Raw genomic sequence first — 62,984 nt, forward strand, 5'->3', positions numbered from 1 at the left:
TAATCGCTCAACACTCCACTTGTATGCAGATGACACGATAATATTTACAAATGCAGACACACTGCAGTTTTGACTGTATACAAACATTGCATATCAATCTGAAACACAGTTCATAGCAGTGTACCCTTGATTTGACAATGCACCAAAAAATACCTTATGTCAAACAGTGTAAAATAAAAGTGTGTTCTTCAGAGAGAGTATGTATGCTCAATGTGTTCCATTCCCTCCTATTTCTCCTGTTTGTCTCTCTCTTAGCGTTTTCTGTTGTTAACCCGTTCCTTGTGTTTCTAGTTTGTTCCCCTGTTTTTTCACTCTCTGCATGTGTGTTTGTTTGGGCGTGGCACTTCATCTCACTCCTGCAGCCACCTGCACACCTGTGACCCATCCACTCATCAAGCTCCCACAGTATATATACTCTGAACTCCAGTCTTCGCCAGGTAATTCAGTTTGCCAGCGTGGTTCGAACACCACGACCAGTTTCTGGTTTCAGTCAGTTAAATCCTTGTGTTTGCCTGAACTTTGTATAATCTTGTATTTTCCATGATCCGCCTGCCTCGCCCAGTGCCTCACCAGTCTGCTTCACAGCTCAGCTCTCTCTTTCTGGTATACGCTCCGCTGCAATCCCTCTGCATCAACTCTCACCACACATTTCTTAAATAAAGGTGCTTGTTAACTATTACAAACCTCTGCACGAGTCCTACTTTTGGGCCGAAAATCCACTCCATACAACAAATACACAACTTCATAAGTTATTAATTAAAGAGCTGATACAGCATTGATGTAGTGTTTGTTGATAAAAATGACGAAGCCCATTGAAATTGAAATACACACAGCATTTACTGCAAACACATACCAACAGTTTCTCTCTCCCAACTCGTCTAAAAAGGCGTCTTGTTTAGTAGGCGTACCTTATGTAACCTAGCCTAAGTAACACACATACGAAGGCTACATTACGTATGTCTTTAAATGAGCCAACATTGACATTTAGCTTCACACGGGATACACTGGTCTGTCGGGTGAAAGTCCTATGTTTTTGCGATCCAACAAATATTTCCTTGCAGTGTTTACCTGAGTTAGAAGGTGAGTACTTATGCTTTGACTCATCAGAGATTAATCACAGAGATGAAATAGTGTCGGAGATGAGGCACAGCCAGTCTGTTTGGCCTGCAGGGACGTGGCTGAAGGCTTGAGGAGTCATTACACGAAGAAGAGATTGACGTGTAAGTGATGGCATGGCATTTGGTCATTGAGCGCACTCTACCCTCCAATTCACAACGTCCCCCAATCAGCTGAGAACAGAGATGAAAGGAACAAGACAGTGACAACACGGCAGAGAGAGAGAAAAAAAAAGATGTATCGAAAGAAAACACAGACAGGAAAAAAAAAAAAAACTCCCGCAGCAAACATTGGTGGAGGATAATTAGAGGGCAGGATCTTGTCATGCCATGCGATTACTCAATTCCTGTGATATCCTGAGAAGCTCCAGGCAGCTCGCTCTATAATCTAGAGCTCAGCCAGAGGACACTGCAGAGGAAGAAGACAGCATAGCAGACAGACGGATGCAGCGAGAGTTCACAACATCACCAGTAAATCATGACTATAACAGGATTTCAGGGGGTGTTTTTCCTCATATTTTGACACAGAAGTTCATAGTTACACCTCAATCACCACAGAAAATGGAGCATAAGTTGTTCAGCATTATATTCAGCCAATATCTAACAGAATGATACAAACCGAAAACGTGTTCAGTGCATGACTCATATTGCCCCTGGGAGTATGGGAGTATGAAACTTTATTAAGAGCCCTGTAAACCCCGGGCACCCTTTGATTATTAATTACCCAAAAAGAAGCCATCTATTACTGAAACCACGTCATTCTGCTGTTGGCGGAGAAGCCAGCCAGTGACTCAGAATGGTGAAGCACAGGAAACTACTCCGGCAAAATTACACAGAGGGCAGGAGGAGTGCGAAGCATGTATGGAGGAAAATATTGTCCAGCCTGCAGTCATACAGACTGGGTGAAGTGGGGTCATTGCAAAAGAACCACAGCTATATTAAAAGTACTACTGTCACTGTCGTCCTGTCACTTCAAATGCTACCAGTGTACCCTCATTTGATGTTACCACTCATATTTAATATGTTGCTGATATGACGATGTTGATGACGTTTTTTTTCTTAGTGACCTTGGAATACAGGGTGCAACATGTCAATAATGATAAGTGGTCACGTGATCTAAACCATTTTATTTGGCAGGGACTCTAAGCCAACCCTGTCTCCTGCAAAATCCCATTCCCATACAACTATATTGCATTTTAAATTATGTTTTGAGGGAAACATATTTCCTCACGCATGGCGGTTGCAGTTGTAAACAGTTTTTTAACACGTAAATTGAAACAACAACAAAAACACAACAAAACTATTTTGTTAGGTTTAGTAAAAAAAAACATGGTTTGGCTTAAAATGACTATGTTTGTTACGTTATCTAAGCCATAGACGAAAATCATTTTCAACGTTGACTCTTCTTTTCACACGCGACACAAACTGCTGTCTCCTGTGCGACAGTCTTGTGTTTGTTTAAACATTAATCCGCCACCCGGACTACCATTAGAAAGGTATTTGTGATCAAAAACAAACTCAATCCGTGGCAAAATAACTTTGCCATTAAATTATTATTCACAATGCATTTTTGTTGTATAGGAACGTAATTTTGAGGGCACATTAACCTGTGCATTAACCTGCATATTTGCATTCATGCATGTACAAAATGATTTGTATAGTTTTCCCTAAATTGTGCTTTTGTACATTTTCAAATGTTTCCATATATTTAAGTAGTTTTTTTTTGATAATTTTCCTCCCTTTATTTGTCATGTTTCTGGTCCTCTTTTCACACATTAGTGTCAGAGTAGCCACATTATTTTTGTATGTAATGTGACATATACATGTGAAAGTAAAGTAAATGTCAGCAAAAAATAATCAGTTAAGATCTGAAGTATTTTTGTATGTAACAGAGAGAACAAATAAAGGAAACAATTGGAATCGAACTCTGCTTGTTCCCAGTGACAGCCTCTTTTATAAATCTGCTGGTTTGATCCAGAACTTTTCGACCTCAGTCGATTAATTAGCACTTTCCCTGAGTAGCTGCTGCATCCGCTCCGTCCGCCTGAAGATTTATGTCTGAAAGAGGGAAAGACAGCGAGGGAAAGCACTCTCTGATTTCAGACTCTCTTTTTTCTTTTTCCTTTCCGCTTCCTCCTCTTAGACCGAGTCCCAGCTCCTCTACCCTCCTACTGCCGCCCATAACAGCGCTGATCTATGAAAACATACAAACATGACACTGAGCCTATGATAAACACCAGGTCTGTATTTGGGGAGTAGAGGAAATCAACTCCAGTTCAGGATGTGACCACTACCTCTGCCCAGATCAATCATACTCCAACAGACCTGCATGTGGGGGGCAACCATATCAGTACAGGGGGGGTTAGGAGGTGTACACACACACACACAAACACACACATATAGACACACACACACACACACACATATAGACACACACATACAAACAAAAGCTCTGGAAGTCTCTGTGCAGTGCAATGCACACATGCATGGGCACAGCACACACAAAGTTAACAAGTCTCCCAGGCAGGCAGGTAAAGAATAAGCCCGCTGCAACTGGATTCCAGGGTATTGGTGCTGGGTTTACACTTTCAACTCCCCCTTCCTTATCTCCCAGATTAGCTCGATAAGAGAATTATGAAGCCAGACGGACATCTAAAGCTTCTTGGGGGGTCAACAGTGTGATGAGAGACAGCCCGCGAGGGGAGACCGCCGCCTCCGAAACGCTTAACATACATGCACACACACGTGCACTTATATGCACAGACCCCCACCCCAGGGCTCAATTTATTCATTGCTCCATCATCCCTTCTCCCCTTTATCAGAAAGAGAAGGAGCGGGAAACAAAGGAGGAGGGAAGTAAAGGAAGGGGATGAGTACAGATAGCCTTGCTTCTGTGACTTCCTTCCTGAGCATTCCAGGTTTTGTGACCCTCTTTCAAGGACAAAGAGCCGAAACTCACTTCCCTCCTTCTTCTCAAAATGCAGGGAAAAAAATGAGAGTTCCTCCCCAAGTTGCAGGAAGTAAAGAGCTATAAATTATGGAGGTCAGGAAGTCACCTGGTCACAGGAGCGACTCAGCACTGTGCAGGTACGAACATCTGGGTATGGAATGTCCATGAAATGTTTGCAACGGGGAGTGAAATATTTTTACAGGTTTTTGGAATTGACATTGACATTTTACTTCTGCAAAAGAGCAACTTTTTTTAATGAAAAAACACATTTTTGGAAAAAATAGCTCATAGTTGCAAAGCTTTTATTCAGCCAAAATCTCAAAGCTATACGATGGCAGCACTTTTGAAAGCACCGCTAAATAGAATCAATTTTCTGCTTGTAGCTGCATTGCCACGCAGTGATAATGTACTAACACTGAGGAGGTTCAAATGTCTTTGGAAGTTAATATGTTGTATGATTTGCAGTTCAAGTTGGAGCAGTAAAAGCAAGTGTCGTTTAAAGTTGAAGCACAGCAATAGTTTGAAGTATCAGTTGAAGTGCAAGAAGTGAAAGGATTTGATATGCTAGAGCTGAGTTGACAATTTGTAGCTCTGAAAGTAGTTGAATTAACCGCTGAAGAGTAAGACCTGAACGCAGCCGGTTAAACTTTAAACAATGAAAACCATCAGTTAGTGTGTAAGAAGTGATAGCAGGTGAAATTTTAAAATAAATGTACATTATGGTTTATTGTGATGGCAACCCATCGTGTCAAGGTTTATGATTATAGTTGATAATTATACCAAATTGAAGTGAATGGAATTATGTTTTTGTCTTGAAAGTAGGGAAATAATAAGCCTATGAAGGATCTGCAATAATATTATGGATTTGGAAAGTAGGGAAAGTATTGGATTTATAGTTCATGGCCTAAAACATGCAAATCCACATACAAAATGAGTGTAGGATTACAACAGAGCATCTACTGTATTCAAGAAAAAACTGTTCACCTCTACAAGATGCTTTACAGCAGTTGTTCCCCAAACTTTTTGCCTTATGACCCCTTAAAATAAAGGCATTGTCTGACAGTGACCCCATCACATGTTGCATAAATTTGAATAACTTTTTGAAACCTGAAGCAGTAAAAATTGTCCAGGTTTTACAAGCAATATGCAACATTTAAATAAATAAACTATTATGTGTGTAACTTAAGTATAGCGTAATTTCTCAGGATGGCGGATGTGTCAGTATCCCTTCAGGATGATTTTCTTACTAAATTCTATATAAACAGTGTCCTCTTACTGTCCAGCCACCATAGTCCAGATGAGAGAAGACCCGAGTTGATGGAAAAAAAAGGTTCATACACACATCTGAGTCACCTTAAATTATTCTCATGCACTCAAAGCAAGTAGCTTGACGAGCAGCAGTGAGTGTTTTGCAGACTTTGTCTCCCTGGGTTTTGTCTCCGTGGTGAAGGTTGTTGGGGCTGTGTGCCGCCTGAAAGGAATATGAGACCTGAGACACCACTCAAGGCTAACCAGCTTTGTTTTCTGGTTAATATTCTTAATTAACATTCTCATAAAAAGACAGTCAAATTAAACTTCAGGCAAAGATTAAATCGTAAAGCACCCTGCTGTTTGTAGTAAAGATGCAACTTATATCATTATGTCATATCAAGTATTAGATCTACAAAGGAAACAAAAAATGATTAAAGGTATTTGCTATTATTTTAATGTGTATAAATGAAGATAATAAATAGCATGTAGAATATATTTACCCATACGTTTGGTGTTTATCCTTACCACACGCCACTAAAACGTCTCCTGCAGGGTTTGCTGTTGGCAGAAGGGAATCTGTGCCCCTCATCGATCGCACATCGTCCAGAACCTAAGAGTCTCAAAGAGGCTTTAAAGGAACAACAAGCACTACCCCAACCCCGCCCCAAACCTCTCCGCGTTTCCCCCGCATCTCAAAAAAAACGTCAAGTCTCGGCGTCCATCCATCCCATGATTCATCCTCCAGCTCTGTCATGTGTGACTGGTGACGCACCATGCTGCCCCGGGCATAATGAAACCTCTTGCAGAGATTGCAGCTGCGCCGACACTTTCGCCATCTGATCCCCTGCTCTGGTATCATCTTCACCTATGAACCGCGCAAAAGTGCCTCTATGGACCCCTTAATGCAGACCTTGTTCACACTTGTGCCCTCACCTTTGGCTCAGACCGGCCGACCTCTCATGCCATGCTAATTTAATCCAAAAACACTTCCTATAGCAGCCTGTTAATGTCAGACTAGATTTCCTCCGCGTTCTCCGTAACCCAGAAAAGAGCACCACCCTGCCACTTTGCCAGGAACCTTCCTTGGTTTAGTGTTTCCCAACAAACGGAAAATATGCTTCAAAACCAATAAACCTACCACTGATATTTATTAGGCTGTTATTCAAGTATTCCCTGCCTACTCGGCCAAAATGCAGACACACACACATGCAAGTGCATGCACACACTTACACACACATATACACCTTTCGTCAGCTGCAGACGTATTAGTAATTCTAATGAGGAGCAGAAGATTAAAGAGTTGCGTTGTCTTGGGTGTTACAGTACACGTCTAGCTTTACCATGAGGACTAGAGGTCAAGAAGAGGAACACGGAGGGAGGAAATTGAGAACATTTCTTGATTAAAGGCCTCTGGAACATCTAACCTTTGACAGACTCACCGCTGCTCTGACTGCATATGGCCCGGGTCGGGGTTTTTTTTGTGTGTGTTATAGGACCCGGTAAAGAAAAGCGGATAAAGGATTATATTCTAGGACTCACATCGCGTGCCCAGACATCTGTGGACAAACTGGTAAAATCAGCAGCCAGCTTGGCAGCAGCGGTCATTGTTTGGCTCAAGTAACTGTGTAGAATGACATCGGCATGTAAAGACTGCTCATGATTTTGTATGGAAATAACAGGCACGCACTGAACATTACATTTCCTCCTTTCAGAATTTGTTTTTTTTGTGTGTGTGTGGGGGGGGGGGGGGATTTTGACATTGCTTTTAAGCTGACCGAGATGTTGAAAACAAACAATTGCCATGCTGAAAACAACTTCATGGGGCGCATCTCCACCTTTTCCTCTCATTCATTCAAGCCACTGTTTCCTCCTGTCCCCTGACCTTACAACTGCCTCCCCCCCACCCAGTAGTTTGCTTATCAATCCTCCCTCAGCTCCGTCATCAATCTCTCAGTGAAAATCTCCTTGTTTCTGCCAGTTGTTTCCTCGACTGCCAGCGTATTTGCTAAGACCCTGCAAAAGCTCCCCCTTTCCTGCCGGGTGAGTTGGAGGCTAATAAAACTGTCTTGGTCAGTCATGAGACACCCAGAGAGAGAGAGAGAGAGAGAGAGAGAGAGAGAGAGAGAGAGAGAGAGAGAAAGGAGGGGGGGGTTGGTTGGGGGGTAGCAGGGTCACGGCTCAGAACAGGCTCAGTCGGACCTTACTGGCTCAGCCGAGGGGAGGTTCTCGCTTTTTAGACCTCCAAACCTTGAGGATGATAAATGGCATTTAAAGGAGACAGTAAAACACAACTTTTGCATAAAGTCATCAGTTGAAGTTAATTACAAAATATATGGGGGTTTGATTGAATGGGTCTCCGGGGAGTGATCAGGGAGAGAAGCTGCAGGCGAGCCGTAGACAGTCGCCCGATGAGCGGCAGTGACTCACACACATTCCCTTGAAGTGGAACCTGGTCTGTGTAAAGGACTTCAGTGAGCCGGGATGATTCATCCGGGGCCGCCATAAAAGCAAAAAACATGAGCGAATGTTGGTCCACTACGCCGATCCTTGATGAGGAACCTGGAAACATCCCGGCAATCCATTTAAAGTCATGTTTTATATTTAAAGCTGCTTCGGTAAGATTTTTATGTGACTTCCAAGAGCAAAATCCTACACTTGTTTGTAAGAATGAGCGTGAAAATGACTGTACCTGCTTCATCAACACCACCCCAATCAAGAGGAAACTGAGGTCCAGTAACATTACACTTTACAGACGTAATACATTTTATCAGGTTTCAGTTTGCTCTCACTGCCTTTTTTACCTCTTTAACATCTACAGATTCAAGGTGTCCTTACCCCAAGCTCTCGCCACATGAAGTCAAGTATGAACTGCTGAATGTTGACATTGGACATACTGTAAATAGGGAGAAGTGGAATTGTCCAAAAAGGACATCTTTCCTAGGGATACTGCACCACACTCTTGCACGTTAGAGGAATGGCAAGCCAGACGACTTTTAAGTTTTCGTCCTGTTGCATCTCATGGTTTGAGTTTATATGTGCTAACGTAGCTTTAGGGACAAAAATGTATTTGATGATCTCACGCAGCTTTTTAAAGTTTATTGAAAATCTGAAATTAACACATACATGTAAAATGTGTTTTGGCTCATTGCAGGTGACCAAAAGCATTGTTTCCTTGTAATGCACACAAGGCCAATATTACTAGATTACTATAATTAATTATTATAATTATTATAGTAATGATTATCACAAGCATGTTAAGCATGCTCATGATCAGCCATATGGAACAAAAGATGATTTACTCAAAGTCATATAACATATGCATATAGACAACATGGGAGCAGTGGTATAGAGGTTAGTATGCATGCTTTATGTAAGGTCACGTCTCTGTGTTTGCGTGTAGGTGTGTGTGTGTTTAGTGGGATCTATTACGTTTCAGACAGAGGGCTTTGTTACTGCTCCTGAGTGTTGGGGTGCAGCCGTGCATACAATCAGTCTGTGTTTCTTTATAATTTTTTCAATCATTTTTGGGCCTCCTATACCTCAGCGCCAAGTCACCAACATGATCATACATTCTCAAAAACGCACACACACATAGATGTAAAAACAAAAGCACAAAAAAAAAAACATTACACCATTCCAAGCAAAATGATTTAAGCCAGTTCCTCATTCAACCAGCAGACGCCATGTGTTTCTCATGTTGGTCTGATGGTCCCTTTCCATGAGATCTTCATGTTTTACTTCAGCTTAAAAGTGACAGAAAGACTATTCTCTTTGTGTCATGTTATAAAGTACAAATCACATTGAGGGAAAATGGTAGAAAAGAGAAGAATTAAAGGTGTGTGTGTGGGGGGCAGGGCTGCTGAAGGTGGTGGCAATGGTGGTGTATAAATCTTCATGGGGTTTGCAGGGAAGGAAACTCTTATGCTGAGGAACAAGAAGCACATGTAGCGAGCAAGCTACCAGGAAATTGGTATAGTCTTGTATGATTTTATAGGGATCTTGGGCATGCCCTTCACATTAATTAGGATGTGGAGTGCTGAGGTATTTTTTACAGGAAACTAAGTATGGAACCCCTGCTGTCTGCCTCGGGGCTCCTGAGTCTAAAAACCTAGAGGACTCTGTAACCAAAGAAATGCAGGATAATGCAGGTCATATGCACACAAACACGATGACACACACCAACAGGCACCAACACACACATACACAGAAACATACTGTACGATCGCAGGAGAGAAAGAAATATTTGTTGGGAACAGACAAATGAGAAAATAAGCTTTTTGGTGTTTTAGTGCAGGTACTGTTGAAACTTTAAAGTAAATCATTTTTTTTAGTAATTGCACAATGTTTTATCTTTTGTCATGTTGTTAAGGAAAGTTTGCTAAACTCTACTACTCAACAGTGGCAAGAAATACTTAAATTTGGGTTTACATAGTGTGTACTCTTTTTTGTTTTATTGACATTGTGGGGACTATGTTTGCATAGCAACGTTATGAGGACTCGTCTCCTATTTGGGGACAAAAACATGATAGACACAAGCTGAACTTGCATTCTAAAGCTGAAACACTTACCTCAGATCTGTATTCCCCTTCCCCTATTTTAGCCCAGCGTGTGTGTAAGTGTGTGAGTGCTGACTGCCTATTTGCAAACTCCTCTCCTCTGCCCACCCAGGTAGTTCTTCAAAAGTACACCGTGGTAACTTCATCCTCTGTCTACTTAAATGTGGCACTGCTGAAATGCCTGCGTTCATTCGCCAACCTAAACGAAGATCAAAGGGAACTCAAAGACATGTCCTCAAATTGTGGATATGTATTTCTGTATGCAGACTGCAAAATAATCTCTGAATTCCGTAATTTTTCTCTGAAATGTACTCCTTTAGGTTGTAATACTAAAGATTGTCATGAAATCAAACCCAATTTTTGACACTATTTATGGTCAACATTTTCTTACAATAGTCATTCAAGATAGTTGCATTCTGTAATGAACTCTCACTACCTCTCTATAAAGTAGTTTCCATTGATATAGGTGGAGTCCGCCTCTCCTGCTCTCCATGAATTTGCGCACAAGGGATTCCCAGGAAATCATGCAATGGGAAGCATGAAATAAGGTTGTCACCGCAATTATTATTGACCAACTTGGTTATCAAAACAACAGGAATATGTTTGCTGCATAGAAAATAGTTACACCGCTTGCTCTGCTGTTTTATTTCTAACAAAAAAACTCAACATTAACTTTAGGCAACAAAACTACTTGGTTGGGTTTAGGAAAGAAATGTTGGTTTGGGTTGGAAGACTGTTGGTTACATAACTTCTTAGGCTACGTAACCAAAATAGCTCAATGTTGATTTTTGTTTTCACACAGGACACAAACATCTGACTCCTGGGTGAGAGTCCTGTGTTTGACCCACCTGTTCACCCCGACTTCCTCCATACAAGGACTTTGATCAAAACAAATTTCTGTTGGACCTGGGAATTTGTGCATCCACCACGACAAAGGATCTTAATTTACTTTCAATTTGCATTGTTTCCATGGTGCCAGTACATCATGTCAACACATTATGTGCTACCACAACCTAATGTGCTATTCATCGGCGTGGTCATTTCCCTTTTTGTTTTAAGGTATGATTTCTAGTGGACACTGAAATATGTTCCCTACATTGTCGTTTTTAAAATGAAAAATAAGGATTTTGAGACTTGATTTAGACCAACATTTATATATAGGATGTCCATATTTAGCAGCATACGTATATGCATGAATTCATACTTTGCATTATCGACAAAAATACAGTATAGCAGTTGTTGCCACCTTGAAGATTTTGCTTGACAAGTCATCTAATGTTAAACAAAATACAGATATTTCTGATATACAAAGTAATGCTTATTTAGACCTTCTGCTAATCTTTTCCTTTTCTCATAAAATACTGGATGATTTTACTTATTTGAGGCTTTAAAAAGTATTGAAATACAAGAAAGAAAATCACATTTTAGTTGAAACGGTCACAACCACATGCAACCGATGACAAGTTAACAAAAATGCTTTGTCGGGAAGCGGCACAAGCCAAAAATGTGGGGAGTCACTGCTCTGTCGGATTTAGTGGCGGTGTGAAAAAAAGAAGAGAACATCCCACTCTTAATCCTCTAAATACTTTGCTATTGCTTTTATTCCTGACCATTTGCACTCCCACACAGACAAACCAGAGGTTAGACCTGCAGTTGCAGGGGAGTGTGTAGCAGTGTCAGGACAAGCTGTGTCTAAACGTCTCGATGTATGTTTACACAATCTAATGCACAAGTTCAAAGGTGAAGGGGAAAAGGCCTTTTAATGTTTCCGGGTTTATTTATTCAGCCTAGTGTCTGGCTAAGAACTAACTCCCTCCCACCCTCACATCAGGCCCTCCTACAAGGGTTCCCACCACAAATGACATGGCCAAGCTTGCGATACGATTGGTGAGGAGCACAATGTGGTCTGTGTGAGAGAGGGAGAAAAAAAAGAAAGGAGCTGTAACTTCTATCCACATGTTTTCCAAGGCAAGTTAAGTACACACAGTAGTATATAAGGGTGATAAATCAGCAACAGTACCGCTCATTTCTGCAGAGGGACTAGGGGGGGGTGGGGGAGGGGGGGGGAAAGGGTGCTATGTTATCGATTTCAAATAGCTCATGTAATTTTCTTTACAAGCACAGGGCCCTTGCTTTATTGATAAGTTTGTTTCATTTTGAGAAGAGAAGTGAATTCTGAATTATGTGTGGAAACTTGTGTGTAAAAAACTGAATCAGCAGATGTTCAAACAAGTAATAAATAGGCACATGCACACATACGCACACACTGTAAAAGAAATTGCGTCAGGTAGGCAGACGCAGTGGGCCAAACTTTAACTGTTGTTCCTGTGAGCAGTCAATCATAAACAGTCGAGCCATTTTACTTGGCCAACTCGCTGTTAGTGGAAAGTGTTGGCACTCTGGCCAGAGGCTCATAAAATTGACATGTCTGTAAATTCACGCATTTATTGACACAAATTAATAGATGCAATGCCTTTCTCCGCTTTTTCACTCTGCACTTTTCTCAACCAGTCAGACCGTTTTTGGATGAGGTTCCCAAAGTCTAAGGGAAGTGCTTTTTCTTCTTCTATTTTTTATTTTTTTTTGTTTCAAAATGTTTTAGTAGAATGTCGTGGCCAGACTAAACAGAAAACAGAAAAGTTTACTGTGCACAGATGCACTCAAGTTCAGTTTGAGTCCAGGAACTCAAGCCAAAGAGTCATGGCTGGCTGTATATTATGGCTATCAGGGGGCTCTCTTCTTCAGACAAGGCCAAACCATTACATTATGCAGGGGAGAGACTCTTTTTTTTTTTGAGGGGGACAGTTTGATAGTCACTGCTGGTGCTTTCTGCGTGGAGTCTGCATGTGTTGTCTGTGTGGGTTTCCTGCAGGTGATCCAGTTTGTTTCCCACAGTCCAGACACATGCAGGTGAACTCAAAACTCCAGTGTTTTAATGGGTGTGAGGGAAGTTTTGCTCAACGAATCCAATCTTTTGGTGACGCTAATTAGAAAAAAAGCAGGTGTTGAAAATAAATAACTGAAATAGAAATGTACTTTTGGAGCAAACTCCTCCATGTATATCTATATATTTTATATGTATGAACACCATTTCAGATCTAATTTATTTTAATTGTTGTGTCTTCTTTAACAACTTAAAATATCTGGTTTATGAGTTTTCCTAATTATACAAGAACTGTTAACTAAATCCACTACAGGACATGATGCATTATGTAATTCTGTTTGGGGTATTAGACCTCAAAGAAACATACAATGAATCCTATTCTGTATGATTGGTTTTCATAGTATTTTAGCACCACCTATACTACTTTGATTTATGTTATTGAACAAACTTTAACACAGTTTGTTGAAATATGTATTATATCATACATAGGTTATATTTATTAGTCATTTCTGTTTGTTCTAAAGGAAAATTTGACCTTTTCCATACTTGTCTCCATGATGGGTTTTAATGAGGTCAGAGAAAAAGGAAAACCCAATTGACAGAAAAAAAATTGCAATTTTATTTTACAAATACATCAGTGAGGCCTGCGTGACTCCAATCAATGAGGAAGAAATGCCAATGTCAACAAAACACAAGGGTTTCAAAAACAGCTATTTCTAGCTATTTCCAGCTATTTCTAGTAAGTGTTTCTGTGGGGTATGTTCAGCTGTACAAGAACACAACAATATGGTTTCTGATCCACCGGTGATCCCACCCAGAGACAGGAAGCACTGTACATTGTGGGTTCAATGTGCCATGAATTATGGGTTAAGGTTTTAGGCCGGAAGACATCTTTTCATGTCCCAGATAGCTGGGCAGTGAGGGAAGGAATGGCTCTCACGTGGCTTTCGTTGATGAGTTATGGTTCTTCAGTAATTTTGCTGATTTAAACCAAAGCAAACAGGCTGCAGGCTTGAGAAAAAAAACGAACTCTGCTTTTTCTAAATCTAATTTTCTCAATTTCACCCTCTCTCGTCCCCTCTCGTCCCCGCCTCCAACGAGACGTGCCAGTCACAGGACACCCTGCTGGCTGCAGAGAGCATTGCTGCTGTGGGACAGGTGAGGACCGGGCTTTTGCCGATCAGCCTGGCTGGAAATCAGGAATGCCCTCCTCCTACTCCTGCTTCCCTTCGTAATGGCTCATACCAAACTCACCAGGAGATCTGTGACCACACCATCCCCGGACCATGTGAAGACCGCCACCAACTTCCCCTCAGAGGTGGGGGATTATGAGCACAAATGCTTTGCATCTGTGCGCTTTCTATCTGTGCATGCCAGACTGCTATTTCTACAAATGCTAAATGTAATGGGAGGCGGAGGCATATCCCCAAATGTTGAAGTTTCATGCAGAGAGCACCGATGTTTCCCATTTGCAAACAGAACAAGACAAGATGCTCATAGATGCTATTCGCCTTTCAAATCGCATCTGGCATTTTCATTCATAAACTATTGATTGTAGCCTGTGGGGAGGCACTGGCGCAATTTGAATGCCGTCATACACAAGTGAATGGCAGTCTGTCATGAAACTGTATCCATCAGTGCGTGCGCTTGTTAAGAGGTTTTTATTAAAAAATTCTGAAAAGATGTTTCACTACTGTTTTTATGAGAACATATTTCTTTTCTCCCTTTCCGTTTTGTTTCTTTGCCTCAGTTTACATTCTCTTTACTGCCTCTTCACCGGAGGTCAGCTGGAAGTGCTCTGTTTTCTCCACAAGAATTTTATGACTCTCTAACAGAGTGTTGAGACACAAACCACTTGAGCAGTGCTGGAGAAGCCGACGGGACAGGGCCGACAAACAGGGACACAAAGCCTTGGAGGAATGAGGAGAGGGATGGAGGCAGACAGGAAGAGAGTGCGTGTGTGAGTGCGTGCGTGCGTGCGTGCAACATATTTCAGCCTGATGACCAAGCATTTCTACTTTATCATTTAAAGTCATTTCCAAATCTCACAGGAAGCATGTATCAGGCTTCCAGAGGACATATGGTGTTAAATGTACCTGCTCTGCCCAGTTGTGCTCCAATTTTGACGTTGATGAGCTACATCTCACATGTTTAATGGTTCACAGCAGCCCTGCAGCATCTGTTCAATGTCCGTCTGAGGGTGGATACACACTTTTAGGGCCAATAAGTGCACAAGTGACAGGGGCGGACGGAATAGTTTGCCCCAGATTAATCGGATTCAGTGCAATAACCCTGCAATCCTAGAAGTCTGAAGTGAAACCCTGGATCTTAATTCAGACTTTTCAGAACCCCTCTGAAGTAGACAAAGGGGTAATTTCCAAAAGCATCTGGATCCGGTGGCGAAGCCGGGCCGAGCAGCGGAGTGCACGTTCCCATCCACAGCCCCTCTCCCATAACCCCCCTCCGCCACAACCTCCTTTTCCCCTCCAACCACCACCGTTGATCCACTGTTTATCATAGGATCTCCAACACACAATCAAACATGAAAGGATGAGTGCTCGCGAGAGCCTTTTTAGATTTTGTGGAAATGTGACATCTCTGGAAACATTTAGCCTGTCATAGCTGCTGCTGCTCTTCAAAGAGCGCGGAGAGGAATAGATTAATGTCGCTTCTGTAACAAACCTTCTTCCTGTCTGTCCTTACTAAACACGCCGGCTCCCTATATCTACTGTAACCATTCACAGAGATTACCGACTGTATAGTAATAAGGCAGCAAATCATTTTAAGATGTGTGTGTGTGTGTGTGTGTGTCAACATTCTACCGGCTGAGATTTCAAACTGATAAGGCATTTGAGCTTAATTCTCATATCATAAAATGCTTGCTTCTGTAGAAGATGATGTAATCTAGGTTTAATGTAATCTATATGTCTGTGAGTTACTCAAATTAAATAGGAAAGGCATGTGAGCACATTCTGTACACTTGTATGTCATAAGGGGAGGTATAGTCTGCATATTATACTGTATGATTTCTGCATCAGCACAGGTCAACGGGAATTGTACGTAAATGTCTGTGAATGCATTAATGTATCTTACTCGCACCTGCTGAACATACAAACTACATGTCAGTGTACTGGAGAGACCAGTCGAATGCTGTGACAAGGTTTTCATCACCTACAATGTAGCCTACAGACGAGAGGGGAGATGAGTCAGAGTGGAGAGAAATGATAGAAAGAACTTTCAGTTCACACACAGTCAGCGTATACGTTACAGTTAACATCTGTGCAGTTGCCGTTTGCTGACAAATAAACACAAAAAATTTGCTTCACTTTCAGACGACAAGTCGAAAAGTTGTTTTATGCAAAAGCACAGCATAGGTGTTTCAGTTGGGTACCCACCACTTTTGTCTTTGGGTTAAAGATGTAGATATTACTACTCTTTCACGTGGTTTGAGGCCGCACAAGGTAACGGATTGAACGTAAATATCTGGATGTGCTCTAATTCAATAAACCAAATAAGATCATTTAAAACCAAAGGGTGCGAGACAGGCAGAACATTATTTTGCTGATTCTAGCTTTTCCTGAAAGATTTAGTGCGTCACTTCTTCTGAGTGGAGACGACATCAGATATTCACATGAGCGAATCTCAAATAGCAGCCCATGTGTTTTTTGCATTGAATGTGTGTAATCCAAAAAATAAATATCCCTGTCAAAATGTTTTCACCACAATGTTTCTTTACGATGTGGACTCTTACTCCCAAGTCGTCAAATACCTGTGGATGTATCTTCACCGGAATCCCTTCCCCACCACCCAACGCTAAACAAAAGACCAATGAGGTCTTACGCCTTACCAGCCAACAAACAAAAGATATTTCATCAGAGTCTTGGTTTTGTGAGAAGACACAAAATTCAGCTTAACTGACTAACTCCTAGGAGACTCATACAAGCAATGTTTTTTTTTTGCACACATCTGTATTGTTGGAAAAGGGTGCAGACTGTATTTGACTTCAATTCACATAATGATCGCACACATTTCCTCATCAAATGTACCTGAAATAGGTACATAGTTGTTATTTTTGTATTCAGGAGGCTGGTGGTCAGTCAGAGGTCAGATGAAGAAATGGAAAACAGGCAGCAGATACAAACTGGGAGGCGAAGTGCTTTTGCTAATATAGACAGACTATAAGAAAGACAAGAGAGAGAGAGAGACAAAAATAGGAGGCAGAGAGGGTCAGACAGAGAGAAAGGAATGCTGTTTACTCATTGCACTCATCCATAAGAGGGCTCCATCTCAACAGTCAGTCAGCCGGACGTTGCCTTGAGTTCAGCACCACATCCAGACAACAGCCCCCCTTCTCTCACCCCAAACCCCCCGACCCTAAACCGCCACCACTTTACCAACACAAAAAGATGCAGCATGGCACTTTCCTTTTCACCCTAGCATGCAACTCCCCCCACCCCACCCAACACACACACACACACACACACACACACACACATACACACACACACCCCTGGCCTCCCCCTTTCCCACCTTTGTATCAGTTGAAAGGCATATGGTTACTGCCATCCGATTCCCCTCGGCTGAAAGTGCCTTTCACTTTACCGCAGTTCACAAAGGGGTCAGACTACGGCAAACAGAAATATTGTGTGTGAGCTCACTTTTTTTTGTGCCTGAGCTGAGAGATGTGAGAGACACAAGCGTAGCAGGAGAGAGAGAGAGAGAGAGAGTCCCTGATAAAGTTACATCTGGTCAAACAAACCTCACTCCATTCCTCATGCCAGAGCGGGAGAATTTACATTGCAGCGAATAAAGAGCGGCATTCAAGCGAATTGACAGGAGCTAACATCGAACATGGTCGGCCGTACATCCTTCATTTCCTAATGCGGCTCAAAACAGCTGCGGCAAACGTTTGCTGTTTTGGAGCCAGGACAGTGGGGGGTTTTTTTACGAAAAAGTAAAATCACGAGACAAGGGGCGACTTGTCCGAAGTGACCGTCACAATGAGAAAGTCAATCATTCTTGGGCAGGTAGGGCTGATAGGAGCAAGGTGTCAGAGGTGTCACGGTGGCCGGTGTGTGTAACATGATGAGGCAGTGTTTCAGTCACAAACCCCTGGGTCCTCTGGGCTATCTAGTCTCTCCAGCTCTCTTTGTGCTCCTCCAGTAAATCATTAATAATCAGTGTTCCTCTGCTGACCTTGTTTGTTTGAAGACTTGTACCTGACAACTTTCCACAGTTTGTGCACCGAATGAAAACTATTTCCGACACAAACAGGGACCTACTCCTATTTCCCATTTGCACGAGTCATAGAATAAGTTGAGCTCTTTGAAGCTTTTGCGAACTCTATCCCAGCGTCCCTATTGTTAACCTTAATAATTGTAGCCATGAGTTGAGCATACATTTTCAGTCCGCAGCCCTGTAATTAGACTGCCTGTTCAGGCACCAATTTATGGCCGATATTTTTCTTGGCACAAAAGCTACTGAGCTTAAGATTTGATTTTCAAGCGGGAACTCCGGGGAACCACACCAAAACAGCCTCCGGAAAGAAACCGCACAGCCAAAGAGTCTTCAACACTTCAAACACTCCACTGCCAGCTAAAAGACATTCATTCTGAAAAGCTAACTGGTGTTTACTTTGCCCTTTATGATGGTTCCTTTCAGTAGGATAACATTTGGTGAGAAAGTGTCAGACTCGGTTTTACTCGAGGCCAGCCACTTCCCCCGCAGACCAGGGGCTCTTCGAGGAGATCTTCCCCCAGCAACCTCTCTCCAACCCCAACCCCCCTAACCCCTTGGGTAACAGACTGACGACCGGCCTGGAAGTGTGCCTTGTTCCGCGGGGCCATCAAACATTTATTCATCACATAAGCTGCTGCCAACAGCCTCACTCACAGCCGTGGGCACTGCAGTGAGCTGAAGTGGAGGCAGGTCAGGCTCACAGTTGCGACAGTCATGTAAAAGATAATGCAGTGAAGTTATGTGCATTGCTGTTTTCGGTGTGTGTTTATGTATTAGGGAATGCGGTGGTGAGGTTTTTTGTTTTTTTACCCCTGAATGGAAGACTGCCTTGCACCATAAATCTGTCCCTCATTGGGAAGACAAAACGAAAATGGCCCCATCATAAAACATCTGTAATGGCTCCATCCACCACCAACATATAATGGGGCAATTACCAAGAAAGGGGGCTGGGACAGCATGAAGCCGTTAGCTCTCTTTGGTACACCACACAATGCTTTGGTATATGTGTTTGTCTCATATGCATATGTCTGTGTGTATGCATATGTTGGCGCTTCATTCCAGCTCAGGACCGCAATGTGAAGATATTGACAGAGGCACCGAGCGAGGCACATTGCACTCCCCCCCCCCCTTTTACCGGCTCATTGAACCACTCCGTCCATTCGGCACACTGACAGACGGGCACATCTAATCTGAAATTGCATTATTGATGCCTGATCTTTTGCATCGGGCCCTGCATCTTCCACACCTCGTAATCAAGCATAATTGAGGTTAACTGTACAGCACGGCTGAAACGCTAGACAGGTAAGCCGCAGCCTCTCATGATTAATGTAGTGTGTTAGTGTTCTGGGCTCTGACCTTTTGAGATAGGCCAGGCACCATTTTTAAGTGAAAGCTCTGCCTCTGCCGAGCTGTGGAGTTGTCCATCAAGTCCTCCTGCACCCCGCCGCCCTCCAGCCCAACGCCATCCCTCCTTCCAAAGTCAGATCCTTGTCTTGATGCCTCATTGCCCCTGACCCTTGTTTGTTTGCCTACATGTCTCGCTTTACAATACAGAACCGAAACCCCTTTTTTACCACCCAGCTCCCTCTTTAGATTTGGGTATGTTTTGTATATTGTAGAGAAAAAGTTAATGGGCATTGATTGAGGAGAGAGAGAATTGTGCCTTTGACTCTTGAGATTCTGGGGTTTTTTTCCCACTTTTAGAGCAGTAAGGGCTGTTCCAAGCTACCGGGGAGCGGCTTTGCTATTCAATTCCTGTTTTTCCCTTTGACACTGCGAGCCAATGCATTCACTTTAGTCCTAATTTGTCCTCCCGCGGTCCGAGTGCTCAGACCAGTGAATGCCATTGTCTGGCCCCTGTTGGTCAACGACCCTCCCTCTCTTCTCCACAAGCCTCCGCCGATGTGAATGGGCAGCGAGGTCATGTCCTCGCCTTGCTCCCAAACACGAGCATTGTCAGAGCTAACTGGGTAAATTTACTTTTGACTCGAGCTCATTCAGACCCTCACACAAACACACAAAAAGATGAACTGCGGGCATATACAAAAAGACAAGCTTCCTTTCTGCGGAGATTTGCAGGAGAATCCGAAGGTGTACTTGTTAATCAGGGATGGCGAGGACCCGGGTCACCATCTGTAACATAGACCAGGGGCAGTAAATGGATGAGGAGGGGTGAAAGGGCACCCTCAGACATTCCTTTAGAAAATAAACAGAACAAAAGCAGGCTTTTCTGGACAGGTATTCCAAGCAGATCTATCAAGATGACTTGAGTCTTTGCTGTTTTCCAAGTACATAAATGCATTTAATGCATTTTTTTCCCAATTACAAAATGCACATTAAAGTTTCTAATGCAATGGGGAAAAAAGCAACATGGCTTCATCCTCATATTTCAACGCCCATTTGGGAGTGAGTTTAATGCAATTAGCAGGTTAACTGTGGTGAAGTGGAGGTGTCCGCTCTCTTCCTGTTACCGTATGGTCTGACAGGAGGGAGGGATGGCTTTCTGTGGGACCACAGAGGAAGAGACGGGCAGATGCCCCGTTAGAGGAAACACCCTGATCTTTTGTTACACTATGGCTGCTGTGTTTGGGCTTTATTATCTGTCTCTGCTTAAACAGCAGCTGCCAAGTGCAACCATCCGGCACTCTCTTAAACATCTTTTCAGTTTTGGTTCTCGTTCGACAAGTACTTTTTATTAAAAACATTCTACAAGGCGCATCTTTGATTTTTTTTCGAAATACGTTTTTTAAAATCTGACCGCAGAAGAAAAGAAAAAAGACAGTGACCTCTGGCATCAAGGCACAAGCAAGTGTATTTAATGTTTGGGGCCGCCCCTGCCTTTGTGTTGAAGCCAGTGGTTCAATGAAAGGCGGCAGTAGGGGTCACTTCAGGCATCTGCTGCTCTCCTGCACCACTCAGCTGTCCATCTGTGTACGCTGCTGCCCTTCTGTCCACTCATACGCAAAAAAAACATACAGAAAGAGAGACACACCTTAATGTTGCGTGTGAATGCACATGTACTGTAGGCACACACGTCTGTCAGGGTGTTTTTATTCTGCATCTGTTTAGCGCAGAGAAGCACCACCTTGCATTGGCCCGTGTTCTTGGCCGGAGGAAGGTGTCAAGCTTTATTATGGAGGGAACTGCAGTATCTGCAAACCATAACGGTGGGAACTAGAAGAAACCAGAGAAGGAGGGACCCCTCTAGAGGCAACAAAAAAAAAATCTGTGAGGAGAGAAACAGTCACAGAAAAATAAATAACATCTTGCTGGATTATATCAGTAGCAGTTTGAAAGTCCTGCCTTGGCAGCGTCCAAGGCTTCTCTTTTCTCTTCCCCTCTCTACATTTAAATTGCATTCGCTCAACAAATCAAAGCACAAGATAAGTCCTCGCGATAAATTCTCTAATGCTTTTTTAATGCCGGTTAAACAAATTTCTGCTTGCTTCGCGGTCCTGGCCCGTCTGAAAGATCAGCGTGATTTATGCCTTTCCTGTCGCTGATGAGGACATCACTGATAACGGAGCGGTTAAGTACGAGGAACAGTCGTGCCTCCAGCCAAGGCGTTCTTTTACATATTTGAGAACCTTCCTCTCGGAGCAACACCTAGTAGATCTTCACTTGTGCAGCCTCGCCGATCTCTAAATAAGCCTCCACACAGATGTGGGGTGTCAGGACTATTTGTGTTTCTGATGAAAAGGACCCGTCTCTCTGCCAACTTCGGTCTGCTTAGACTAATATATTAGGGCCAGGTTTCAAATAAACACGACTCTCTGCTTTTGCTCTCTCTGCCTCGGCGTGGAGCGGAGGGACAATAAGGCGGTTGTGATGAAGAACTTTATAGGAACATTTAACTTGAGAGTGAGGGATTGAAGCGGGTAAACAAAGCATTCCTTTCCCTTTCATCACCATTTAACTGTTCCCTTCACATTCGGTCTCACCTCCAGGCCAGTGCCCACCAGACCGGGGAACTTGTCAAATAAATATAAATCAAAAAGGAAAAGGTTTATCCCACGACTTACATGAAGCTGCTTAGAAATACAGACTTCATTGTGCAACATTATAGTATTTCTAATGTAGAATCAGCCGCTACAGTGGTGCACAGTATCTCCCATGGTGCACTTGTGAGAAGCAGGGATAGCGTGGCTCGCAGTAGCACCCCGGCGATGGTGCTCCAGACACATAGCCCGGAGGGCCATTTGGTTATACTCAGGGGAATGGTTGTTGTGTCAGTCATTTGCTGCGACCGCTAAAGAGTGCACTTAGCATCCCCTGTTTCCCCCTAGCAAACATGTGTGGGAGTGACATGATACTGTACAAGAGCCTGGACAACATATACCATTTCAAAGCAATTTCCTAATTGTTTCCAGGCCAAGGTCGATAGACGATATGGAAGCAATCCCTTCTTTCAAAGTTTTTTTTTCTTCCACAGATTGGGAAACATTAAAGTGTTAAGTAAACTTGACCCAGGCAGGCTAATTCATTTGGAAATAGCTGGGGTTCGTACATTCGGTGCCATATCAATGACAGTCAGTCAGTGGATTTCTTTACTTGGATGGTCACCATATGTTTATACATGGCTCAGTCCCCAGCCACTGAATGATGACATTTTGTCTATGACGAGAGACTGTTTACAAAGGGGAAGGATAGATTAGCTTGCATACCTGAAGGCAAAGGTACATGTGCTCCATATGCACATTATACACATCTTATTGGGGAATTCTGTTGTTCATTTTGATAAAACCTCAAGCTTAGAAAGTCTCTATAACTACGAGGAATGGTCTTAAATTGCCACAATATAGTCTTTTTTTTCTTTCTTTTTTCTTGAAAGGCTGTTCAGTATGATTTTAAAACCATGTGTAATCATCCAGGCATTTTAATGTTATTTGGGCCTACTTAATGTATTTATAAATCCATTGATAAAAAAATCTATTTCTTGGCCTCTTATTCCCTCATAAAGAAATATGATAGTTCTTTTTTGTGCTTTCTGGGGAAGCGAGAATCTCTTAAAAACACTTGAATGTATGAAATGAATGCCAAAAGGGAGTTGCATGAATCATCAGAAATACCAGGCTGGTAGACTTTGTTTTGAATTTTATTTGTACAGTAATGGTGTGGAATATTATCCAGTAATATATGTATATAAATGATCTTATATATCATTATAAAAGCTCTTTACGCTCTAACTGAATGCACCTCAAAACTCAGATCCTATATGCAATTATGAGGTAGACATTAATAATGGTATTTTCCACCCTCTGCAAAAAAAAGACAATATCGAATACATCTTAAATTACTCTTATCAATGTAAGAAATATATGATTATCATGAAACTCTGTACATCACAAATAATAAAATAATTATAGAATAGAAATTATACCGATTTGAGTGCATTTTGTATATTTACAAAGAAATGCCTTTTTCTCATTTCTTCATTCGTTGCACTTTGTAAAGTTTTCGACTGTACAAATATTTACAGCTCAAAAAAAAGAAGTAATGAACAGCAGTGCATTCAAAGCTAATGTGCATTTAAATATCGCCTCGTTTGCGAGTCTTTTTTTCTTTTTCTTATGTTCGTCATCAGAGAAGACAAACTTTCTCGCTGACCCGACCGCGTGTCCTTGGCGCAGTCAGTTGCAGAAGTGCATTTCGTAAAGATGCAGACTTTTGAGCAAAAAGTTCGCCTCAGTAATGTGTGCTTTTTTCTTCTTCTTCTTCTTGTTTTTTTTTTTTTACAAGAGGGCCCCAGTCAGGCACAAGTCTGGTTTTGTGTCCTTTCTGTCCACAAAGGCGCGTGACGCCTCTCAACTGGTCTCCAGTAAGGCAAAAAAAAAATCTCTTGAAGGCATTACCACCACATCTTATCTCCTCTCCTCAGACCAGTGTGTGTGTGTGTGTGTGTGTGTGTGTGTGTGTGTGTGTGTGTGTGTGTGTGTGTGTGTGCGTGCGCGTGTGTGTGTGTCTGTGTGTGTGTTTGGTAGATTAGACATTCACCCCCTTGATTTGGATAACAGGGCACTAGCTGTGGCCTGTAATGACTCCAGCTGGACGGTGGCAATTACGGCCTGGATGCACATACCCAAAAGAGTCCGGCCTGTGCTGGCAGGATCACGCGGCAGAGCTGCAACAAAGCGCTGACAGGCAAAAGCCCGCTGTCCTCTGGCCTCGGCACGAACAGGTGCACGGTCGAACTCAATGGGCCCCCATCATCTCGCCTTGTAGAGCCACCCCCTCGTGCCACATGGACACGTCTCGCTCTCTGGGGAACAAAAGCCTGTTTGATGAGCGACGACTTGTTGCGTGGATGGGACTGAAGGCGTAACACGTTAAGGCAGAGAGTGTGAATTACTGTGACTGTATTAGTCTGAATAAATAGCAGGTATCGCCTTTGTGTGCATCCCTTTTGAATAAAGACGAGGCCCGTCAAAGAATTGCAGACCTGCGAGGGCTTTATATCTTCAACCTGGGACCCATCGAGACTCATCTTTGATTTTTTTCTGTCTTTTAAAGTTGTTGTTGTTATTTTGTTTTTTTTGTTCATGCGTAAGGACCGCTACCTGCACCCACACTGCTCCACCACCATGTCCTCGTACTGTTTGTACACCACGTTATTGCCTGAGTCTATGTACAGGATGCTGATGGGGCTGAGTTTGGTGGGGACGCAGCAGCTGGGAGGGGTGCTGTTGGGGTCCATGGAGTTCATGAGCGTCTGTATGATGGCGTGGTTGGTGGGCTCGAGGTGCGACCTCAGGGGGAAGTCGCACACCCCCTCGCAGTGGTACGCCTCGTAATCCAGGGGCGCGATGATCCAGTCGTCCCAGCCCAGCTCCTTGAAATTCACATGCAGCGCCTTTTTGCTGCATCTGGATTTGGACTTCTTCCCGTGCCTCTTGCCGTGACGGCTGCTCAGCGCGGTCCTCCGCCGCCGCCGGGGGCCCTCCCCCTTGATCCCACTCAGCGACACCCCCTCCTCCACCGCCGCCGCCGTCGGCTTCGCCGCCGTCGCCTCCTCCTTCTCGCTGGCCGACCTCCGCGACTTGATCTTCTCCTTCATCTCGTTGAACAGGTTCTCCCTCTTCTTGGAGCGCGTGTAGGCCACCAGGATGGCCTTCTCCTGCTGGGACCGACCGCTCCTGTCCAGTCCCAGCTGCCTAAGGTCCACCTCGGTGTCTGATTTGCGGAGAGTTACGCGCAGCTGGAAGCAGAGCTGGTTCCCCTGCTGGAAGTGATGATGATGGTGATGATGGTGGGGGTGGTAATGATGTTGGTTAGCTTTGAACATGTCCCACACGTCCAGAACTTCCCAGCCGGCCTTGGTGGAGTCCAGCGGGTCCAGAGACCTGGAGTCCAGCAGTCTGTCCGAGCGGCAGGGGTAGAGCTGGATGTCGTAGAGGCCCGTCGTCTGCAGGGAAGTTTGCAGATTCCCGGGCACTCTCCTGAATATCCTTAATTCCGCCCCGACCAGCTCCTCTTTGTCTGAAAGGGTTGAGACATCAAACAGATACTTTTGTCTTCGCAGAGGAGAGTGCAAAAGATCGTCTGCAAGGATAAAAGAAGAAAATAATTGCAGTCAGATTCAGTTAGGGTGTACAGTGTTCAGAGGGATGAGGGGAGGGAGGGAGGGAGGGGGGGGCACATTCTCCCACAGAGGCATCTCTCTCTCTCTCTCTCTCTCTCTCTCTCTCTCTCTCTCTCTCTCTCTCTCTCTCTCTCTCTCCGCCTCTTGTTTTTCAAATGTCCACCCTGAACCTGCCTGAAACAAACTACAGCTGACAAGTCCTCAGTTTGGATATGAATGAAAAAAACACCTTTATTGCTGGTAAAAAAAAAAGAACTGCCTAAATCCATGATTATGTTGTACTTATAAATCCATTATTTCCCTTTGATTTGATTTGACTCCATTCAAACAAAATTATCTTGATAATAAAATATGTTGTAATGTTTAAGGATATTTGAGGGTTAAGTTTAACCTGCTTTACGGTTTCTTAATTTAATTCCATGCACATTTGTTGCACATGAACAGTATGAGATTGTATTGTGATCTTCATGTCAGACACAGGAAGTATCCAACTTCGCTTGTTGAAAAAAAGAAACATACAGTATATACATTTTTTTTATCCACCATGTTATTCCAGGGCTGGAATTCGTTGTTTGATATTGCAGTGACAATATTCCAATAAAATCTGAGTAAAATGTAATGCCACGCCACTTTTAATCAAGGCAGAATGTTTTAATGAAAACGGCTCTGATGACAGATTGATTACTAATTTCAAGCTCTTTGACAGAGTGGAAGTAAAGTTTTTCCATCTTTGCGGTCTCAAACGGTCTCAAGAAGCAGTCATAATATCACAAATGTGTTCTTGCAGCGTTGTAAGGCGAAGAAAGAAAAAAGAAAAAAAACAAGGGGTCTAGTGATTTGTAGGCCCCTGGGTGCTGCCAGACACAACGGACCAAAGGCGACATACTGTACACTCAACTGAACAATACACAATTAATGCATTATTCCCTGCTGGAGACCCAGGAGGCCTGCAAATATCCCATCAATGAGACTGGAATATAACACTGTGGGACAATGCATGAAAAAGCATTAGCGTTTACAGAACACACTAAATATCTGCATTTAAAAAGTCCGAGTGTTTTTTTAAGGTTTTTTTTACGAAATGCATGTTTGATCAGAATAAAATATGTTTGACATGTGTTGTCGTGCATATCAAGCTGTAGCTTATTAAAGTAAAGACGCAATTCAAATGTTCTTGGTTTTAATCCAATATCAATAATAAGGTCTTTTTTGGTATCATTTTCCGTTTACATCTTTTTTTTTGTTTCCTGCATTTTTTCCTTGTTTTCGAGATTTTTATAGAGTAAATGCAGAATTAATGTATCAAGAAAATTGCATAAAATGTAAAATAAATCTTAAAAGGTGTATTAAGTTATTAAGGGAGAAAGGAAATCCTCTCTTTTAAACGTCACATTTTCCACTCGTCAAAAATACAAGGTTTTAAACCTAAAAAAAAGTAATTCAATTGCTTGTTGAGATGAATGATGTGTGGTCTTTTCTTTCTTGTAAAATAAAAGCATGTTGCCTCTATTGATTGTCTCCGTTTCTATCTGAAATTCAAACAAATACAAGTTACATGCCTACATCTAAGAGCCCCTGTCATAAAAGTTGTAAAACTTGCTCTAAAGAGATATTTGAATCTAGTTGTCAGTTTCCATCCGTGAACCCTGCCGAGTCAAACAGTAAAAGCAGATTGAAACCTTGTGCTCGTTTCAGTGACTTTGCCCGTATGGTCTGCATTAGGACTCTTTTTTTTTTTATAAGACCTCAAACAAATCGAATGCAAGTTCACCAAATAATTAACAGTTCTGAATTCCCAACTTCCTCATTAAAGCACTTCCCCTCTTATATTTCATCTCATCCTGCCAACGACAACATTCCCCTTAAAACGCGCCTGCACGGACTGACTGACTGAGTGCACACACTGTTGGAATTATTGAGAGATATTCGTGTTGACAGTTAATAAAATGCAGAGATTTCTTAATTCCATTAAAAAAAGCCAATTTTTTCCATTACGCGTAAGATGCTTGATGGTGGATAATTGGGGGAGAGAGTGCGGTGGACATTATTGCTTGGCCAGAATGGCATCCTGTACACTTTAGTTTGACCTTGTTGCTTGTATTTGATCCAATGCAAAACATATTTTTGCCATCTATGCCTCTGTTTAGAGAGAGAGAGAGAGAGAGAGAGAGAGAGAGAGAGAGCGAGAGAGAGAGGCCGGGGTGCACCATCTGCGCTTTAATGAGTTACCCCAAGTGCCAAAACGAATTTTCAAATTCGGGTTATTCTTTTCTGATCTTGCCATTTCTCACCTCCAGGAAACACCCTGCCTGATTTATAAGCAAATTTCATTTACCTACAAAAGTGCGAGAGCCAAAGAAGCTGTAGATCATAGGTGCACTTAGTAAAAACCTGTCTCTGCGTGCATGAATAATGCGTAAGCGACGTAAAACCTGTTACTTTACGCGTCAAAAGCTGCCCCGTGTGTATTTATATTCCTGATGGAGGCGATTGAAATAACGAGAGCTCCCAGCTGAGATCCATTCTGCAGGTTAATGCAATACAACACTTAGGGGATGCTGGGAGGCATCCCAGAAGAAACCAAAGGCGCTTGAGCTGAAAGAACGAGAAGAAAAAATAATTTTCCGTAATTAAAGTGGCGCTCGCAAAAGGAGGTTCCGCAGGAAAAAAATAAAATAAAAACACGTCACAGCAGAGGAAGTGCTCTTTCATTTTTCGCCCCTCGTCGTTTTTTTGGTGATGTGCCCATCGTGGCCGAGCTGGGTCATTATGGAAGAATAGACAGTGTTGGATATGTTATGACATGAACACTCAATTAGATCACCGAGTTCAAATACTCCAATCAGCCGTTCGATGCCAAGCAGCTCTCAGAGGGTCCAGCTCGGGGTCAGAGCCAGTGACACAACACATCAAAATCACAGGAGAAAGTGAGGCGTTTTTCCTATCAGATCAGTTCACACTGCAAGAAATGGCCCCACGGACGAGCCTTTTAGCCTTATAATCAGTCTTTAAACTTTTTTTCTCTGAAAAAGAGCAAGTGTGAGAGAGAACACCACAGATATTAAATATAGGTTGTTGTTGTTGTTTTTAGCAAAATGTATCAAATATTGTAATCATCTGTTCTAAATTACATTCCACTGTCTTAAAATAAATTGATTTGCGCTGGATATGTCTACAGTTGCACCTCACCATGTAAGCAGATAACAAGTGGATTCAAGCAGCTGACTCCGGACTAAATAAATCGTAATATTTTTTGCAGCGCACAGTCTCGGAGTGTTCCAGACCAGAGGGAACGCAAACAAAGATAGCTTTTATTTCTCCTGCAAATATTAACTCGGTTTATGTCCCTTTGTGTGCACTGGATATGGATGTGTTTGTGTTTATCAGATTGTGTTTGTCCTCGCAGGCCACTCAAATCACTTGGTTACTACATGTTAACTGATCCAAACACCTGCTTCTCACACCGACCCGCTCTGCCTTGGCCCACAACTCCCTTTGTCAGCACAAGTTGGCCAAACTGGGCAGCATAATGGCATCTGATTGGACTTTTTAAATACGTGACGGTTTTTGGGATGTTAGCCTCTGTTAGTATATGAAATATTTGGTTGTTTTTTCCCCCCTGTTTGCGTTTGGAAATGAAACAACTGAAGTGAAAAAAAGATTCCTCTGTATTCACGTGGAGGGAGCAGATCAGTTGTTGCTGTAGTCTGCACTGACAGTGATTTACTGCCTTCATTTGGAGAACGCCTTAATTAGTGTTTTACTGTCGTGTTACTTAGAGGTTAATTTAAGTGTAATATAAGTAAATACTTGAGACAAGTTACGTGTTTCGGCGGCTGTGCGGTAAATAGATCCCAATACAGTCACAAAAGTGCTCATGTACAACATGTAATCCAGCAGCTTTCTAACCTTTCTTTTGATTAACACTTATTCGTATGTTTTAGATATGTTTTGTGCGCGTAAAAGTGCGCTTTCACGTTATATTTGCCTGCTCTAAAACGTGCGTAAAAGTTGCCGCTGCGAGCTTGTTTCTCTGTACTTTTTTATGCATGACTGTAGTTGTAAGCCACAATTCATGAAAATCTATACAAGAGAATATTAGACCAGAATTTTAAGGAAAAACTGTGTCACCGAATTATGCAAGAATGAGCTGATGGAGCTGGCAACGGACTGAAACCAACCTGTTCCTCTGTCCACAAAACTTGTTATGGTGTTGGCAGATTTAGAGGAGCGGAAAAAGCTTGCGTTTAGTCCGAGCTTCTCTGCAGCCGAGTATGTCCTGTATATGGAGAGCATGTATTCATGCGGCACAATAGCGTCCTTTAGATCTTCTTTGTGATGGCCCACGATAGGGTGCGTAGACGCGAGGATGTCTTTTAGGATCTTGGATGACCTTTGTCCGTCCCGATGAGAGATCCGGGCTCCCCGGTTTCTCCTTGGCGCAGAGGGAGAGATGATAGCAGCAGACTGGAAACACGGTATATTCCCAAGGAAAGTAAGGAGCAGGCCCAGATATAGCGTTACGAGTCGAGATGCGTCCATGGCTGGAAGAGTCACCGGGAGATGTTAAGAAACTCCCGCTCAGTAAAGTTGAATTCGGGGGGCCGCCGGAGTCGGAGATGGTGTGCGCGTCAGGGTCGGAGAACTGCTACTTTTGCGCCCTCCGGTCGCACCAGAAGAAATGCGTTTTGCGCTCTGGACTCCACACAAGAGCGGAGACTGTTGGGCCGAGGGAAACACGCCCACATGGTCGCTCAGTGCAGGGCTTCTCAAACAATTTCATGTCACAGACGTCCAAACAGACGCGCTCTAGAGCCAACAGACCGACACAGACACGACAGTCCATGTGGGAAAGTTTTTGTTGGTGGTGGTGGTTTAGCAGCCAATTGCTGAACTCATCTACACCGTCCAGAGAATTATGGTTCCCTTTTATTTTTGATGAAAATAATTCAGATTGTAAATCAAACAATACAATTAAACTGTTTTGCTCCTTCCTCAAAGAGTTATTTTAGACAAATGGTTTAGACTAAAATCACATCTGAGCAGCATAGAGATACTTCCGTTACTGGAGGTGTATACAATGTACCAAAGATGCAGGTCCAAAGAATTTTCAGAAACACTTGAACAGAGTTAAAGTGCTCCTTATCACAAAGCCTGAAAGCTTCCAAGGACACGTCAAATCAGATTAGATTAGATTTTACGCACAGATAGACTGAAAACACACAACGTGCACCAGGTGATCATAAAGCAGCGGCCTTTTTATTAAAGAAACATACCTTTTTTTCTACTGGATTAAAAAAATATATTTGAGGAATATTGAATAATATGATTAATATAACAAGGCAGGTGACATTTCAGTATTGATTTTGTGTTGAGCGGATATCATTTTAAGAGGAGATAATTAACGGAAGGGCAGAGGTCTCGTGCATTTTAATTGTAACTTAGAGGTGACCACAGTAAACTCTCAACATTTTAGCCTAAATGTTGAACCTAAATGTTGAGTCACTCAAATGCATCAAACATGTTTTAAATAACAATAGTGACCCCTAGTGGAAATTGTTATTTATTACAACCCAATGTGGACCAGAAAGAAACCAGGACAAATGCTGCATTCACATCCTCTGGGAAAATCTGATTGTTTATCTGATCATTTATTATATTGAATTCAAGGTGAAAATGCAATTCCCCAAACATCTGTTCAATGACGAGTTTTGACAATGACAGAAACATCAAGTAGGAACATGGTATCTTCATGTTACCTGAATGCATCATCAAGGCCAGACGTTTCGTGCCACCAACCAACAGATTTGTACTTTTGTGATTTCCCAACTCGGATCATATGAAACAGCTTAATATTGTACCACATGCAGTCATTTGACATATTACACGTGTTCACATTATTTTGTCTGCTCCTAAACAATTGAAAGAAGACACAATGACGTGAAAGATCAACAAATGAAGGTAAATCATAAAACATCAATACAAATGTTGATTTGCATCTAGACCAAATAATATATGCATGGATTTAAATTGTGTGTGTGTGTGGGGGGGGGGGGTCACTTCCTTTTTTCCTAAAAAAAAACAAACAGTTGTGAGTTTGCGATGATTCAGGTCATAGTGATGGGGGTCTTTATGTCAATCCATTTAGTTGCGTTAACCTGCAGCCCACTGTGTGACATTATCTCGTTCCAGCAGAGGGCCTCAGTGATAAGAAGACAAACTGCAGCTCATAAGTCACATGCTGACGTTTGATCCAGTGCCAACCAGTGTCCAGCGCTTCTTCAGAACCCAATCGGACGCACTTGTAATGGTGAACGCCTCTGCCAACACAACATTAACGTCTGGTCCAAAGGCTGTGTTTCAGAGAGATACATGGTGCCGTTTGGTTCCTACTTTGGTTGCGCTGAATATAAACAGTTATAACTTGGGAGAGAAGCCGCGAGCGCCTCCCAGATTTCAGCACCACGGAGAGCAAACTCGCAGAGAGGAAGTCAACACACGCACATGCCCGTCTCTGTACACATCGACCTCCTGCGTGTGTTCAACACACATGCTATATATGTAACGTTTTTACAGCTGGCATCCCATAATGTGACTCAGTCAGCAACATACGAATTTAAGAAATACTAAATTCCACAAATCCACGCAAGAGCCGTTAGGATAAATATTCTGAATTTTTAAAATGAGGATATGTTAATATCATATTAGAACGTGTATTTATGAGCAATGTATCGAGGCGTGTGTCATGTGGTAAAATGGATATTTAGATTTATATCAGGTGTGTCAGTTACATGTTGATCATATGTCAGATTGCTATACAAACATGTCACTGCATATTATACGTCAGCAGCCGGCTCTACGTGATGGAGGGGAATGAGTGGTTAAGTAATGCCTCTCGCGTTATGTAACACCCTCGGGATGGTATAGTCATATCGCGCGTGCACTGTCAGTGGTCTCGCTTTCTGTTTAATCGTGTGTGCCCTCCTCTCTCTGCACGCAGCTCTCTCTCTCTCTCTCTCTCTCTCTCTCTCTCTCTCTCTCTCTCTCTTTCTCTCTCTCTCTCCTCCACCCAACATACAAACAGCAGATCGGAGGCTGCCACTACCGGAGCACCAGCACAAGCAGCGGAACGACCCTTTTGTGCTTCATCGACCGACGCGCATCCTTCTGCGACGAAACCACCGTCACACATCCAGGCAAGCATGTCATTTATTTTTCTTTCACGAAAGATCATTTCGAACCAATCCATCATTACCATTGGGTTAAAATTAAAATAAATTAATACATATTAAACTGTTCATGGGGTGGGAGCAGGTGGGCTGAGGAGAGGAGGGGCTGTTTACAAGTTCAGGAACGAGTCTTTTTGTCGAATCACCCACATGTACGCATGCACCATCATCCATGTTTTGGGTGGTTCTGGGTGAAATGAGGACACTTGAGGTCTGAAGTTGGATGTTTACCTCCATTGATTACAATCACATATATAATTCGCGTGCCTTTTATTCGAGGCATCTCCCGGAGGGTAAAAAAAAATAAACATTCACAGCAACTGTGGGGGCATCAGATGAAATAAAACGAAAATCCCCATTGCTGCATACATCATGATAGACTATAACACAAGCCATCTGTGGGCAGTGTGGGAGAAGATGTTGTCATCGTCAGAGGATATCAGGACTCAGAGATCTGAACAAGCCTTTATAATGAAAATGGCTTTGAAGTGAGATGTGGAAAACAAAAGGAGGCATGTAAACATGTGAACATAAGGGAGGGTCTTTTCAATGCATAGAGTAGATTCGGTGGGTGATATCATTTGTTAAATATAGTTTATTGCTAGAATTGTATGTATTTTTAAAAGGGTTTAGCACCGTAAAGGTCCTGTGTGGAACCATTTGGTGCCAAAACAGAGAGAATGATGCCATAGGGTGTTATCATAACAATCCGCTGTTTATGTATGGTACGAACCTAATGAACATATTCTGGACTACCAGGAGTCCATTTTATCAGTGTTTGGCATCGGCTTCAATATGCTTTATGCTCCCTGGGATGATCACTGAAAGTCAAAGTGATTACTCAGTCTTGATGTCATGCAGTGATGATGCAGTCTGTTTAAGGGCTTGAGGAGCTCAGAACGAGTGTTGCAAATGATGCGCTGCACCGAAAAAGAATGAGATATTTCCATTTTCAGAGCACAGGCTCCCTGCGTTCGGACATAGATGCTCAGTAACGATCACACAGTGTCGAAATGTCGTGACCACTGAAATTACACAACTTAACAGATGGAGTGATGGGAGTGATTAGTCCGTGTGAGTTCTCAACATTAAAAAGCACATAGACTGGGATGGGTTAAGGGAATTTATCATTCACGCCCACGCCATGCTGTTTTAAAAGCAGACCATCTGGACACGGGAAATAGATTCAGTGGAGGCTTAAAGACTTGTTTACTAGTCATGTACACATGATCTCCGCATCCCACCGACATGCGTTTATCCAAGGGTACCTTTCCCAGTTCATCTACTTCCTAATCAGGCCACTCATGTATTGTTGAGTTGTTGAAGTGACTGTCTATCGCTGACATAGGTAGATTGGAGCAGTTCGTCATGCTCAAAAGAGCTGAAAATCCTGTGTTTGCAACTTAGATAATGTTTAGCCTGTCGCCCAGTAGGTAGCCAATCAACATTGTCTGGAGTCATGCAGAGGATCCGGGTGCATAATCCTACTTTACATGGGCTAGTTCAGGACAAGTGCAAACACATGGGAAACAGGCAAAAATGTCACCACAGCTCAGATGCATGAGCAGGCGTCTGTATCCAAATACCTCACAGGGTTTCACGTTACAAGCTGACACTATTGAGTGACTTTCAACATATTATTAGTACGAATAACATGAGACGATTCCTTTTTGAATGATTTGGCTCGTGGATGCCACAGTCTGATCTCTGATGCTTTACTGCATGTTCTGATGAAGCCTCTTGCATTTCCTTCATAAGGGTGCTTGTAGTTGCATGAATTTATAAAAAAAATCACTTCCTAAAATAGAAAAACGCCACTCTCTCCTCTCAACCACACCCTGTTTATTGAAGTATTTCTGCCCCTGTTCCTTCATTTGCCTCAGATCTAATTTCTTGTCGAGCACTTTACTAGTGTACGTAATCATACATCACAGGCTCATTGGAATAATTATTTTAACATCCATCATCATGGCTTTTTTAAACCTGTTGTCTTCACTGTTAGTTTCTTTTCTTTCCTGAGCTCACAAATGCTGGCTCAAGGACACAATGTTCATTCAGTGTGAGAAAAACACTGTACAGCTGAATGGCGAACAGCCCCACACCACTTCGGCATACTCTAGATATTTTCTTCAGTGAAGGATAGCGTCTCAGGATGAGCAGCACAAGTCTAAAGTCTTTGCAGATTTACACATAATTGGTCCCATCTATAGCTGGAGTCCTTCGTAAAGCGCTTTGCCCTCGGTTGCTAAGACTGTTGCTAGGGCACGGGTTGTGGTTTACTCTGCCCTGTTTGGTGCCGATAATCTGATTCTGCTGTGCCAGTGCGTCAGGCAGCTGTGCAATGCCTCGGTATGATGATGCTGTGGATGCCTGAAGATAAAAGTGAAAATGTAGGCAAGGTGGTGTTGGCCACACAGCACGCAAATCTATTTTTGAGTCTGATAAAAAAAAAAGAGGATTGAGTTTGACTCCCAGGAGTCTCTGCTCTATTTTTGCAATCCTATTTGGGCCGCTGTGGTTTGAAGAAAGAGGATTTTGCACGAGTCTGGGCTGCTCATAAAGGGTACCTGGCTTATATTAGGTCAAGTGGTGATATCATTCTGTTATTGGCAGGGGGTTGTTTGGGGAATCCACATGATCAAGGCAAAAATCTTAGAAAAAGTATAACATCTGGATGAAGCAAGTGTTCGGGTTCACCGAAGCGGCAGCAGCACACAGGCCTTGGGTTCAATTACATCATTCCCAATGCAAAAAAACACACATGCATGCTCTTACGCAACTGACCCCCTTAGGCAACAATGCTGAGAGGAAATGACGTGAAGTGATTGTGTAAAGTTTATTCAAGCGTGAGAGAAATTCTGCATTATTTAGTTTCAAAGCATCAATAAGATATGTTTCTTCCTTGTTTGAATTTGCATTTACGAAAAAGTTTTGGCAAGAGTTCTACTTTGGTCTCTAAATGAGACCTTTTTTTTCTAAGAGGATGTCCTATTTTATCGCTCCATCGTCTATTATATCCCAATGATAGAGGCACTTTGTAGCTTTTGGGCGGCAGCCCCACAGTTTTGGCACAGAAGGATGATAAGGAGAGTTAGTGCAGTGCACTGAAATGGGACACCTTTCATCTATTATTGTGCTGCATTTGATCATCTGAAACCAAGATGACTTTGACGAAAAACAAGAATATGAAAAGAGTAATACCAATCTTTCGTCTTTATAGTTGTATCTGTGGAGACTCTGAACTCTACATTTGCATTTGTCTTATCTCTTATTCTGTTTTTAGCCACGCTATCATGGCTCTATGGAAATCTATTGGTCGGCCCACCACTTTGGTCCAGACTGAAAATCCCAACAGCTGATTGATGCATTGCAATGCAATTTAGCGCAGACATTCATGGTCCCCAGATGATGGATCCCAGAGGCTTTTCCTCTAGCACCACCATCAGGTTGACATTTGTAGTTCAGAGTGAAATATCTCGACAACCATTGGATGGATTGCTGTGAAATTTTGTCCGGACATGCATGGTCCCTTGAGGATGAATCTGAATGACTTGACCTATTAACTTTCATCTAGTGCTACCAGCAGATCAAAGTTTGCATTTTATTCGGGGATATATCACAACATATACTTGATGGATTGCCTTGAAATGTTGTACAAACATTCATGGTCCACAGATGATATATCCTATATGAGTTGGAGAAGCCCTAACTTTTCCTCTAGTGCCTCCACAAGGTTGACATTTTTGTTTATTATTGAAATATGTCGACAACTAAACAAATATGTGCAAAGGTGATGACATTCCAACCAGCCTCAGCTGTACAGGCTGATCCGCAAATGTTAGCATGCTAACAAGCCAAACTAAGACGTTAAATATGTACCTGCTAAACGTCAACATGCTAGCATTATCATTACTGCGAGCATGTGAGCATGCAGTCATTAGCATTTAGCTCAAAGCACAGCTGCTTTTAAGCCACTAGCGTTGCTACATACTTGCTGTTAAATGTATTTGTCTTCATTTGACTGTTAAAGGACTTGACACATTCTGATTTAAAAAGGTTCTTGGCTGTTTATTTTTAGGGTTTACATGTAGAATTTCCCCATAAATTCAGTGTGTGTTGGTCGTGGCTGGCTCTGGGCTTCTTGTGCTGTCTGTACCAGGCAGGATGTGTGTGTGTGTGTGTGTGTGTGTGTGTGTATGAGGGATCTAGTGGCGTAACAGAGTTCAGACAGAGGGCCCTTGTTTGTAAAGGGTTTCAGCGCCACGTCGAAACGCTGCCACATATACACAGACCACAGAAAAAATAACTTTGCTGATATTTCTCCTCGTTTTTCATTTGACAGAGGAAAACGCTGAGTGAAGCACAATGGGACCGTTCCAAGAATATGAGGTAAGTCTTATCAATTACTTCTGGTCACTGTTGACAGATTTCTGCACGTTTGAATGAGTTTTTTTTCCCAAAGAGAAGTGTCTTTTCTTTAAACAATGCAATAAAGAAAAACATGAATAAAACGTGACCTTACAGCTGTCATCATGAGGCACACAACCAACAATAAAACAAAATCCAGTCTTTTATTAATTTGAAAATATGCCATCCTGAAAAAGAAGTTCCACTCAGTGAAGGTGGGAGGCTACATCTGCAGCTCTGACAGATGTTACTTCGAATAGGAAAAGAAGTCGCCGGAGAAAGGAAGCCCCCGCAGCCGCATCCCACGTTTGGTTCTCCATCCCTTCCGACCAAAGGACAAAGGTTCGCCTCTGTCTGATTTGCAGTTTTCAGAGGAGGAGGGGAAGGAGTGTGACATCAGCTCAGACCACTCCAAAAGGACCATCAGCACCAACAGCTTTTGCTCTGGTAAGAAGTTCAGCTCCAGTCTGAGGACACCAGATACTTTGAACGCCATTTACAGGCTTTCAGGTGCAAGATTGTATTGGTTGGTTGGGAAAATGTTAAATCCTTACTGTATGTGTGATGAAAGCAGTGATGGCAGAGGAATTCAGGTCCTTTACTTCAGTAAAAGTATTGGTGCCACAGCGTGAAAATACTCCAGTAAAATAGTAAAAGTACAGAAGTGTTATCAGCCAAATGATATTAAAGTAATACAAGTAAAAGTACTCATAATGCCAAAGGGCACTTAGAGTGTTTTCCATTTGATCATCTGTGCATAAACATGTGAGCAGCATGTTATTGTTAGCTGATCAAGGTGGGGCTGATTTTAACTGTTTTATATGATAATATTTTTGTGGTTATTCCCTAAAATGTATTTCCTGAGTAAATTAACTTAAATACTTTCCTGCACGCAGGATAATACGACCTCAAACTAAAAATATAGTGAGGTTTCTTTTAACAAACACAGGAAATTAAAGACATACAAGACTACACTCCAGAAACACTCCTGTGTAAATGTGCATGTGTGTGTGTGTGTACACTGTTAAACCTACCACGCAACAAGCACACTGACAACTTTCTTAAAGTGAGCAGCCGTTGTTGCGCTAACTGTCAGATAACACCCGGACTTGAACCTTGAGCTCTGCCTGTGTTCGCTGCCTGCCCCGCGCCGCCTGTTCTCGGCTATTACTGTCTGTGTGCCTGTCTACAATAGATGACACCGGCTGCCCCACTAGTCAGTCTGTGTCCCCCTCCAAAACCCCGTCAGGCTCAGAGCAGAGTGCCCACGGCTCGCCGAAGCTGCCCGAGCGCAAGACCAAAGTGAAGAGGGTGAGGGTGATGGCCGAGTGGAGCGGCGAACCACGGAGCGCCCTGAGGCACAAGAGGGAGCTGAGGTCGGCCATGAAAGCCAGAGGTAAAGGAGAATGCACAGATAAAAGAGAACGTAATGAAAATGTTTTAGGTTTTTCAGAAAACTTAGAATGAGTATCAACAACATCCTAACCCTTACCTTGGACCTGCACTATCATGATCCTATAATAAGATATCATTTGGTTTGGGTGTGTTGATTCTTGCATATGCACTGACTTATACACAGCACACTGCATATATATATATATATATATATATATATACTGTATTTATATATATATATATATATACTTGCCAGTGTTTCCCCAAAGACCAAAGTACAATAACTTAGTTTTTGTCGCATGTCAGCAGCTAGCAGATTTCCCTGGTATGTTGACTTGAGCAGACAGTGGCCGGGAAGCAGCTGCTTGCCTAAAAGGAGAATAATAACTGGAGTGAAACTGAAACAGTGAAACTCCAACAACCTTTATCCCAAAATCTCCTCACTTTAAATTTGAGGAAAGAGAAGGAAAAAAAACTGCTTGATCATGAGTCAAGATGAGGAGGACAGCTGATTGGCTGAGGAGAAGGTTTGGGAGCTTAGCCAATTAGGCTGATTAGCCGGAGGTTAGTTCACCGGTTGAAGTGCACAGAGCAGCAGTTTGACTCACACAGTGGTGGAGGATCACATTAGTTTTGAAATATTTTCTTTGTCACAGTCATCACAGGACACACTAATATGGTTTTGTTTGATGGTAAAAGATGCTGCTCAGGTACGACTTTGAATTTCTTCATAATCATTTCAGCACAATATTTACTGAGCTGTTTTTCTCTGCTCAAACAATTTAGCTGGAAATGTTCTAGGCTTCTGTATTGTGCTGAGGCCTCTTACTCTCTGTCTTGTTACACACAGTGACTGGATGTTATTGGCTAATTCTGCAGCGTAAATGGTATTTGTAATGAACATAAAGGGGTTTACCTCTATATCCTGCTCTTCAAAGGTTATATTATGGGGATGTAGGCCATCCAAAAGCTGCTGTTTGAGAATATGTGTCAGTCCTCTTTACAGACACTGTAACATGATAGGAGAAAAAGAAGAAATTGTCCATCAATGATGGCACAGAAAAAGAGCATTAGTGTTCATGTTGGGCTGAATGTTGAGGCTTAAAGTAAGACTATAGCTTAACCACAGGGGTAATGGAATGGGACCACAAGCCGGCACAAACAAACATGTTTCTTTTAGTGAAGCATATTGTTTTTACTTTGCGTCATACATTTTTAAATACTCACTTGGTCACACCCGACTAAATGAGGCTGGAGCAGGAAAAACCCTGTGTGTTGAATTGAGCAAGGATGTTTTATTTCTTATGAATTCAACTTTTGATTTAAGGAGGAAGATTGTAAGAAATCACCTTTTCAAAATGATATAGTCTCGCTTTAAGTGCTATAACACTGATGGTTCTCCCTGCAGGTAGTGAGGCTGACTTCAGCTCCTCCAGCAGCACAGGCAGTCTGAAGACCAGGGAGGGCCTCGCCTCCATTTCAGCTGGAAAGAGAGCTCCTTCACGCAGGTATGAGGTCCATCCGTATAGTCTGCTAGAATAAGGCACTTCTAGCTTAACTTAAAAATAATTTCTCCCTTTTTTTAATATTTTTTTCTGATTATCTAATGCTTTTTTTTTTTTTTATCAAGTCGCGTCTCCCACATCAGACCGCTCCCAGTGTTCAAACCACCCGGGAGCCCTACAGCCAACCGCAATGCAGAACTCTACGCTCCCTACAGGACTCCACCCAGACCTGCCTCCTCAACCAGCAGCTGCAACTCCAGCCCCACCTCCAGGTATACCAAACACAGCTCTCACGGCATGCGTTATTAACAATCGCAGAATAACCATTGTGGTTTTTTGGAGTTGACTCCTGGTCATGTCTGACCTTTCCACATTTCTCCTACTTGGATTCATTACAAATCCAACCTTTGGCGAAACAAGTAGGTTTTGGAGAGATTTGGACTGACTCATGTGCAGCATAACGATGAGTTAGTGAGTGGGTGGCTGGATTAAGCTCGGATTGTTTTATCATTTCCTCTCTTGCAGCCGTCTGGGATTATATCGGCCGTGATTTGGCTCTGGTTGGGATTAATGAGGATTTAATATAGCAAATGTCTGAATATGGTAACCAGACAGTGACCCTGCAGACTGCATCCCATACCTAACAGGATTACAGTGAATGCACCTTGGTTTGGAGGAGAGAACAGGGTCATAAATATTTAAAAATGCCAGAATTGATGAGTGAACTGAACAGCCTCAAGCTCAGAAGTGAAGCCCATTGATTTCTGACATGGTGCTCCAGGCTCTGCATTACTTGGAAGGTTTACTTCTTAGGTTTGTTGGCAGCTCCGCCCTGCATACGGTTCAACCTAAAAATCCTCTCGGCAGTATAAATGACAAACATCCTTTTGAGTTTTTATGCAGTAGAGGAATCTGCCCTCTTTATCTCATGTTTACAGCTCCCCATAAATGCATTATAGCCCTCCACTCTTGTCACTTCAGGACGCTGTCCTGTCGGCTTTCCTAAGAGTCATGTGACATCCTTTCCTCTGGCATGCTACCTTCTCCTGGGCTGTTTCTATTTCTGGCAGGGATGCAGAGCTTCGAGTATCCCAGGTTGCTAGGATATTGTGCTAGTGGAAGAGAGGGGCTTACATGCTGCTTTACATATTGTCCAAATCCACCCACTCATCCTCTGTGAGGGAGGGAGGGAGGGAGAGAGAGAATCACGAATCCTGAATCCTTTTATCAGTTCTCTTTGACAATGATGAAACACAAATCAGGAAATGCAAAGAGCAGTTGAATGCAATTGGCATCTAGATTTAGGTGTTTTTTCTGGTAAGGTGATTTCTTTCCTTGCCAACTGTGCTTGTATTTAGATAAACCAGCATTTTAGGGTTTTTTTGGTGCTTTTTTCCCTTCTAGTCTACATGCCAGTAATCCTGTGTCACAGTAATTCCAGGCTTCAGAGAGCTTCTGCCCCGACAGCACTCTCTCAGCCAGACAAATTACCGTCTGTGGGGAGCGGTTTTACTTTTAAGCGTCAAATAGTTTTTTCTGCTGTTTCTTCAAAATATCCGGTTGGAAACTGATGGGGTAACCATTGGTTCTAAAGGGGTAAACTTTGCCTTTTTTTTAATCAACCTAATGGTCTCTTTCACAAACAGAAGAGCGAACCCGGGCCGCTTCCACTCCTGCGGGGACAACCATGGCATCAGACCCCCGAACCCTGAGCAGTATCTCACCCCTCTACAGCAGAAGGAAGTGGCCATCAGACACCTGAAGACCAAACTGATGGAGTCTGAGAACACAGTCTGTGACAGGTTAGTTCAGATATAGCAGCACAGAAGCTCCTGGGATTGTATCTGTAGCTTTTGTTATGGTTCTAAGGAACGATGCCGGTGGTCGTATTGGTGGAAGAACAGGTGAAACCATGGTTGTGACGTAATGCCTACATACTGCTGCCCTGCAACTATTCAAATCCTCTGGATTGTGAACCCACTGGGAAATTACTATCATGTCATCTGCATTGATGCTACTTGCACAAAACATGCACTGTACATGAAACAAACAAGGCAACTTATTTTAACCTGATACTTTGTATCTCCTTAAATAGTTATAAAAGTAGTTTGCAATTATATTATAAAGTTAATTACTTTCTTGCCGAGAGTTGGATGAAAAGATCGATACCCTTCTCACATCGAGTGGCATCAAATTTTTCATCTTAACTACCGGCAAGCAGATTTTCCAAAATGTCAAACTATTCCTTCATTCCCTCTGGACATTTTCTTCCCCTGTACATTAGAGAGACGGAGGTCGGGGAGCTTAAGTCCCAGCTCGGCAGAATGAGGGAAGACTGGATTGAAGAGGAGTGTCACCGGGTGGAGGCTCAGCTGTCCCTCAAAGAGGCTCGCAAAGAGATCAAGCAGCTGCGCCAGGTGGTGGAAACGATGAAGAGCGGCCTGCTGGAGAAGGATAAGGGAATACAGAAGTATTTCATCGACATCAATATCCAAAACAGGAAGTTGGAGTCCCTGCTGCAAAGCATGGAGCTTGCCCAGAGCGGCGTCAGCCTCCAGGACGACAACTCCTTGGACTTCATCTGCGACAGCCCCAGCAGCTGCAGGAAGAAGCTGGTGGGGGAGGAGGAGGGTGGAATGGAGCTGGGTAACCTGGGGGCGGAGGCATTGGCGGATAGCGGGCTGCTGGTAAACGATGAGATGGCCAACAGGGCGGACATTTTGGAGCAGGTCTTCATGTCTACTGCGGTGGATTTTAGTCAGGACTGTAGTGGCAAGCTGAGTGCGGGGACGGAGTCTGGGCCTGGGGTGTCTGCACTGTCAGAAGAGGGACAGTTGATCGATGACTCTACTGCACCCCCAATGGCTCTACCAAACGTAGCTTTCACCACCATCGACATCTCCTCGAGCGCACTCTCCCAGCAGAACACGGAAGATAAAGGAATCCAGACTGACACGATGCCCATGTCTGCAGATGTGCAGACCGTGCTCCTCCAGCTGCTCAAGTTCCATGGGGCAACAGGGGATGACGCAGCTTTGTCAGCCCCCAGCAGTCTTCTGGGTCTCCCAGACCTGCCCACTTCCACCACTGCCAGTCTCCCCGACTCAACACCTCCCTCACCCGGCGTGCCCGGTCCTGCTGCCCCAGAGAGCCCCGACATCTCCGCCGATTCCGGCCTGTGCTGCTCGGAACCTGTGGAGAGCCGGCGGTTCATGGAGGAGCTGGATTTCAATGTTGGCGAGGAAGTACCCCGTCTGTCTCCGGGACTGGATGTGGTCGGCAAGCGCTACTGGAGCAACAGCTTCCTGGTGGATCTGGTCGCGGTGGCAGCACCTGTGCTACCGACGGTGGCCTGGCTGTATTCGCGGCACGGCGTGGACGGGATCGCTCCAGTGTACAACATCGCCGCTCTCATCAGGGGCTGTTGCATCATGGGATTGCACTCTCTTCGTCACGTCACACACAGGCCGGATGCGTAAAGGCTTCAACCCCGCATGCACACGCCTGACCTTGAACTTAAAAGCACTTAAGTATTTGCGAGATTTATTGCGCTTTCTGTTACACTCGGTATTAATGCAGTTATTTTTGTTCTGACACTGTTACTTTGCACTGCACCATGAGTTGAAGCAAAATGGTGACATGAAAGGGATTATTTATAAAGAGGGTTATTTATATATTTTATCATTGACATGTTAAAAACTGATCATCTGGGTAGATGGTTGTGTTATCATTGTCGTGTGGTGTCCCGAGCTGTCCTTGTGTTTAAAAAAAATAAAAAATAAGAAAAAGAAAAAAAATATTATTAAAAAGTTCTTTATGTTCGGATTAGATTTTAGGGTGAAAGATTGAATTTCAGTTTCTATTTGATGGGTTTGGAAAGCCAACAGTTTTGAGTTACTGTTCTAAAGAAACCTTCAGCCAAAGCTTTAATGTGAGTTCACTAATGTTTTGTGAAGTGTGTGTATATATGGTTTTTTTTTTTTTTTGTTTTTTGTTTTTTTTCCTCCCTGGGAGTAGAGCTTTATTTGGTACAGCCTGTGTATTGTTCATAGAAATAAACTGATGCTTTAGCAATTGACACTTGTTGTGTCTGAGCTATGTGCAATACTGGTAATTTACATCAAATGTCCTTGTTTATTTATTAATAAAGCATGATAAATTCTGGCCACGCATTTGTGACTTTTGTTATGGTATTTGTAATTTGGGGAGGAAATGACTAAACGGGGACAAATTTGACTTATGTAAGACTTCTGTAAAAATGCTAGCGAAGACTGGGAGAGCCCAAGTTTCTTCATTTGCACAAGATGTTCACATGAATTAATAAAAAGCAAAACTATCGCGGCCGAAGCAGAGTGCAACGAAGCGGCGTTCTCATGACAGCTCAGCTTACGTAAAAGCTTTCCCGGCCTGTGTTTGCAGACGTCCCTTGGGTTGTGGAGCTGACAATTAGAAGTGCATTAGATCCACTTAACTGGGATCTCTCAGAAGCTGTAAAATGTCATCCGTCCCTTTTTATACTCGCGAAAACTGGGTCAGTGCTAGAGCAAATGTTTGCCTGCAAAAACCACCAATGCTTTTAGTCATTGCATAACGTGTTCCCATTTTCACTGAAGATTGGGTGTGGGGAAAAAGTTCATTAAGTCTGAATGAACTTGGTGTCTTTGCCATGATTATATCCACACATAGTGATGTCTTAAATTGCATAAGCGTGACCTCTCGGTTCAAAAAGCATCAGACTAGCGAGTCGTCAGATGCTGTAATCCCCGCACTGCGTGGTCTGTGGATGCTGGAGTGGGAGGCAGTGGCTGTAAGTGGAACCAGCTGAGAACACACCAGTCTATCGGTTTTCTCAGTCTTTCAGGACAATTATTCTGTCATTTAGCTCGTCCCCTTTCTGAAGACTAATGACGTGCACAATCCGTTTTTGAAAGTGGGTCAGTCTCTGAGAGGTTCTGGCAGGCAGGCAGTGGCCCCTGACAGATGGGAGTGACATCATTATGATGGGGGTCAGATGAGTGACGGCAACATCCTGTCAATCCAAATTAAAGGCCACATTGGTGTCGGACATCATGTTCTAGTGATATGAACAAGTCTAGAGCTTGCAGCTCTGTAAGGCTGTAGTGCTTCAAGCTAAATACTAACAAGCTCACTATTAGTAGGTGTGTTTGTGTGTGCGTGTACCAAATTGAATGGCACGTCATCCAAGATATGTTTCAGTCTAAGTGTTTGAGTGACCGACTAAAATCCCTGGAGCCGCATCACTAGCACCGCTAATAAAAAGCCCAAACCCTTATGTTGTACCCAAAGCAAAGCTCAATAATAATTTAATGTCACCCTTTTGTGACAATACTTCATCTAGTGTTTCCCAAATTGCACATCAGGCAGCAGACACATGACCAACGCGTTTCATCTCTAGGAGGTATGAAGCAAATCAGTTTATTAAAAACATGTCGGACTGATACAGCAGCTGTACAATCTGCCAAATCCTCCTGGATTGATTGAGCTTGTGGTCCTCAGTTGTGCTCAATCATGACAATTATTTTTAACATGAAGTCTTACTCATGAATGAAAAAAAAAAATAATGGGGGCAAGAAAATTGTTTTGTAAAACTGAAATGTGCAAAAAGACAAAACAGAAAAAAAACCTGCAGCTTTACTCCATGAAAAATAAGTTGGACAAATAGTTTGCAGAATTCCCTTTAACAAAACACCTGCTTTCAATTAAACCTGATCATGCACTGGTCATTTAATCATTCGTTTCAACAGTGTGTCATTATGTCATTGCTTGATAACTTCAACCCACCAATTAGCTCGCGAAGCTTTTACTTTTGGAATAGTCAGTATAGAAATCTGCCTCCATCACCTCATTTAGAAGTCATTTATCAGGAATCACAGACCGGAGACATTTTGTATCTCGTCTGCACATTTCAATTTATAAAAATGTTTCCATGACAACAGCTTGCCTATTGGCAGTGGTGCCGATTTGTTTCCAACACTGACTGGTAAATGTATTATAACGATGCATAACAGGACGCTCAGTGAAAGCCATCTTCCTCTAGTTATCGACCGAGGTAGCCATTCAGAGACCACGCTGGGATGGTGATCCGGGTTCCAGAAAGACAGCGTCTGTGCAGCGAGAGTAACAACTATTTAGGAGCACAGTAACATTCCCACGACCTTGACAAATCATTAAAATTAAAAAAAAAAATCAAAGCAGTGATCACTGGAGTTTCTCCTTCAAACGCTGACAAAGGAGGAGAATGAATGGCAGATCAGTAGCCATGAGATTACCATAGGAACCCACAGCTAACACTTACAGTTGGGCTAGATTCTAGTCTGTGGTTCTTCATCCTTACTCATAATGAACATCTGCAGCCTTCATTCTAACAGAGACTTCCAGTATACGAAGGGCTGCACAGCACGGGGGGGATAATGTCAACTATCAAGCAGTATTCATTAGAAAAAGAAAAAAGCAGTTTTCAGACAGTGAAAGACATGAATATAAAAACACAACAATCAAGCAAACCAAGCGATGTCACTGGTATACAGTGATGCTTAAAATTAATTTAACTCCTTTGTCCTTTTGAGATTATAAATACGACAAAGAAAGGGAAATGTACTCCCTATTTGGGTTTCAAAAAGGTAGGTACCTGATTATTTACAAATGTTCCCGGGAAAGAAACAAAATAACATTTTTCTACGCAAACCCGGCGGATGTAATCAGAATCTAACTGGTACGCTCTAATGCTGCACGTAACCTTTAACCTTAGATGAACCGGATCGTATGAATATAGCTCTCCCTCGAAGACCAAAAGGACCGCGCCACATGAACAGGGAGTGCACCAGGAGCGTTATCTGACCTCGAGACTGATGCATTTCACACTGCTGCAGCTGGAAAATGGACGAAAATGGCTGCTGGTGGAAACAGGGTGGAGTAGGACAGACTGCTAAGAGATAAGTAGTGAAGGGTGGTAATCCCGTTTGGTATGATGACTTCAAAGACAGAGTGACGATTGATTCAGTGTCCTTGCCCCCCCCCCCATCCCTTTGGCTCGAAACTGAGCATTTCTAATAATGTTACGAGAGCTTGACGGCAATCTTCTGCTCCTTCTTCATCATCCTCTGAACATCTTTCTCCATCTTCTTCCTTTGCTGCTCCATGGACCTCTTTTCTCTCTCAGCCATCTTCTGTTGCCTGTTGGATAGGAGGAAAGGCAAATTGCAAGCAATGTCACTACAGCACACATTAACAGACAGGAGAGGCCAGCTGGGAGTGAGGAAAACAACATCTTGTTGCTTGCGGGGTTGCAATAATGGCCTACACTGCCACCTGCTGGTCAGTGTGTGAACCTACATCCCTCCAACACAAAAGTGAAAGGGAGCTTACAGTATCATCATCATCAGTACAAAGGTGGCCAGGATGCCTATTGTAAGTGGTCTTTTCAACGAAATCCAGAAGGAGAAGAGCTGACCAAGTCCTGTGTGTTATGGTACATTGATACCAATACTGCATGTTTGCACACTGCCCTATGTGAGAAAGCTTAATAGTTGTTATTTCCCCCTTCGTCTTACATACAAAACACACAACTCGCGCAACTGTTCCTTTAAATGGCTGGTGCTATTATTAATGATGAACAATGAATTTGGGCAACTGAAAAATCCGGAGAAACCGGTACTGGTGCATGTCTACGTACTGGTGCATGTCTACGTACTGGTGCATGTCTACGTACTGTGTATAAGCGGGGAAACTTCTTGAAATATTACCTGAGCACCACCTCTGCCTCCCATGCAGCATCAGACTCGTCCTCCCAGGCGTTTGAGTCTCCCTGCCAGGTATCCATTTCTCCCAGTTCCCCCTGCACAGACACACTCACACTTATATCCACGACTACAGCCTTTCTACTACAGGAGCTAAACTAAGAGCCTCTTCACTAAACACTTGTTTTGGATGTCTCCTCTAGCTGTACCAGAGATGAACTGTGTGGAGCACAATCTACAATTCATATTGTTGCATCTCTGCTAGTTCCCAATTGAATGTCCTAGTTTAGGTAATCACCACACAATCTGATGTGCAAGCATGACAGGGAGATGAGTTAGTGATTGACCTTCTACTGTAAACATGTCTTAACACATCTGTCGTGATAGTTTCTCATGAAAATAAAAGGAAAATTCAGATTTTTTTTAATTTTAAATCTCTGGTCCATTAAATAAGTGAATTGAATTTGTTAAAACAGCTTTGACTTGTCGTTTACTACGGCCTGAAAAGTACCCATACATGACCGACAAGGGGAATAAAAAGTGATACGATGCTATTTGCTGGAGGCTCTCTCAGTCATTTTGACTAATAATGACAATTTATTATTGGATGTGTTCGGAACAGAGGACCTGCCTGATGCTTCTCGTGGTATTAAGCTGTAACTTACTGAGGGTGGACTGAAGGTCATCATATCCTGAGAGGCTGCCAGTCTGCTGGAGAAACCTGCTGAGCCATCAGGCACCAGGTAGTTCAAAGGCTCCCGCTTCTTCAGCACGATCTGCAACATGCAAACCAGAGAGACAGCGGCTGAAACTTACACTGAAGCACTTTGTGACGCATTACACTCCCGCTAGGATTCGTCTAATACATAATGCAGATACACTATGTAGTGCTCTCATGCATTTATATTATATCTATATAATGTCTTGTTATTATATGGATCTCAAGAAAACTATTTCCAGGAAAAAACAAGCAAAAGGTGAGGACAGGAGCACAGCAATCAGTCAGCTGATATTCCTGTTATACTGGTCTAACCTCATAGTTCAATAAAGGTTCTAGAAACAGAAAATGCAAGTTTAGTGCATCATGGTTCGTGTTTTTGTATATCATTGCAGAATCATTTTTGTTTACCATTTACTTCTTGGGAAATTTGTTATTTGCTGCCTAGCAGTGTTTTACAGGCGAGGCCTGAAACCAACACCAACACCACCAACAACATAACAATTGATACACTTTTATGAAGTAAAACATTAACCGTAAGGAAGAACGAGCGTATGCACTATTTCAAACAGCAAATGCCACAAACGTATAGAGTGTGGCTACTGTTTGTGCAGTCACCAACCAACTAGAATGATCACAAGATGCCGTGTCATGCTCTGGGTGGCTTATCATCACCAAAGCATTTCCTGGGACAAACCCTGCAGTGCTAGAAAGCTTACCCCTACTTCTAGCGAGTGGGCACAAACATTAGGGAGTCGTGTCTGTGTTGAATGGGCATTGTAAGAAATCATTTAATGAAATATTTAATCTATTTTAAGCTGCAATATGATGAAAGACCGACATGTAATGACTTCACCAGCTTGAAAACAATGTGTTCAGTGTGTTCAGTGGATCATAAGTTTTGCGTTTGTTGGGTAATACTGGACCTGCTGCACTGTCTGTGGACATACCTTCTGTGTTTTCCTGATGGTGGGAGTCATGTCTTTAAAGTAGTCGGGCTCTTCGTCCATCTCGTTGCCTGTGGGGGAAACGTTTCCGTTGCCACCTTCGATCTTAATGCTTGTAGGAGCCTCTTCATCCCAAGAGCTCCATTCTTCAATCTCTGGCTATGCAGAATAGACAATAAAGCACTCTGTAAAGTCAAGTGTACACAAGGAATTCAAGCGCAGGAGTTTGTGTAGTTTATAAGCAAATATAGGACAGTCTCGAATTGTTGTTGGATGATTATATCTGTAGTTTGCGTTGCCACAATATTGACCGATAGGCTCTGAAGTTCTCAGGACAGGTTGATTGACACGATACTGACCTGTTTTGGTACCGAGGATGAAAAATCTACTGTTGTCGGGAGAGTTATTTGATCACCGCTGAGCTTGCGACCCCTTCCGGTCCTGGAGGCATTGGAAACAGCAGCAGCAACATTGTTACCAAACTCTAAGGCCAGATCGCTTTAGTGTGGAGAGATTGATCCACTGACAGGGATGTGAACTCTGCCAATTACATTTTCAGCATGCACGTGACCCACAAATCAATGATCTGGTTTATGTTAAGTACTACATATTACAGTTAATTCAAAAAAAAACAAAAAAAAACAGCTATTTGGTTGTGGCTCAGATGTGTGCAACATTTATCAGTATATCCTGTCAATGGTTCAAAGGTATTCAGTTAGATTGTTTTGACGTTTTCATGTTTGCCACTAATGTGCATTGACAAGCTCTTCACAAAGGAGAATAGTGTGTATCGGGGGTACTTGTCCAGTTGTGCTCACCTGCATATCAACCTTTTAAAGAAAGACAGTAAGGTGGCTAGACATGTGCAGATCTTGAAAAGACGAAACTGAGTGATGGCCATGATGAAATTGAGCTGGTGGAAAAGGAAAGAGAAAATATTAGCATTTGGATCCACAACCAGGACTTGTTTTGCGCCAAAGCACCAGGATGTATAGTAAAGCAAGCCTCCAGTAACGCTAACCGATTAGTATGTAGGGTAGCGTGACATTGAAAGATAGTCTGCCAGGAATCAGACCGTAAAAAATAAATGTGTTGGCGACAACGAGTCATATTATCCATCATGTGAAGAGCCGTGGCACTAGCATATTATTCAAATGCTGCTTGAGGGCACACGGATACACTTAGCTAGCTCGTAGATCGCATGCAAATGTTAACGACAGATGCAATGAACATACTTAAACACTAATGTATGCAATTATACTGACAGATACGCGATTTTCCCCATACAACAAAAGACAGACCTATGGTTAACGGCAACTGTTCGATATAAGACAAGTTCTGCCAACATTTAGCTTATGCTAAATTAACGCAACAGCGTAAACGTTAAGCCTTCACAGCACATGTTTGCATTAGATTGGCAAGCCATCGTACAGACACTCACCTTGCAAAATGCCAACACACCGTATGCAGAGCAGCTGCTTTCTTCTTGGATGGCTGAAGAGGCAAGTTCATGTATTTGCTAACCGTTGCTTGCTAGCTTAGCCCACAGAAAAACATGATATTTCTGAATCCTTTAATTGACTTCGTGAAACGACACATTGGCAGTGACAAATTATACCGCTGTCATTTTAAAACCATGCATGTAACAGCTGTACAGCCCAATGCGGTTTCATAACAAAACTCCTAAATTGGTGTCGTCTCTCATCTCTGTCCCATGGCTGCCATCTTTGAGCTGGGAGGAGCAGGAACCAAGGAAGCTAGAACAGGGAAGTGCAGCGTGGAGCTGCTGCATTCAGGTACTGTCGGAAAATGAGTGTGCAACAACTTTACTTAATCCCCATGGATAAATCAATGACAGTAAACCTTTACATTTGTGTCTGAATATTTTATACACATTATTATTGTCATTTTAAGATGATCTTTTTGTTTAATTTTGTTTTAATCTGGAAAGCATTTGATGCTTAAGCTTGAAAAATACATATAAATAAAGTTATCATTATTATTGTCACTGTCACACTGATATTATTATTATTATTGTTATTATTATTATTTTATTAAGGGAGGTTCATGAAAAACAGTCACTGCTGTCATTTTTCTATCGAAAATAATTAACTTTACTGATAGAAATACAAAACCTGAAGAATGAAAATAAACCATAATGTAACTCTAAATATATATAATGCATTATGATAATGAATTGTAAACTATGTATTACACATATTAACATGAATGAGTCGTGGCTGAGGGTAAACGCTAGTTTGTAAACACAACCAACGCTGTCGTCACCACACACTATCCAATCAGCACGCGACTGGGACGGAAGTGGCATATTTGAAAACTGGCAGTTGAAGGCGAGCCTTTTTTCGTGCTCCAGTGAAACAGGATTAATAACATCGCAAACAAGGTGAGGTGTTTTTCAATAATAACATTCCTTTAATATGAATGAATATGTCTTTATACGTGTTTCTCTATACTTCTTGAGTTTGCGTAGCCCATAGCGGAACTAAGTCGCTACCTACTAACACGCTAATCGTTAACAAAAGCGTTAACAACATGTAGCTAGCTAGCTAACTGAGCTAACTCCGATTGTAAACACGAAAGAGTAAATTCCTTTGTAAATCTAGGACGATGTCCAATAATCTGTCTTGCATAAATCAGTGGAACTCTTCCTTGCTTCGCAGCGATTATAAATACAAGGTATTTAAAGAAAGTTAGCTAGTTAATACGTCCATAAAACTGCACGTCATGGTGGTAACGTGCAATTTATTTATTTTAGTTATCGTAACGTTAGTCGGTTAAACCACATCCTGGCTGATATGTTAAATGTCACTTATAATGTTACCGGTTTAGCAGAGTGTCTTGTAGGAGTAAGTCCTATTTAAAAAGTCTAAAATCGTGTCATCAAATCACTAATGCACTTTGTCATACCAAGTAAGGAATCATTAAATCGTCATTCTCTAAACGTGCTTTCTGTTAATGACAGCATGCATATCTGGGCTAATGTTACGTGTCTGCTTCTCAATTTCAGATGGAAGAAGAGGAGCATACAGACAGGAAGCAGCGGTTTGCCATGCTTTTTCAAAAGATCAACAACATTACAAAGGATCTCCATAAAGGTAATGACCCAGTAGTGAGCTCCATATGCAGCGGTATCCATATGTACATACTTCATAAAATCATAATAACACCTTGTACTTCTTACAGATGACACGGACAATATTAAACAGGTTATCGGCTCAAACTCCCCTGAGTCGTGCCTCTCATATTTGACGGACCTGGAGAAGAAAGAGGACCCTCAATTGGATCGTAACCACCTCACCAGACTTATTGACTTTTATACCAGAGTATTCTCCAATATGCCGCTGGGAAAACACTGTCAGAATGAGAGCTATGCCCGGCTGTTGGTCAGATTTGCAGAGCTAAAAGCGTGAGTAACCAAGTTATTACTTTAATATACAATACCTTTATCCTTCTACTTTTTAATTCTGTATTCATTGGTAGATTGATTAGGCTGGATTAAATATATAATTTTGAAAGTTGGGCATTTAGTCTATTTTTCCTGTTTTTTATTAGAATTCAAGATGTCAATGAGGCAGAAGCCAACTTCAACGTGGCGAGGTCTCACAGCCAGAACTTTGCATTTGTTCACATTGCACATGCACAGTTTGAACATTCTCAAGGTAGGTTTGTTTGTTGGTCTTGTGCATAGAAGCACATTCTCATGACACGTTATCTGGGGTAATTCAGTGTCTGCTGTATCATCTGACCAGGCAACACAAAGAGAGGCATTTACATATTGCATAATGCTATTGAGCTGGGTGCCAAACCAAAGGAGCTGCTGGAGGCTGTCTTGCAGAGCATGCAGACGGGGAAACAACTATTATTCTGTTCAGAGGATAAGGAAAATGTACTACGTGAGTTTTTTTATTTATTCCATGGAATTACATTGATCGCTTGACGTTACATTGCAATATTATCAAATACATATTAACTTCTCATTGTCTGATTTTTCTCATTTTGCCGTGTTTTCTTCCTGCCAGAGTTGTCGAACAGTAATGTGCACGGTTCTGTCAAAAAGGGCTCGGTATTCCAAAAAGTATGCCGAACATCGGACGGCACAGGCGAGTTGCAGCTCTCCAGTAATTTTGGTTCAGGGTAAGAATAAAACACCACTTTCCAGCATTTAATAAGACCTCAGTTTGATTTAGGAAGTATTCCATCTTATGTCGATCTCTGCCCTGCAGGACGGAATCCCTCGGTGGATCATCAGATGACCAACTGTCAGGCTGGAGGTCTGGATCTCATTGCAAGAGAGTAGTTGGCATGGTGAGAGTTACAGTTCATCCTACTTGTGTTCTTACACATGCTTTTTTTTCTCTGTGTGATCCTTTTTACCATGTCTTTTTCCTTACAAAGATCGTATGACATTCATTACAAAATCACCCTTGAAGTTTTAAAGTTGTATGCTCTACTTTTGTACTGCAGCCAGGGAGAGTTCCCATAGTACCTTTCTCTATCCCCGAAAAGGATGATGATGATGACGACGACATCATCAATGAGAAGCCCTCAAAGAGAAATAATGCATCAATCCACACCAGCATGTCCAGGTAACTCTTTATAGCAACATCTATTTACAAATGTGTTTGATTTTATTATGTCTTGAGGAATACTGCATGAAAACAGTTTTGTCGGAAAAATAAGTCTGGTTGTATATGAGAAAGATATTGATCATTGTAGATAGCAATAGATGGATATACCTGTCACTTCCCATGTTCACTTTGGATGCAAATTCTTAAATATTTCAACACAAATGTGTAATAATCATTCATTTCAAGTGTTGTATGTGTTATTGATACTTCATTTCTTTCATTTTGTCTCAGGCAAACATGTGGTTCGAACGTGAACCCGCTATTTGGGCTATCATCTTCAAAGATAAAAGATGTCGATCGTTTATACTATCGAGTGAGTAAAAAAAAAACCGAGCTTTGGGTCGAGCAATATCCGAATCATTACAACATTGAGTTAAAGGAAGAAGTGTTAAATCGCTCTCTTATATCGCTGTGTTCTCAGCCACCAGCTGTCAGTCCCGAGTATTGCCCTTGGGAGGACCAGGCAGCGGTGGACTCCACCACCACACTCCTCCACACACACGACACAAGGGACGCCCCGAGAGTGGAAGGTACTGCACTGCTTGTTGAGTTGCCGATGAAAACGTTCAGAGCCGTGGGAGCAATGTGCATTTAGTGTTTTGACCGTTTCGATGACATTTAGTTTTCCCCCCGCCCCCCTGGCAGATGTGACGTTCATCTTCGACCAGGTCGTCAATTCACATTCCCCCGAGTCGTGTTGGACGTATCTGATGGACCTGGAGAAGAGAGGCAGCCCTCACACAGACATCTACCTCCTGAATAAGCTCAAGGACTGTTACTCTAAAATCTTCTCCAGGCTGCCGATAAGACAGTTCAGCAAAAACGCCAGCTACGCCAGAATACTGGTCAGATACGCAGAACTCAAGGGGTGAGAAGAAAAAAAACACGAAGATTGTGATCAGTTTCACAGCATTTTATCTGTCGATGTGTGTAATCATGATCACTTCAAAATGCACGGTAAAACATATTTTTCAGTGTTTCACTTGAAGCTCAGACTCTACTTTTAATTATGTATCTAAGTTGTCTCACTGTTCAAGATTTTGGCAAACCTTTATTTCTGATCATTCAGACAGGACACTGTGAATTATGTTAATGGGGATTTTGTCATACTGTACAGCAATTCAATGCTCCCAGCCCAAAGCGTGGTGTGGTGTTGGTGATATAGAATGAATAAACTGGGGCCCCTGTAAGACATTTATTAAATGTGACCATATATCATGTCTCGTGTGTAGAAGCCTGTGTGTCTGGATGTGTCTGTTCTCGCTCTGTAGGTTAAAATCAGTGCATACAGCACTTTAACCCTCTCAAAATAGTGTTTATTCTAACATCTTTTTCAACCGCTTTGTAAAGTATAACCACATTTCTGTCTTTTTTTTCTTTTGCAGGATTGAAGACCCAGATGAAGCCCAGGACCACTTCATAGTTGCAAGATCCAACTGTAAAGCCTTTGCCTTTGTCCACGTAGCACATGCCCAGTTTGAGCTTTCTCAAGGTACAATGGCTTTGTGTTTTAGTTTCCATAAATCTCATCTGACACGGACCAAATGCACAGATTAACGCAGTTATGAGTACACGTTTAATGGAATACATGCAGGTTTACATTTAACAACATTCATATGATGAACTTTTAAATGAACTGACTTGTACAGATGTGTGCCAGTGTCCTAATACTCTTACCAGCTCTGGCTTTATTTATAGAGAGGTTGACTAGACAAGTGTTGATTTTACTGAAATTAAAAAATGTTTTTCCTCCTTTCCTTTTAAGGTAATGTGATCAAAGCAACTTCAATTCTGCACAAAGCCCAGGCGTTAAATGCCAGGCCAGCGGAGCTCCTGGAGTTGGCCATACGTAACCTGAAAGCTGGGGAGAAACAGCTCGTGCCCCCCAGGGAGGAGGAGGAGGAGGAGGAACATCCTGCAGGTAGAGATTAACTGAGGAGAGTTGTTAAAGTTAACACTGAGTTGGAGATGGTTTGTAACCGAAATGGTTTTCATTTCTACTCTCTTTTCTTGTAGATTTGCAAACATTTGCTGCGGTAAGTGCGTCTACTTGTGGGAGAAACCAGGAACTTCATCTTCCTGGTCGGGTCCCTGTGAACCGGTCAGCGGAACAGCCGAAAGCTGCCAGCAAGGAGCCTTCATCCGAGTGGAAGATGCCAACTCTCATCAACCGGCACGTTTCTCCAGAGGTCTGCTGACATTCGTTACTGCTGTTTTCTGTGCAATGCATTTAGAGCAAATGTGTAAGATGTTTCATAAACTGCTCTTTCTTACTGTTGGGGACTAATAACTACTTTCCCTTATTTGTCAGTGTTTTCTCCAAGCTTGCTGTCTCCATTCCACTTTTTAATCAACTGTAGTCTCATAAACATACCCTAGTGCTGATCAAATCATTCCAAATTATTTTCCTCCTAGGACAAACGAACTACACCTCCTGACCCCAGACCCGTTCCCCGTATGCGTGAGTCCCTCCCCACTCCATCCCTTCATCTTCCTTCAAGAACGAACCCACAGACAGTCTGTCAGACACCGAACGGCTACAGGAACCCTAGCAGGTATCTTTAAAAGACATTTCTTGTTTCTTTATGTGCTGCTTTCTATCATTATAAAATGTGCCCAATAACACCTACTTCCACCCCCCCCCCCCCCCCCAGCTTTATTACTCCCGTCTTAAAGCGAGGCCCTGGGGTGTCTTCCTCTGCAGTGGCAGCGCACAGAACCGGACCCGTTCAGCAGCCGTGCACACCGCTAAACCAAACGCCATGCTTCCAGACTCCACAGGTACAACATCTTCATGTCCTACTTTTACTCTTATCTTGGATACTAAATAGATTTTTAGACTCCGAGGACATACTGCATGTGTCCACAACGTTTTCCGTGACACCAAACACCTGTCGTAACTCATAAGGCCACAATAACTAACTCAGCAATCGGAAAGCTTTTTTTTTGTGATGCTTTTTACTGTTCATACAGCAGAGATGAACTGCATGACGCATCTGTTCATGTAAAGATTAACATAGCTCGTCTTGCAGTATGAAACGCAGAAATGCCGTCGCAAGGAATCATTTAAAACTGTAACGTCATGATGTAATGACTTTTGCTTGAATTCAATTTTAGGCGTCTCTCTCTGCGTTGTCAAACGAAACCATCACCATCAAAGGCAAGCAGTTCTTCATACTCAAGATGATTGGACGTGGTGGATCTAGTAAGGTAAAAAAAACATTAGTGGGAAATTCCTATTATGTTACAGCGATCGTCGGCTTTGCTCTTGCTGCCGTTTGCGCCTCTAATCAGTGAGCATTGTTTTTCTGCTCGTTCCAGGTCTACCAGGTCCTCGATCACAAAAAGCAGCTGTTTGCTGTGAAATACGTCGACCTCGAGGAGGCCGACGCTCAGACAATAGAGAGCTACAAAAACGAGATTGAACATCTGAACCGCTTGCAGCAGTACAGCGATCAAATCATCAAGCTCTATGACTAGTAAGCACATGTCCAAAACCAATGTGTCGATGCATTGACGAGGAGTCACCTTTAAGTTACATTTGTATACAAAATACAGAAATCTAATGGGTCGAATAACCATGACGGATGTTTATGCGTTTGCAGTGAAATAACCAACAGCTCCATCTACATGCGGATGGAGTGTGGAAACTTGGATCTGAACACTTGGTTGCGAAACCGCAAGACTGTGAATCCGCTGGAGCGGAAGTTCTACTGGAAGAACATGCTGGAGGCCGTCCACACCATCCACAAACACGGTCCGCCTTCCTCCAGAGCTCTCACTACTCTCCCCCTCAATCTCAGCGTCGTTTACTGAATGGCACGTGAAGATGAGCTTCATTTCTAACAATTCCAAATATACTAAATGTCCTCTTCTGTCTTTTTTTTTTTTATGCAGGAATTGTCCACAGTGACCTGAAGCCGGCAAATTTTGTCATTGTGAATGCGTCGCTGAAGTTGATTGACTTTGGCATCGCCAACAGAATCCAGCCGGATGTTACGAGCATTATGAAGGACTCACAGGTAAGAGTTATGTCATATATACATGCGTAGTCTCTTGCATGTTGTGTTGACATGCAGCACTCGTGATTAGATTGGTATGAAAACACATAATCGGGCTGTATTGGATCTATACTCCGGGTGGAAAGGTCTCCACCCGTGTAACGCGTGGTTGTTTGTCAAACACAGGTCGGGACCTTGAACTACATGCCCCCTGAAGCCATCAAAGACACCTCATCCCAGGCAGGAAAAGCCCGCTCAAAGGTACCAAGCTCAGTCGATTAAACATTCGGAGCGATCCTTTCTGATTGCAGCGCTGTTGTGAAAACTTTTTTTTCTTCTTTGTTTCTCTCAAAGATCAGTCCCAAGGGTGACGTGTGGTCCCTTGGGTGCATCCTGTACTGCATGACTTACGGGAAAACTCCATTCCAAGGCATCACCAATCAGATTGCCAAGCTGCACGCCATCATCGACCGGTCTCATAGGATTGAATTTCCCGACATCGCCGAGAAGGATTTGCTGGATGTGTTGAAGGTGAGAGGCCGCGACTGAACTGTATGAGTGTAGAGCGAACACAAGAGATACAAGTTAAGTGTTTAGGCTTTTTGAAGTGATGGGAAACTCGCTCATTGTGTTTCCATAATGGAGGTAACCCTGCTGGGATAAAAGCTGGCATCTTAGTTGGCCTCGTAAAGCACTTTATTGCGCTTCCACTGTAGTGACCATACACTTATGGTAAATAGACTTGTACTTGTTTATCTCTTTTCTAGTCTCTCGACCACTCAAGGTGCTTGAACACTTCATGTCATTCACCCATTCAGTCACTGATGGCAGGCGCTACCATGCAAGGTGCCACCTGCCCATCAGGACTAGCTAACATCCACACATCGTAGGCACAGCTACGGGAGCAATTTGGGCGTCTTGCCCAACGTCTCACCCCTTTTTTTTCGTGTTGTTTCTTACTGTTATGATGTCATCTACTTTGTTCTTATTATAAATGCTTTTATTGTTTCTGTTTTTACCATGTAAAGTGTCTTTGAGTGCCTTTTAAAGTGCTATATAAATAAAATGTATTATGTAGTATACAGTGCCTATAAATGTACGGTGCAGGTTAATATTTACATTTTTTATTAAATTAATATTGTTTATCCCATCAAATACATTAGATTTATCACTTTTACGTCAGAGTGAACTCCTGTTCACGTTCACTGTGTTTGAGTGTTGAAATTTTTTTACATAAGGGTTAAACATGCATTCATGTATGTTACAGGTTGAACTAAAATGTTGATGTCCATAGATTAAAACTGGCTACTGTAGAAGTGATGTGAAATACAAATCGGTTGTTTTTATCTGGTTGTTTCAGAAGTGCTTGGTACGAAACCCCAGAGAGCGAATCTCTATTGCAGAGCTGCTGGAACATTCATACCTGCAGCTGAAGCAACAAGCATCACCTGGACCAGGTATACACACACACACACCCCACACACTCATCAAACTGTATATTTGCCTGCCAACTTTGGTGTTCACCATGTGACACTGACCCGTACTCGACTCGGCTGTTTCAGAGCGTCCGAGTAATCGTGATCTCCAGAAGATCCTGACGGACCTCGCAGCCCTCCAGTCTCCAAACAGCATCGTCCGAGCTGCTAATGTGAGATTTACGAAGGCATAACTTTAGATCTTTGACTCCATCCACAAGTTTCTTAAATAATAACTCTGCTTTCTGCTTTTCACAGAATCTGGCCAAAATGTGCAGCAGCGGCAGGAAGTTGGATGTTGCAGAATGTGCAAAGTCCTCAACCTTTAACCCCTGTTAACCCCTTCAGCACAGCAACAGTACTTTCTGTAAGATGTAGAACTAACAAATCTATGTTTGTACGTTTGTGACTTTGAAACAAAATCATTATATTGCTTCATTTTTACTCCTGTCCTCTCATAATAAATGTAAGCATACAGCATAGTCAAATAGAAGTACTGTATCCTTAGGACTTGTTGATTTATTTGTCTCCACTGAAAATAAGGATGGGTACCTGACACGGTGTGCTATTTTAACACATTTCTTTGTGGTAGAAGAGTTCATTAAGTTGAGTTTATCAAGATAGTCCCTAAATTTAAATACTCAAACACTCCTGGTGAGACAAACGCAATGAGGACATTTTTCCTAATTGTTTTTTTTATTGTCTAACTAAATTGTTGTGTAGTGTTTTGATTTTTTTTCATAATGGTGACGTGAGGTAAATTAAATAGTCGACATTTCTAAATGCAAAACACTTTTTTTTTTTTTTTAAAGTCATGTCTTTTTTTTTTACTTGTTGGCTGGTCTGTGCAAATCTAAATCCAGCACACCAATGAAGAATAGATCTTTATGAAAGGCGATACATTAAGAAAAAGTGCTCGTATTGCAATAAATCTAGGAGAATACTGGTACAGTGAAACACCATGGACATTGTATGAATCTAACCGAATATTCAGCATTCAGAGTTTTTAAGAAAGAAAAAAATAAATGAGATTTCAAATATGATGAAACACCTTTCTATTTTGGAGGTAACTCGCTTTAAATTTCTCCAAAACTGTGTATGAGGAAAATCGACAGTGTTGCAATATATTTTGACTTTAGAGCTTAGTAAAATTACATGAAATTTGACATGATCAGTTTAATCAAAGTCACGTTTGTGTTCACAGAGTTGTTTTTGTTGGCACTGATATTTGTTTTTCCACCGTATTGTGCTGCTGCTTTACCATCTTTCTACCAGTAGATGGCAGTATACGAGTATTTAAACTATAGCTTTAGTCATATTTAATTAGCAAGCTAGTTATACATCATGTATTTACTTTTGCAAATTAACCATAAAATAGATGCAATAAACTCCAGTAAATACATATGTATCAATAACCCAGATAATTAACAACGGCACAGGTAAATATGACTAAATCTATGGTTTAAATACACGTATACTGCCATCTACTGGTAGAAACACTTTTACTCTGCGTCTCCTTATACAGTCTATGTCTATGCCAGTGGTCCCCAACCTTTTTTGCACCATGGACCGGTTTCATGTAAGACAATATTTTCACGGACCGGCCTTCAAGGTGTGGCGGAAAAACACGTCGAAATAAAATGATACGATCGGCATGAAAACAAATATAAAATGCATAAATAAATACAACTCACAATAACGCTGAATCAGTGGGAGCCCTGAGCTTGTTTCTCTGCAACGAGACGGTCCCATCTGGGGGTAATGGGAGACAATGACACCCGAAGTCTGTTTAAATGGGATGCATATCACTCGACATGTAGAGATAGCAGCTTTCTAAAAGAATGTTAAAATACAAGCACAGAAGCTTAGGGACTATCCCAGTAAATGATGGGATGAATGGTATTCTCACATTTATTCACAGAGGTAAGTGTTGTTTTAGGAAACATGTCCCCTAGTGAGGACATGTTTACTTCTTTATATTCATCAGACAGAAAAATGCATTTTCAAGCTTTCATTTAATGGCAGAAGCAGAATTAGAGTTCATTACATATTTGAAATGACAACAAATGTATTGTGTCAATGATACATATTAGTTTTTAAGATTGTCTAACACATAGTTATTGAGTTTTGAAATCAACTAAATATTTCTCTTTATAGGTTTTGTTCATATTCGCCATACGTTCCCTAGTGTGTCACTAAATGTCTTTCGATAGTGTTTCTGTTGTGACACAACACCACTGATCCAGTCTTCAGTGAATGATCAGGAGAGATGAATTAAATGCTACTTTGTCAAAAGTCATGGATTATGTCGGATAGTCATAAAAAAGTCAAAGTATACCATGTTGAATAAAGTCATAACAAAGTCAGTATAGTATGTCGAAAAAAGTCATAGTAAAATGCAAATTGGGTTTCTTCCAATCAGAGCAGTGAAACGTGCTACGCAAACAAAAAATAATGATTAGAAAGACTTATTATTTGTCTTAATAACTATTATCCACCAAATAATTCAGTTCAAAACTGTTTTAAGGTCTTAAATCCATCAACTGACTAATTCCCAAACTCAGGTGCAGGTGAGATTTGGGTGTGGATATAGTTACCATACAGTACACGGGATGCAATATACAGCATTAGCATTTGAATATGAATTCGCAAACATAGACAGCTTAACAATGTTAAAAGGATAATTTGTGGAGTTATTTGCAACAGCTTCAACTTTTGTTGTGACTTGTTGCATGTATGATTTAAAATATCTGCAAAGCAAGAGACAACAATATTGTTTTTGTAATATACAGTGTTATGTCATTACTGCTAATGGGTCATAATGGGTGGAGTTTTGTGAAAACTTTGCCATGGAAAACATGATGAACACTGGACTAGCAAAGAGTGAATTCATAAAAGGAGACATTATCTGCCCTTGAGAATAGAACAGAATAGAATAGAATGCTGGATGGAACATGTGTGTTCCATCACAGAATTAGAATGTTGACGTGTCATCTTATGTATAGAGCCAGATGGCTTGTGCCAACCTCAGTAACCTCAGTATCTTCAACCACTCAACACCCAGGTAGTAGCCCTGGCTTCTCTGAGCCAATGCTGACGGTGAGTGTTTGAACTGTGGAGCTGACACAGTCGCGCTCTTGAGTTCTGCATGGTGACAGGAGTCAGCATGTGGGGCAAGCCGCAGGCTGCCGTCAGCATTGTGTAAAGATGGTCGGCCAGTCTTCAATGCTACCTGGGGGCCGGTAAGATATCAGGTAAGATACCAAACTCCTGTCCTGTAAACCAGCAGCATATCTGACCTGTAACTTTGGATTCAGAATAGATTTTG

General features: G+C 42.3%; 4 protein-coding genes across 6 annotated transcripts; 2 read left to right on the top strand and 2 right to left on the bottom strand.

The window, feature by feature from the left end:
• Positions 1-23,920: 23,920 nt before the first annotated feature.
• gdf6a (growth differentiation factor 6a) lies at positions 23,921-30,225 on the bottom strand. The gene is made up of 2 exons (XM_031874522.1): positions 29,755-30,225; positions 23,921-25,533 (listed from the first exon to the last, which is right to left on the bottom strand). Exons 1-2 carry the CDS (start codon positions 30,113-30,115, stop codon positions 24,548-24,550), a joined length of 1,347 nt encoding a protein of 448 aa, XP_031730382.1. The 5' UTR covers positions 30,116-30,225; the 3' UTR covers positions 23,921-24,547.
• Positions 30,226-32,663: 2,438 nt separating this feature from the next.
• Positions 32,664-44,273, top strand: sybu (syntabulin (syntaxin-interacting)). 3 transcript variants are annotated; one of them, XM_031874479.1, is made up of 8 exons: positions 32,664-32,769; positions 37,145-37,191; positions 37,470-37,656; positions 38,405-38,605; positions 40,013-40,112; positions 40,235-40,381; positions 41,756-41,911; positions 42,394-44,273. In XM_031874479.1, exons 2-8 carry the CDS (start codon positions 37,168-37,170, stop codon positions 43,586-43,588), a joined length of 2,010 nt encoding a protein of 669 aa, XP_031730339.1. In that variant the 5' UTR covers positions 32,664-32,769; positions 37,145-37,167; the 3' UTR covers positions 43,589-44,273. The 3 variants fall into 3 exon arrangements, with proteins under 3 accessions (XP_031730339.1, XP_031730340.1, XP_031730341.1); XM_031874480.1 differs by having other exon boundaries at positions 38,459-38,605; XM_031874481.1 differs by lacking the exons at positions 32,664-32,769; positions 37,145-37,191; positions 37,470-37,656; positions 38,405-38,605 and adding an exon at positions 38,839-39,314.
• A 480-nt stretch (positions 44,274-44,753) lies between these two features.
• ebag9 (estrogen receptor binding site associated antigen 9) lies at positions 44,754-51,283 on the bottom strand. The gene is made up of 7 exons (XM_031874483.1): positions 50,973-51,283; positions 50,350-50,444; positions 49,891-49,972; positions 49,535-49,690; positions 48,532-48,642; positions 47,873-47,964; positions 44,754-47,303 (listed from the first exon to the last, which is right to left on the bottom strand). Exons 2-7 carry the CDS (start codon positions 50,430-50,432, stop codon positions 47,186-47,188), a joined length of 642 nt encoding a protein of 213 aa, XP_031730343.1. The 5' UTR covers positions 50,433-50,444; positions 50,973-51,283; the 3' UTR covers positions 44,754-47,185.
• Positions 51,284-51,888: 605 nt separating this feature from the next.
• ttk (ttk protein kinase) lies at positions 51,889-60,744 on the top strand. Its single transcript, XM_031874498.1, has 25 exons — positions 51,889-51,935; positions 52,560-52,647; positions 52,736-52,958; positions 53,105-53,211; positions 53,302-53,445; positions 53,572-53,686; positions 53,776-53,857; positions 54,017-54,138; positions 54,412-54,493; positions 54,602-54,710; positions 54,826-55,048; positions 55,566-55,672; positions 55,946-56,101; positions 56,197-56,369; positions 56,596-56,735; positions 56,835-56,961; positions 57,298-57,390; positions 57,502-57,659; positions 57,786-57,937; positions 58,078-58,202; positions 58,368-58,442; positions 58,536-58,712; positions 59,542-59,638; positions 59,744-59,829; positions 59,915-60,744. Exons 2-25 carry the CDS (start codon positions 52,560-52,562, stop codon positions 59,993-59,995), a joined length of 3,042 nt encoding a protein of 1,013 aa, XP_031730358.1. The 5' UTR covers positions 51,889-51,935; the 3' UTR covers positions 59,996-60,744.
• Positions 60,745-62,984: the final 2,240 nt, after the last annotated feature.

Source organism: Anarrhichthys ocellatus, unplaced genomic scaffold (genome assembly GCF_004355925.1).
Source record: "Anarrhichthys ocellatus isolate YVR2014 unplaced genomic scaffold, GSC_Weel_1.0 scaffold81, whole genome shotgun sequence".
Lineage (NCBI taxonomy): Eukaryota > Metazoa > Chordata > Actinopteri > Perciformes > Anarhichadidae > Anarrhichthys > Anarrhichthys ocellatus.

What these genes read in the sequence shown, in the direction of transcription:
- ebag9 (XM_031874483.1), bottom strand. Translation starts at nt 50,432, where the DNA reads ATGGCCATCACTCAGTTTCGTCTTTTCAAGATCTGCACATGTCTAGCC. An exon ending in TTTAAAAGGTTGATATGCAG is followed by an intron (nt 49,973 to 50,349) that starts GTGAGCACAACT and finishes CAATGCCTCCAG; the next exon opens with GACCGGAAGGGGTCGCAAGC. An exon ending in GAGGCAGAGGTGGTGCTCAG is followed by an intron (nt 47,304 to 47,872) that starts GTAATATTTCAA and finishes CCTATCCAACAG; the next exon opens with GCAACAGAAGATGGCTGAGA.
- sybu (XM_031874479.1), top strand. Translation starts at nt 37,168, where the DNA reads ATGGGACCGTTCCAAGAATATGAG. An exon ending in CACCAACAGCTTTTGCTCTG is followed by an intron (nt 37,657 to 38,404) that starts GTAAGAAGTTCA and finishes TGTCTACAATAG; the next exon opens with ATGACACCGGCTGCCCCACT. An exon ending in AACTCCAGCCCCACCTCCAG is followed by an intron (nt 40,382 to 41,755) that starts GTATACCAAACA and finishes TTTCACAAACAG; the next exon opens with AAGAGCGAACCCGGGCCGCT.
- gdf6a (XM_031874522.1), bottom strand. Translation starts at nt 30,115, where the DNA reads ATGGACGCATCTCGACTCGTAACGCTATATCTGGGCCTGCTCCTTACT. An exon ending in TTTTGTGGACAGAGGAACAG is followed by an intron (nt 25,534 to 29,754) that starts GTTGGTTTCAGT and finishes TTATCCTTGCAG; the next exon opens with ACGATCTTTTGCACTCTCCT.
- ttk (XM_031874498.1), top strand. Translation starts at nt 52,560, where the DNA reads ATGGAAGAAGAGGAGCATACAGACAGGAAGCAGCGGTTTGCCATGCTT. An exon ending in TACAAAGGATCTCCATAAAG is followed by an intron (nt 52,648 to 52,735) that starts GTAATGACCCAG and finishes TACTTCTTACAG; the next exon opens with ATGACACGGACAATATTAAA. An exon ending in ACCGGCACGTTTCTCCAGAG is followed by an intron (nt 56,370 to 56,595) that starts GTCTGCTGACAT and finishes TTTTCCTCCTAG; the next exon opens with GACAAACGAACTACACCTCC.